Source organism: Bos mutus, chromosome 18 (assembly GCF_027580195.1).
Source record: "Bos mutus isolate GX-2022 chromosome 18, NWIPB_WYAK_1.1, whole genome shotgun sequence".
NCBI classification, from domain to species: Eukaryota; Metazoa; Chordata; class Mammalia; order Artiodactyla; family Bovidae; genus Bos; species Bos mutus.
Window position 1 is genome coordinate 4,099,445 of NC_091634.1, and position 71,648 is coordinate 4,171,092.

The 71,648-nt window shown below is 44.6% G+C and overlaps 2 protein-coding genes and 3 pseudogenes across 2 annotated transcripts; 4 read left to right on the forward strand and 1 right to left on the reverse strand.

The window, feature by feature from the left end:
• The first annotated feature begins 6,956 nt into the window (after window positions 1–6,956).
• On the forward strand, window positions 6,957–12,829 carry LOC102279253 (cationic amino acid transporter 3-like). The gene is given in 13 exon segments (XM_014483182.1): window positions 6,957–7,140; window positions 7,143–7,333; window positions 9,042–9,198; window positions 10,025–10,202; window positions 10,448–10,560; window positions 10,722–10,947; window positions 11,064–11,131; window positions 11,134–11,202; window positions 11,305–11,407; window positions 11,598–11,797; window positions 11,997–12,166; window positions 12,435–12,543; window positions 12,711–12,829. Coding segments are annotated over 13 exon segments (1,887 nt in total).
• A 10,268-nt stretch (window positions 12,830–23,097) lies between these two features.
• Window positions 23,098–44,044, forward strand: LOC102267541 (cationic amino acid transporter 3-like; annotated as a pseudogene).
• Window positions 32,696–33,876, reverse strand: LOC138991666 (ATP synthase F(0) complex subunit B1, mitochondrial pseudogene; annotated as a pseudogene).
• Window positions 36,040–37,682, forward strand: LOC102268375 (solute carrier family 2, facilitated glucose transporter member 3 pseudogene; annotated as a pseudogene).
• A 7,040-nt stretch (window positions 44,045–51,084) lies between the features above and the next one.
• LOC102267254 (cationic amino acid transporter 3-like) lies at window positions 51,085–56,439 on the forward strand. The gene is made up of 11 exons (XM_005886916.2): window positions 51,085–51,454; window positions 52,032–52,190; window positions 53,412–53,598; window positions 54,007–54,119; window positions 54,290–54,512; window positions 54,683–54,822; window positions 54,923–55,025; window positions 55,214–55,413; window positions 55,605–55,774; window positions 56,045–56,153; window positions 56,318–56,439. Exons 1-11 carry the CDS (start codon window positions 51,085–51,087, stop codon window positions 56,437–56,439), a joined length of 1,896 nt encoding a protein of 631 aa, XP_005886978.2.
• Window positions 56,440–71,648: the final 15,209 nt, after the last annotated feature.

Below are 71,648 nucleotides of genomic sequence, written 5' to 3' on the forward strand. Positions count from 1 at the left end.
ACAGTCCAACTCTCACATCCATACATGACCACAGGAAAAACTATAGCCTTGACTAGACAGACCTTTGTTGGCAAAGTAATGTCTCTGCTTTTGAATATGCTATCTAGGTTGGTCATAACTTTCCTTCCAAGAAGTAGGTGTCTTTTAATTTCATGGCTGCAGTCACCATCTGTAGTGATTTTGGAGCCCAGAAAAATAAAGTCTGACACTGTTTCCACTGTTTCCCCATCTATTTCCCATGAAGTGATGGGGCCAGATGCCATGATCTTCGTTTTCTGAATGTTGAGCTTTAAGCCAACTTTTTCACTCTCCACTTTCACTTTCATCAAGAGGCTTTTTAGTTCCTCTTCACTTTCTGCCATAAGGGTGGTATCATCTGCATATCTAAGGTTATTGATACTTCTCCCGTCAATCTTGATTCCAGCTTGTGTTTCTTCCAGCCCAGTGTTTCTCATGATGTATTCTGCATAGAAGTTAAATAAGCAGGGTGACAATATACAGCCTTGATGTACTCCTTTTCCTACTTGGAACCAGTCTGTTGTTCCATGTCCAGTTCTAACTGTTGCTTCCTGACCTGCATACAAATTTCTCAAGAGGCAGATTAGGTGGTCTGGTATTCCCATCTCTTTCAGAATTTTCCACAGTTTATTGTGATCCACAGAGTCAAAGGCTTTGGCATAGTCAATAAAGCAGAAATAGATGTTTTTCTGGAACTCTCTTGCTTTTTCCATTATCCAGCGGATGTTGGCAATTTGATCTCTTGTTCCTCTTCCTTTCCTAAAACCAGCTTGAACATCAGGAAGTTCACGGTTCACATATTGCTGAAGCCTGGCTTGGAGAATTTTGAGCATTATTTTACTAGCGTGTGAGATGAGTGCAATTGTGTGGTAGTTTGAGCATTCTTTGGCATTGCCTTTAATGGATAAGCCAATTGTGATGTATACATGGGTAAGATTCAGGCCACCCAAGATGGCTGTTCTCTTGCTCTCTGTACAACCCCTACTCAGCCCACATCCTACTCATATGACTTCACTCTAAATCTTATGGTCTAATCAGTAAATGCCTACGTACTTTACATACTTTATCCATACTTTATTTTCTTGGGCTCCAAAATCACTGCAGATGGTGATTGCAGCCATGAAATTAAAAGATGTTTGCTCCTTGGAAGAAAAGCTGTGACCAACCTAGACAGCATATTAAAAAGCAGAGACATTACTTTGCCAACAAAGGTCTGTCCAGTCAAAGCTATGGTTTTGCCAGTAGTCATGTATGGATGTGAGAGTTAGAGAGTCATTTCCTAGGCAGGTTGATAAGGAGTCTAGGGGTCCCCAAGGAGAGAGGGGTCTGGAATTCTCAAGGAGGAAGAAAGGACAAACTTTTTTTCCTTCTCTACGTTCCTTATGATTATATAACAATAATGTATCCTGCCTGAGGACAGTCTCTGGATTAAGGGCAGTCTCTGGATTAAACCTTCTGTTATCTTAAAATGTAAATTATGGGAGTAGACCTGGTCTTTACAAGGATGTATCCTGCCTAAGGACAGTCTCTGGATTAAACCTTCTGGCTAATTCTGTTATCTTAAAATGTAAATTATGGGAGTAGGTCTGGTGAGGTCTTTACAACCCCCGGACATTCTTTGGATTCATTGGAGAGTATATAACTTCATTGCTAACACTAGCAAGCGGGTACTTTTTCTGCCCCCTTCTAATGCCTCTGTCAGAAGCTTTCTCTATCTCCTTTATACTTTAATAAAACTTTATTACACAAAAGCTCTGAGCGATCAAGCCTCGTCTCTGGCCCCGGATTGAATTCTCCTCCGGGGGCCAAGAATCCCGGTGTCTTTGCATGATTCAACAACAACCTTTCAAGTTGGACTATAAAGAAAGCTGAGAGCTGAAGAATTGATGCTTTTGAGTGGTGATGTTGGAGAAGACTCTTGAGAGTCCCTTATACTGCAAGGAGATCCAACCCGTCCATCCTAAAGGAAATCAGTCCTGAATATTCTTTGGAAGGACTGATGTTGAAACTGAAACTCCAATACTTTGGCCACCTGATGCAAAGGACTGACTCACTTGAAAAGACCCTGATGCTGGGAAAGATTGAGGGCAGGAGGAGAAGGGGACCACAGAGGATGAGATGGCTGGATAGCATTACTGACTCAATGGACATGAGTTTTCGTAGGCTCCAGGAGTTGGTGATGGACAGGGAGGCCTGGCATGCTGAAGTCCATGGGGTTGCAAAGAGTTGGACACGACTGAGCAACTGAACTGAACTGAAAAACTGTTCTAAACTGTAACTTGTCCACCTGAATAGCTTATCAAAGAGATAGTGAAGGGTGTGTTCCTCTGCTGGTTTCCCTGGTAACCAATGAACCAACCTGATGTTAATTCCTCCTATAACTAGTCACCTCCCCCTCCCCCCAGTAGTGAAGACTACCACCATGTCCTGCCTACCCTCTGGTAAACATGGTTGAGGTGTCACTCCAGGACCTTGCTTCAAACATGTAAGATTCCCCCTATTCATTAAAAGATGATTGTGGGCTCTTTCTTCAGTCTTGAAGCTGAGAAAACACAGGGCTTGCAGGCGTGGGGTTGCAGCCCAACATTATATATAATAAAGTATTCTTCAGCATTTAAAAGGAAAGGGTTTTATAGTTTATCCATGCTGCAACATGGATGAACTTGTGGACATTTTACTAAGTGAAACAAGTCTCGCTGGAAGAGACTTTAGACTATATTTGATTCCACTTAAATGAAGTACCTAGAATGGTCAGGTTAATAGAAACTTAAAGTACAGTGGCAATTGCCAGGAACTGGGAAAGGAGAAAAGGGAAATTGTTTTTTGTTTTTTGTTTTAGATTTTGTTGATAATGGGCACAGGGTTGATGTTTTGCCAGATGAAAAAAGGTCTGGACTTTGGTTGTATAAATGTGAATGTATTTAACCCTATGGAACTGCAAACTTGAAAATGGTTCAAGTGGTAAATTTTATGTTTTGCGTACTTTATCATAATTTTTTTAAAAAAGCATTTCAGACACACCTTCCAAGGGTAACCACAGAAGAGTCAAGGACTGATAGAGACTCTACAGATGCTTCCCGCCCAACCAATTCCATCCCTACCCCAACTTAAGAGTTGTCTTTTGTGAACAGGGACTTTCAACTTTAGTTTTTAGAGATGTATTGCTCCAGCCCTTGTTGTTAACTCACTAAGTTGTGTCCAACCTCCTTGTGACCCCCATGGACTGCAGCACACCAGCCTCCCTTGTCCTTCATCATTTCCAGGAGTTTGCTCAATTCATATCCAGCTCCAGCCCCGCATGGCTTAAACTCAGCCTCCCAAACTGATCCAGTGCTCCAGGCTCTGCTCCAAGGACCCAGTATGTCTTGGGTCACCCTCTTCTGTAGGAGACTGGGCGCTGAGTTCACATCCTCCCAAAAAGACCTCTGCAACCCCAGAGTGTGGGGAGTCAGCCCGGCCTCTAACTGAGGGTGGAAAGAATCAGTTTTCAGATGAAAACAAAAGGAGCTGGGAGTTATACGTAGGTTTTGTGAGAAAAGGTAGGGGATGGGGATAAATTAAAAGACACTTACTCCTTGGAAGGAAAGTTATGACCAACCTAGATAGCATATTCAAAAGCAGAGACATTACTTTGCCAACAAAGGTCCGTCTAGTCAAGGCTATGGTTTTTCCAGTGGTCATGTATGGTTGTGAGAGTTGGACTGTGAAGAAAGCTGAGCACTGAAGAATTGATGCTTTTGAACTGTGGTGTTGGAGAAGACTCTTGAGAGTCCCTTGGACTGCAAGAAGATCCAACCCATCCATTTTAAAGGAGATCAGTCCTGGGTGTTCATTGGAAGGACTGATGCTGAAGCTGAAACTCCAATACTTTGGCCACCTCATGCGAAGAGTTGACTCATTGGAAAAGACTCTGATGCTGGGAGGGACTGGGGGCAGGAGGAGAAGGGGACGACAGAGGATGAGATGGCTGGATGGCATCACTGACTCGATGGACGTGAGTCTGAGTGAACTCCGGGAGTTGGTGATGGACAGGGAGGCCTGGCGTGCTGCGATTCATGGGGTCACAAAGAGTCAGACACGACTGAGCAACTGAACTGAACTGAACTGACTGGGGATTGCATCCATGCCCAGAAGCACTGAAATACCTTTTCCTGATTGGTGTTCTAACAATAGTAAAGATTACTCTTACGTAGGGTTTATGATATGTGGACCACTGACCTCAGTCTCCTGTATACTCTTAATCCTTTGGGGGTTTCTCCTCTGTAGATATGGGGGTGACTGTAAGAGACTTGAGTATCCATGGATTTTAGTATCCACAAAGGATGACAGTATAGTGATTTTTATTAAATTATCTTGGGGTTTGTTACATCCGGCAATTTGGTGAAGCTAGCTCTGTTATTCATCATTTGCAGCAACTTTTTAAATAGTGATAAAACATAACATAAAACGTGCCATCTTAACACTTTTAAGTGTACAGTTCAGTAGTGTTAAGTATGCTTACACTGTTGGACAATCACTCTTCTGAATACTTTTCTTCTCATAAACGTAAAGCTATGACCCATTAACCAGTAAATCCCCATGTCCACCTCACCTCAGCCCCTGGAAGCCACCTTCTACTTTCTGTCTCTGTGAATTTGACTGTTTTAGGTATTTCACAGAAGTGGAATCATACAGTGTTTGTCTTTTCATGACTGGCTTATGACACTTGGTATAATTTCTCAGGATTCTTCCATGTTGTACCATGTGTCAGAATTTCTCTGTCTTTAAAACTGAATAATTTTCCATGCACCTTTAGATCACATTGTATTTACCCATTCCTTTGTGGATGAACATTTGCTTTGCTTCCATCTTTTGGCTACTATGAATAATGCTGCTATGAGCATGGGTGTACAAATTTCTCCTTGAGATTCTGTTTTAAGTTCTTTTGGGCACACACCCAGAAGTGGAATTGCTGGATCATATTGTAGTTTTATTTTTAATTTTTGGAGGGACCACTGTAATTTATCTATAGCAGCTGCAACATTTTACATTCTTACTAACAGTGCAAAAGTGTTCATCAGCAGCATTTGAGCAAGAAGAAAACAGAGATTCAGGACAGTGAATGACTTCTTCAGGGTCATAGGGGTGGTGATGGAGCCAAGATTTTAATCATAGTTTCCTGGGTTTTTCCCCTTGCTCTTAACTAAAATGTTAAATGTGACTTTGGCATATCCAGTGTGGAAGCCTCCTGATAGGGACTTGTAATCTCTGGGTCAGCCTAGCCCTGCAGAGCAGTGTAGTGAGGAGACATTTCATGCCCTCAAAGGAGCAGGAAACAGAATCCTGTCATTTCTGATTCAGAATGAAGGTTAGTTCCCCTCTCCCTCCAGGCAGGTGGGAGACCACTCTGGTTTGATACTTTTACTGAGCTGGACTAGAACCTGTCCCTTCCCACAAATTTCTTCTCATTCTGCCCCAAATCAGAGTTCTTATTCCTCATCATTCTGTGAGTAATGAAACAGAAAGCTACCAGGTTTCAGGATCTTTGGGGTAGGAATCTGAGCTCTCTGACCACGAAGCCCCTAAAAGAAGCACTTCAAACATGCTGAGGAAAGGAAGGAATAATAATGACAGTAATTTTCCCTGTTTTATACAGGAAAGGAAGGCAAACAGTGTCATGTATCTTGTACAAATCAGACAAGCTAATATGTAGCAGAGCTGCATTTGAATCAGGAGATTTCAGTTCAGTTCAGTTCAGTCGCTCAGTCATGTCCAACTCTTTGCGACCCCATGAATCGCAGCACGCCAGGCCTCCCTATCCATCACCATCTCCCAGAGTTTACTCAGACTCACGTCCATCGAGTCAGTGATGCCATCCAGCCATCTCATCCTCTGTCGTCCCCTTTTCCTCCTGCCCCCAATCCCTCCCAGCATCAGAGTCTTTTCCAATGAGTCAACTCTTCACATGAGGTGTACTTGGTTAGCTTTAATTTAAAAATCAGCATTATTATCCATTCAACTCATATCAACTAAGCACCTACTGTGTGCCAGGCTCTGCGATAGAAGCTTTCGCTTCAGTAGGGGCAGAAGACTTTTCTTTCAAGGTTCTTTAACTGGCATAGTAATTAAACTGACATGAGACAGATTAGCAAATATAACTTGCTTTTTCATTTTTGTTGTTGTTCAGTCGCTAAGTCGTGTCTAATTCTGTGACCCCAGGGACTGCAGCATGCCAGTCCTCCCTGCCCTTCACTATCTCCCAGACCTTGCTCAAATTCATCTCCATTGAGTCAGTGATGCCATCCAACCATCTAATCCTCTGTCACCCCTTTCTCCTCTTGCTCTCAAACTTTCCCAGCATCAGCATCTATATATATACTGGACACTATAAAAACTATGAGGCTCAAAGACAGGTAATTGAGGCTTCTGTGCTACCATGAGCTAAGGAATATAGGGTAGGTTTCTGGGTCTTCAAATGGGAGGAGGCAACCCACAGGAAGGTGGGAAGAGCAAATGCTTGGGAAACAAGTGTTTCCCACTCCATGCAGACCACTATTTCTGAAATAGTCTCAATAGCAATAGTGTCTTCCTGATATACACACCCTATCTAAATTATCTGAGCCATGAAGGGACAGGCAGAGTTTTTCTTGAGGCTGCTGAGTCTTAACTGCCTTCAGCTTAACACAATCCATGTGCCAAAGTGGCACATTTTAGAGAAACAATTTCTACTCCCCATATCTTTAAGCAATACTTCAAGTAACTTTTGAAGCATATTAAAAGTCTTATTTATGTTTAAGAAAGCAAAACTCGAAGATGAACTTGCGCAATGAGTCTTTTTACAACCAATTCCCCATAGCTCTGTTGCTCCATGGAACTGGATGCCAAGAGTGGACAGGCAATCTTGACGACTTTGTGTCTTGTTTTCTCAGCAGATCATGGTCTCCTCAACTCCATCTAGGATGCTGTGTCAGGATGTTCACCAATTTGGTCAGAAGCTAGTCCGCAGGAGGCCATTGGAACCCAGAGCACCGGCTGAGAGTCACCTGTCTTGCTGTCTGAACACTCTTGACCTGGTGGCCTTGGGTGTGGGCAGCACTCTGGGGGCTGGAGTGTACATCCTGGCTGGAGAGGTGGCCAAGAACAAACTGGACCAGCTAGCATCATCTGCTTCTTGGTGGCCACCCTGACTACTGTATTGCCTGGACTCTGCTATGCTGAGTTGGGGGCCCGGGTACCAAGCACTGGTTCTGTATATCTCTACAGCTACATCACCATGGAACAGCTGTGTGCCTTCATCATTGGCTGGGACCTCATACTGTCCTTGTTCATTGGTGAGATGATGGAGTGGGAGAAAGCTGTGGGGTTTAAGATCAGGAAACTAGGAGGAGGGATTACACGACAAAGTGCTCACTCATTCATGAGCACTTTGTCACTATCCCACTGGTAGGAAGTGGGTATTAGTAGCAGGAAAAAGCCACAATTTCATCTTACCCAGCCCTCTCCTGCTTTCCTTAAATTATGGGACTAAGAATCTTGAAGGAAAAGGACTTGTAGGTAGTGGGTGAGAGGGAGGCATGTCCCACAGGCTCCTCCCCTCACCACATTGAAGCCTTTGTTTGGCTTTTGCCTTCGTGGGATTTTCCTTTATTGCTAGATTTAAATTGCAACCCTCATCTCCCAGCTCTCCTGGTTCAACTTCCCTGTTATATTTTCTGGCCCAACATTAACTTCCTCTTTACATATTAACTTGGAGAAAGAAATAGCAACTCACTCCAATATTCTTGCCTGGATAATCCCATGGACAGAGGAACCTGGTGTGCTACACTCCATGGGGTGGCAAAGAGTTGGACATGACTTAGGTATCTATCGAGCAAGCACAACATTTCCTCTTGAGAAATCTGTATGCAGGTCAGGAAGCAACAGTTAGAACTGGACATGGAAAAACAGACTGGTTCCAAATAAGGAAATGAGTACGTCAAGGCTGTATATTGTCATCCTGCTTATTTAACTTATATGCAGAGTACATCATGAGAAACGCTGGGCTGGAAGAAGCACAAGCTGGAATCAAGATTGCTGGGAGACATATCAATAACCTCAGATATGCAGATGACACCACCCTTATGGCAGAAGGTGAAAAAAGAACTAAAGAGTGATGAAAATGAAAGAGGAGAGTGCAAAAGGCTCAACATTCAGAAAACTAAGATCATGGCATCTGGTCCAATCACTTCATGGCAATAATTGGGGAAGCAATGGAAACAGTGTCAGACTTTATTTTTGGAACTCCAAAATCACTGCAGATAGTGATTGCAGCCATGAAATTAAAAGACACTTACTCCTTGGAAGGACAGTTATGACCAACCTAGACAGCATATTAAAAAGCAGAGACATTATTTTGCCAACAAAGGTCCGTCTAGTCAAGGCTATGGCTTTTCCAGTGGTCATGTATGGATGTGAGAGTTGGATTATAAAGAAAGCTGAGTGCCGAAGAATTGATGCTTTTGAACTGTGGTGTTGGAGAAGACTCTTGAGAGTCCCTTGGACTGCAAGGAGATCCAACCCGTCCATTCTAAAGGAAATCAGACCTGAATATTCATTGGAAGGACTGATGTTGAAGCTGAAACTCCAATACTTTGTTGTGAAGAACCAACTCATTTGAAAAGACCCTGATGCTGGGAAAGATTGAAGGCAGGAGGAGAAGGGAACAGAAAATGAGATGTTGGATGGCATCACCGACTCAATGGACATAGAGTTTGGGTAAACTCCGGGAGTTGGTGATGGATAGGGAGGCCTGGTGTGCTGTGGTTCATGGGATCACAAAGAGTCAGACACGACTGAGCGACTGAACTGAATTGAACTGAAGCACAACATGTTAACTAGTTGATCCATTTTGTGAATCATCTGGGTCTACTGTCCCCACTCTTGAAAAGAAACTCTGAGATTTGGTATTTTGTATACTTTTTCCCTCAAAATACATCCCATGGTGCAAATTGAAGGTTCAACTTATATCTGTCAATGAATGTTCACGCTTCTACCACTGCAGGCACCGCAGTGTTTCCAGGGCCTGGAGCTATGCCTTTGACAGCCTCACTGGGAAGAACCACATCTCTCAGGCATTACAGAGGGTTTTCTCTCAGTATATGCCTGCCTACCTGGCCACGTACCCAGACTTTTTGGCACTGGCCCTGGTGCTGCTGCTTATGGGTGAGACGGGGTCAGAGATAGGATGAGAAGAGCGGGATGTGGGATGGGGGGAACTGGGAACTTGGCTGCAGAAGGCTTGGGGCTCCAGACTAGTGGGGGAATTAGGACTGGAATGAAGGGTCTGAGATAAGAGAGGAAGGAAGACACAACACAGACTGTTGTTTCCCACCTTTGGCATTATCAGCAATTTGGGCTGGATCATTCTTTGGTGGGAGGGAGCTGTCCTGATCATTTTAGGGTTTGTTTTTAATCATTGTCTGATTTTGAATAGCATCCCTGCCCTTTGCTCACAGGATAATAATGACCCCCACAAACTGCAACAATCAGAATGTCTCCGGACATTGCCAAATGTCTCTTGGGAAACAAAATCACCCCCACCTGGCAATCTTTTACTTAGACTTGCAAATTCCTTTCTTGTCCTGAGACTGAAGATGTTTGTTTGAAATTCACACAAAATAAAATGAACCATTTTACTATATTCCCCCAGATGTATTGAGCTATTTTTGACGTACGATATTATATAATTTTAAGATGTAGAAAGAGATGATTTGATTGATGTGTTTGTTGTGAGATGATGGCCACAGTAAGAAATTAACCATCTGAAAGTGCACAACTCAGTGGCACTTACCATGTTCACAATGTTGTACAACCGTCATCTCCCTCTGGTCCAAGCATTTTCATCACAACAGAAGGAAACCCCGTAACCACTGAGCAGTCTCTGTCCATCTCCCACCTACACAAACTCAAGCCTCTGAAAATTACTAGTTTTCTTTCCATGTCTATGGATTTGGTTACTTTGGATGTTTCATAGTCCATCTTTCCACAGGAGTACTGATTCTGGGAGCTCGTCAGTCAGCCCTGGTTACTAAACTGTTCACAGGCATCAACATTTCGGTTCTCATCTTCATCATCGTCTCTGGCTTCATTAAGGGAGACCTGCACAACTGGAACCTCACAGAACAGGACTACAGATCGAACACATCTGGATGCAATGACACCTATAGGTTAGGAGGGTCCTCTTGTCCATAGTAATGCTTGTAGGGGTACACAGGGCTGAGACTATGATGGGGACTAAAGAGACCTGGGATAACAGATCCAGTGAAGGGGGACCTGGAGCCCAGGACTTAGTATTAACTAAGTATCCTTATTATTATTAATACTAATAATCCTTAGTATTAACTAAGGATTCCAGTACAGGTGGCTGACACACCTCAACTAAATTTTTTCCTCATTCCTTCTCTCACCATAGCTTGGGACCTCTGGGTTCTGGAGGGTTTCTGCCTTTTGGCTTTGAAGGGATTCTCCATGGAGCAGCAACATGTGTCTCTGCTTTTCTTGGTTTTGACATCATTGCCACTACAGGTAACAAGGTCACTGTGTGTCCCATGAGGGATGTGGGTACAGTGTGGGCTGCCCTTGGGCACAGGGGCTAGTAGTAGGTCAGTCAGCTTTTGGAGATGCAAGAAGATATTGATTTTTTGTTTTCACCCCGGTGCTTTTACTGACCTCCACCACTGTTGCAGGGGGAGGAGCCCTAAATCCTCTTTGTTCCATCCCCTTGAGCATCACGATCACGATCTTCATCTGCTTTCTGGCGTACTACTCTGGTGTCTCAGCAGTGCTCACCCTCATGGTGCCCTACTACCTGATTCACCCTGTGAGCCCCTTGCCGCAGGCTTTTTTCCATGTTGGGTGGGACCCTGCCAGATATGTTGTGGCTGTTGGCACCCTCTGTGCTCTTTCATCCAGGTTACTGCCAAATTAAGAAGTATCTTAGCCCCAAGGATTGAGAGACAAGAGGGAAAGGCACGAAGACTAGGGAACAGTGTCCATGTCCTCACATGTGTTTCCATTTTCTCTTCTAGCCTAGTGGGTGTCTTGTTCCCTATGCCCCATGTGATCTACTCAATGGCAGATGACGGGCTCCTTTTCCGGGACTTGCCCAGATCTACACCCACACCCGTACCACTGTCAAAGCCACCTTGGTTTCTGGAATTCTTGCAGGTAAATAAGTAATGCTCATTTCTTCTTTGATCAGTTTTCTTAGCTTGGATATTCCCACTGGTTTCTCACTCTTTCTTCACCGTGTTTTTGCCCCAATTTTAGCGGTCATGGCATTACTCTTTGAGCTCAGTGACCTTGTGGAACTCTCTTCAATTGGGACCCTGCTCGCTTACATCGTGGTGGCTTTTTCTGTTCTTGTTCTCAGGTGAGACGCCACGACACCTTGACTGGGGGTCCTGACATTGAGGGGATTGATGGGAAGGTAATTCTCTTCTGCCTTCATGCTGCCTTCTAAATTTTCTGCTATGGTTAAATTGGGAAAGAGATGAACTAGACTGTCTGATGTTGGATGAGTAGGGGCTACTATTAACATTGCCGTCATACCTCTAATTCAGATACCAGCCAGACCAGAACTTAAGCAAGAATGAGAAAGCAAAAAACGAAATTGAGATTTGTGAATGTGACACGAGTTCTTTGGACCCTGTACCAGAAGCAGGAACCTCATGGATTCTAAAGAGACTATGTGACCCTATCCACACCCCCACACACACCCAGAAATCTGGCCAGATTGTCTATGGATGTGCCTTCCTGCGTGGTGAGCAGTGGGATTTCTCTTTGGTAATTTTCTGAAATGGATGGTATGTGGAGGGAATGTGTCTTTTCTGTCAGCTGAGGTGTCTTGGAGATATGATGGCCCTTCCTGAGGTGGGCAGCCTGGGGAGGGGTGTGACCCGAGGTCCTGACATCTGTGTCTTCTGGGTCCAGCCTGTTCTCCTCCACCTTGACCCTTGAAGTTCTCCTGCTGATAATCCTGAGCCTGGTCCTGGCCCAGTGGCCCAGCCAGGTGTTCTCTGGAGACCCCGTGCTCACAACAGTGGCTGTGCTGCTGCTGCTGCTGCTCACCACTGGGGTCACGGTCATCATCTGGAGGCAGCCCCAGGACCCCTCTCCTCTTCCGTTCAGGGTAGGTGACCCTATGTGTCCAAAGTGTCCACCTTGAGTGAATGAAGTCTGCGTGCTTCAAACCCTAAACATCATTTGCTGGACCAGGAATGAGAGGAGTTATTAAAACTAATGAACTCTTCCTTGATCCACACTCAGTGCTATACATACACTATCTCAGTAGGCACTGAACACACAGCCTGAATTGGACTGAACTTGTCCCACCCACATGGGGTAGGGTCTTTCAGATGTCTGGGCTGTGTTCAGGGATGAACTGACTCTGCCCACAGGTCCCTGCTCTGGCTGTCCTCCCACTGGTCAGCATCTTCATGAATGTTTACCTGATGATGCAGATGGCGTCTGGGACCTGGGCCCTATTTGGGGTCAGGAATGTGATTGGTAAGTGGTTTTCTTGGAAAATGAGACCCCTTAAGTGACTGAACCCAACCATCTCCCTGCTACCTCTCTCCTAAACTGTGTCAGATACCATAATAGGAGACCTACTGGGCATTTGTAAGTGAGGAGAGCACCTACTTTCCCTTCTCACTGTCTCATTTCCCTACTAGGATCTGTCATATACTTAGGATATGGGATCCGACACAGCTTGGAGAACAATGAGCCACAGCCACCAGCCTCCACCACCCAGAATCTGGACAAAAACATCCCTGGTGCTGGTTTATCTTAACCAAAGGACATCGATGTTGTGTGGAATCCTCCATGCCCTGGAAGATCTGCTGGTTCAAAGGGTACTTTGAGCCTCTATGGGAGTGTGAATGTGGGATGTATTTAGAATCCTGTATACATTGCTCTTGCCTGGAAAATCCCATGGACGGAGGAGCCTGGTAGGCTGCAGTCCATGGGGTCACTAAGAGTTGGACACGACTGAGTGACTTCACTTTCACTTTTCACTTTCATGCACTGGAGAAGGAAACGGCAACCCACTCCAGTGTTCTTGCCTGGAGAATCCCAGGGACGGGGGAGCCTGGAGGGTTGCCATCTGTGGGGTCACACAGAGTCAGACATGACTGAAGTGACTTAGCATAGCATAGCATAGCATACATTGCTAGTGGACACAATGACTTAAATGTTATACAGTTTTAAAGTAAACTTTTCAAAGCATAATATACATACAGAAAAGTCCATGTTTCATAAGCATACAGCAAGATGAATTTTCACACAGTCCAAAAAACGTAACCTGCAACCAACAGAAGAAATAAAATATTAACTGGCACATAAGAAGCATCATGTGCCAATTTCCAGTAAAAACACAGAGATGGCAACATGGGGAAAAAACACAGGTAACTATATATTGTGTCAAGAGTTGCACTTTATGTATTAGGACACAAATATGTTGGATGTAAAAGTAAGGTAAGAGATGCATTGTGAAAACAGTAACCAAAAAAAGCTTGCACAGTCATATTAATATCCAAAGTAGACTTTAAGAAAAAGAAAATAAAGTGGATCATTTCATAATGATAGAGGGAAAAGGTTATTTTTATCTTTTTCCTTGGCGACCAAGATGTAGTGTGACGTTGGGTAAATAATCATTTTTCTTTACTTTTCTGTCACAGACTTTAGAGTTGCACAGTAGAGTTGAACAGATAAAGTTCTTAATTGAAAAACAGAAACAAAAATGAAACACCCTGCATTGCCAGAGGCAAGAGTAAGGGATGGGAAGTAATGGTTGGTTAATAAATGGTTACAGTCGAGAGGAACTAAAAGATAAGAAGTAAAACTGGAGGGACAATATAAAAAGCCGTTGCTGTAGGACAGAATGCTTGAAATTGAGATTATGGACATTGAAGATGTTGGTAATAACAGAGTATAGTGTTGTTTGTGGGAATGAACACCCGAAGTAGAGTGAAGGAGTGATGGAAGACACGATACTGAAATAAAAGGTTATTAGATGAATTAAAACCAGATGGAGGAGGATGAACAGAATTAGGAAAATCAGTATCTTGAAGGACCTAGTGAAATTACAGACTTAGGAAACAATGGAGACTGAAACTGTCAAGTGAGACTGTGATGGAAGAGGCTGACATCACCTGATTGCTGTTCTACCCTTACTGCTGGGGGACAACCAGATACCCCGTGTTACCCAGTGTGCTGTAACAGGCAACACAGAACACCGCCCGGAACACAGCCCTGATGAAAAGTTGAGTCAGAAAGTCATCAAGCCTCTAGATCAACCACCAGCTCAAAGCAGACATGAGAGATAGACTCACATTTTAACTAAAAACATAATCAGCCAAACCAGAATATGGACAGTTTTCCAAGAGAGAAAAGTGGTGCAGTTCCTGTAACAATTAAATGATATGACCCAAACTGGACATTAACTCATTAACTAAATGATATCACCCATACAGGCATATCTTGGAGATATTGCTGGTTTACTTCCAAACTTCCCCAATAAAGAGAATTGGCAATAAGAGGAAATTTTTTTTTTGTTTTCCAGTGTGTATAAAAGTTATGATCACACTACACTGTATTCTACTCAGTGTACACAGAATTCTGTCCAAAAAACAATGCATATGCCTTAATTAAAAAAAAAAAAGTTTTTGCCAAAATAATACTAAGCATCTATTGACAACATAAAGTAGCTACAAACCTTCAATTTGTAAAAATGCAGTATTTGCAAACCATAATAAAGCCAGGTGTGCCTGTACATTTGCCTGTGTCTGTGCATATTAAAATACGTATATGTTGGGACTTCTCTGGTGGTCCAGTGGTTAAGACTGTGTTTCCACTGCAGGGAGCACAGGTTCAATCTAGGGAGCACAGGTCAGGGAACTAAGATCCCACATGCTGCACAGCACGACCAGAAAAATAAAAATAAAACGAAATATGTACTGTATAATTAATACACATATAATATATACATAAAATATATATTAAATATATTTCATAAGGTTTATTGTGTATCTGAATTTCACTTTTCATTCTATCTAGGTGTCTTTTACTTCTATTTGCTAAATCTCTTACCCCTGTTCTCTGCTTATGCTCTCTGCATTCTTATCTCTTCTTGTAACATTAGTGACACAAGGTAGGACCCCCTCTAATGGCCTTCTTTAAGCTTAATTATGTCTTTAAGGTGCTATCACCAAATACAGTCATATTCTAAGGTCCTCAGAGTCCGGACATCACATATGAATTTGAGAGCAAGGAGACACAGTCAGCCCACAAAATATTTGACTACCATTTTCTTCCCAGTAGCCAAACCAGTGTCTTGAAAACAGTGAGTGTCAGTATTATTAGATGACATATACAATGAAAGAATGTCATGTATATGTAATGTTTCAAGTATCCCAAGATGGAGAAAATTTTATTTACAAGATGCTATCAAAGGGAGTGTGCAATATTTGCTTGGGAAAAAATATTTAGTTAAACTACTTGGGATGGAAAATGAGTCTTTAAAGCCACGTCTAATCTATGAGTGGTTCTGGCCAGATCATTTTGCAGGAGAAACAAAATACAGGGAAAAATTGGGAAGGGGAAAGGAAGGTGGTGAAGGGGTTCTGTAAGGTGAGAATGTCTTCCCTTGATCTGGTCTCTCACTTTTGTATGAAAATCATGAAGTGACGGGTGTAGGTCTCATGGTAAGTTATAAAGGAGTTTTTTAAATTATTCTTATTGGCTGAATTGGTTAGCCCTAACCTTTTTGGCACCCGGGACCAGTTTCATGGAAGACAGTTTTCCCTTGGGAGAGGATGGTTTGGAGATGACTCAAGCGGATTACACTAACTGTGCACTTTATTTCTATTATTATTACATTGCGATATACAAGGAAATAATTACACAATTTGCCATAATGCAGAATCAGTGGGAGTCCTGAGCTTGTCTTCCTGCAACTAGACGGTCCCATCTAGGGCTGATGGGAGACAGTGACACCCTAAGTGTGTTGCTTATGTCCGGCTACTCCATAATCTCATTTTGATTGTTGTCACTGCTGAAAACTCTGCTTCCCAAAGATAGGATGTTGGAAATGGAAGCAGACTTTTCTCGGTGCGTTTGCAGCAATCTCAGGATATTCCACTTTGACTTTAACCCAGAACATATGGAAATTTGAAGTTGTCTCAAACATACTTTTAAGGGCACCATCATCTGTGATCTCAAGCAGTTGATCCTCTTCTAAGATGGACAAAGTCGATTCACCTGGCTTACTCACAGATGAGTCACAGATCCATTCCTTCCCGGTTCAGGGGTCTTCTGTGGTTGGGAGATAATGCTCAAACTCTTGAAAGCTGACATGGGTGATCTTGCACCAGCTGGAAGAAAGAAGGTCCTGGCTCAGTCTCTTTCAAAACCTCTGCTAATGTTTGAAACATGTCAAAAACCCCAATGCTCACTAGTCGCCCCTGTAATTCCAGTTTGGCTTTGAATGCAGCCACTTTACCTGCCTACTTCAACACACTTGTCATTCTCAGAAGTGACAGATTGAGTTCATTAAGCAGGTTGAGTATGTCACACAAGTAAGGAAGTTTTGCGACCCATTCTGTGACACTGAAATGTGCTAGCAGTGGTGACTGTTTTTCTTAAAAAAATCTCTGGAGCAGCTCTCATAACTCAGAAATGCTGGCCTGTGATCTACTTTTAGCTTTCTCACTTCTGTGTATAAAAGAAGACGTGTGCTCTGTATGCATCTCCTCACAGAACCGTGTGAATAGATGTGAGTTAAGGGCATGAACATCAATTCGGTGATAATTTTAATCACATCCTGCAATACATTGTTAAGTTCAGGTGACGTTCTCTGGCTCGTCAGCATTTCTCTATGGAGGATACAGTGCAAAGATCTACATTCAGAAGCGACCTCTTTGACCCAAGTAATGAAACCAGAAATCGGTCCAGTCACGGCAGCTGCTCTGCCTGTGCATATATTAATACAAAATGACCAATTCAGTTTTCCTGATCTGTAAACATTCAAAGATTTGAGTAATTCTGCAACCATGGAGTTGGTTGGCAACAAAAGTGCACATAACATATCCTCATACACATCTTCCTGAAAAATAAATTGCCCATAAACAAGCGTTTTGCCTTGTTATCAACATCGGTAGACTTGTCAACCAGGACTGCGTACCACAGCGACTTATTAATCCTCTCTAACAATTGTGCCTTGATAGTCTCTGCTGTTTCATCCATTCATCTTCTTATGGTGCCAGCCAAAAGAGGAACATGTGCCACCTTTTGAACTGCAGCCTCTCCTAAAAGTTCACAACAAATGCCCTTAACAGCTTGTGCTTGTGCTCAATTGTGTCCTACTCTTTTGCCACCCCATGGACCATAGCCCTCCGGGCTCCTCTGTCCATGGAATTTGCCAGGCAAGAAACCTGGAGTGGGTTGCCATTTCCTTCTCCAAGGGATCTTCCTGACCCAGGGATCAAACCCTTATCTCCTGCATTAACGGGTGGATTCTTTACCGCTGAGCCATCAGAGAAGCTCCATCCTTAGCAGCAGACAGGATCAACTCTTCACCATTGCTTAAGGGCTTCTTAGCTTTAGCAATGCAGTTAGCCACCAACAATGATGCTCTCAGTGTGGACATATTTAATGAAGTGGTGGGCTTCAATAATTGCTTTTGTTGTTCATGGGTTTTTTTTTTTTTTCTTTTGAAAAACTCCAAAGGCTTATCTTTTAATGTAGAGTGCTTAGTTTCCATGTGGTGAAGCAGTTTTGAAGCTTTCATGGCTTTGTTGGAGAGGACTATTATACAAATAGGACTTGGAGAATGTGAATCACCTGTTGCAATAAACCCATAATTTGAGTAGGACTCTTGGCATTTTATCTTAAATGCAGCTTTCTTTTTGTTGGCAGTCTTATCATGCTGTCCCATCATTGGGTCATTCTCCCTTTTCAAAGAAGCTCTCCAGCAATGTTTGTTTATAACTCATTTTGGCTAGTGTTAGCTTGTGGACTTACCTAAACTGTGACAACTGTAAAACAAGTGCATAGTTCAGGAAAGAGGCATGGATGGAAGTGGTAAATAAAATAATGGGCAGGCCATGTGCAGACTAAAGTAAGTGTTGAGATCTGACTTAAAGCCTGCCACCAGATGCAGGTTAATTGTTACTTGCTACTGTCTGACAGAGTTTCGAGATGAGTCTGCAAGCAATTGATTTCTTACATTATCTGTGCAGTCAGGCCTCTCTACTAATGATAAACTGTATTTACAGCCGCTCCCCAGTGCTAGGATCACCACCTCAGCTCCACCTCAGGTGATCAGCCATTAGATTCTCATAAGTAGCATGCAACCTAGGTCCCTCACAAGCACAGCTCACAGTAGTATTTGTGCTCCTATAAGAACCTAATGCTGCTGCTAATCTGACAGGAGGTGGAGCTCAGGCAGCAATTTGAGTGGTGGGGAGCAGCTGTAAATACAGTCAATGCCTTGCTTGCTGGCCTGCCACTCACCTCCTGTTGTGCTCCTCAATTCCAAACAGGCTGTTAGTGATCTATGGCCAGGGGTATGGGGACTCCTGTCCTAAATGATTAAAGTTACAGGCTTGTTGGAAAAAACAAATGGGTTTCTTTAGGAAAGAAAGACAGGTTGAGACAACAAACAGGAGATGAAAAACCTTGTAATAATGTTGGTCTTTGCGGATGTCAATAGTCTTTCGCCCTTCTTCAGGCTATGAAACTCCAGGAGAGGGGAATTAGCATCATAGGTTTACTCACCTTTATCTTCTTAGGAGTGGCCCTTCCCCAAGCAGGGAGTTTCTTACAGCCTGATTTCCCAGAATTTTCTGCTTTCAGTCAGATAAAGAAAGTTAAGAGAAGGCTTCTTTCTGTAACTGTTGCACCTCAGACATTTTCCTTTAAAATACTCTTCCCACCAACTCTAGGGATTTGAGTGGGTCCCCACACAGCCAACTAAAACTTTTCAGAATAGGTTAAGTCTTCCCTGGTGGCTCAGACAGTAGAGAATCAGCCTACAATGCCAGAGACCCGGGTTTGACCCCTGAATGGAGATGATCCCGTGAAGCAGCAAAGAGCGACCCACTCCAGTATTCTTGACTGGAGAATCCCATGGGCAGAGCAGCCTGGTGGGCTACAGTCTACAGGGTCATGAAGAGTCAGACTCGACTGAATGACTAAGTCACTTCATTCCATCTTGTGTGCTTGGTTTTTCAAAAGCTAATGAGCCAATTAGTACATTTAGATCCCATGTTGCTGGTTTGTGTCCACTAATTTTGCATTTGGGTCATTTGATACACATCATAATTTTGTCAACCCTTCACCAGTGGCCCCTTCACTGCACAACTCCCCTTCCCATTCCTGGGTTTTTCTTTCCTTGGGAAAAGCAGTGCTCCTTGTTTATAACATCCAGTTTCCCTTCCCTGTCTTCGTGATCAGCTCTTCCAGCAAACAGAGAACCTTGAAGAAGAGGATCAAGTCCCACTCCCCTTTATCTTCCTTCTTCCATCCTTTAGTACAAGGCTGGATGCAGGCACCATGCTTGTTAAATGCTTTCATTGCTTGAATTAACACCAGAGATTTTAAGCTCCCCTTCTCCTGGCACCCAGCAGGGCTTAGGGATTCCCCACACTGGAGTGTCTCAGGCCACAGGCAGACTGTGCAAAGTCAAGTAGAAACACTGGAAGGGAGGAGGGTTGTGAGTGGGGTCCCTGGTTTTACAGCCCCTAGTTTTCAGGTTTTTTTTTTTTTTGATGGTTCTTCTTGTTCATTTTTTTTATTTATTATTTTATTGAAGAATAATTGCTTTACAGAATTTTGCTACTTTCTGCCAAACCTCAACATGAATCAGCCATAGGTATACATATTTCCCCTCCCTCTTGACTTTCCCTCCCATCTCCCTCCCCATCTCACCCCTTTAGGTTGACACAGAGCCCCTGTTTGAGTTTCCTGAGCCGTACAGCAAATTCCCGTTGACTATCTGTTTTACATATGGTAATGTAGGTTTCCATGTTACTCTCTCCATACATCTCACCCTCTCCTCCCCTCTCCCCATGTCCATAAGTCTATTCTCTATGTCTGTTTCTCCATTGCTGCCCTGTAAATAAATTCTTCAGTACTGTTTTTCTAGATTCCATATATATGTGTTAGAATACAGTATTTATCTTTCTCTTTCTGACTCACTTCACTCTTTATAATAGGTTCTAGGTTCATCCACCTCATGAGAACTGATTCAAATGTGTTCCTTTTTGTGGCTGAGTCATATTCCATTGTGTATATGTACCACAACTTCTTTATCCATTCATCTGTGGATGGGCATCTAGGTTGCTTCCATGTTCTAGTTATTGTAAATTGTGCTGCAATGAACAATGGGATACATGTATCTTTTTCAACCCTGGTTTCCTCAGGGTAATATGCCTAGCAGTGGGAGTGCTGGTTCATATGGTGGTTTTGGAGAAGGTAATGGCACCCCACTCCAGTACTCTCGCCTAGAAAATCCCATGGACCGAGGAGCCTGGTGGGCTGCAGTCCATGGGGTCACGAAGAATCGGACATGACTGAGCAACTTCACTTTTACTTTTCACTTTCATGCACTGGAGAAGGAAATGACAATCCACTCCAGTGTTCTTGCCTGGAGAATCCCAGGGATGGGAGAGCCTGGTGGGCTGCCGTCTATGGGGTCACACAGAGTCAGACATGACTGAAGTGACTTAACAGCATGGTGGTTTTACTCCTAGTTTTTTAAGGAATCTCCACACCGTCTTCCACAGTAGCTGTATCAATTTACATTCCCACCAACAGTGCAAGAGCATTCCCTTTTCTCCACAACAGAGTTCTTGATGATCGAATAAACTTGTGTTCACGGAAACAATCAATAAAAAAAAAAAATCTACTTAGAAATAGAAAAAGTTTTATTTGAGCCAAACTGAGCACTACAGTGAGGCAGGCAGCCTCTCTGAGAGCTCTGAGGAACTGCTCTGCTGAAGCGTGGTTTCCAGCACAGTCTTATGCCTCACACAAACAGAGCTCACACATCAACGTGACAGGGTACATTCCTCCTAAGTTTCAAAAGAGACAGACTTAGCACATAGACATCGAGACAGCAGGACCCTGGTGTCTGGGAAGGGAACATTATCTCCCAGGGAGTGTTAACATGGATGCCATGAGAAGGGAGTTACCCATCCTTATCTTCAAAACAGACGTTCTTTACCTCATTGGTTAAAGCAGATGAGCTGTGAGGGTTAGACAGGCTGTCTTAGTTTACACAAAGTTCAAGATGAACCATGTATAAGCCAAAATGACTTCCCCATACCTCAATATGTGAATGTTTTCTCTGTCACAAACAGGTAAAAACCTTAGAATCGTGTTATCTGGCATTCTACTTCTGAAGATATACCCAGAAGAATTGAAAGCACACTCTGGCAGAGATATTTGTACATTCATATTCACAGCAGAATTATTCATAATAACTAAAGCCTGAGAGCAACTCAAGTGCCCATTGATCAAGAAATAGTTAAGCCAATGTGGTATGTATAAATAACAGAGTATTATTCAGCATTACTAAAGGAGGGAATTCCAACACATGCTATAACATGGATGAAACTTGTGGACATTTTGCTAAGTGAAATAAGCCTGGCAAGAAATAACAAGTATTGAGTGCTTCCATTTAAATGAAGTACCTAGAGTGTTCAGATTCATAGAGACAGAAAGTAGAATGGTGATTGCCAGGAACTGTGGAGGAGAAAGGGAGAATTGTTGAATGAGTACAGAGTTGAAGTTTTGCAAGATGAAAAAGTTCTGGAGTTTGATTGTACAAAATATGAATGTGCCTAACATTACTGAACTGGACACTTAAAAATGGTTAATTTTGTAAATTTTATAGCAATAGAAAAACCTCTCAGAACCTCCCCTGAGGGTAACCACAGAAGAGTAAGGGCTGATAGCTACACCGCAGATGCCCCCCGCCCGCCCAGCCCCATCTCCACCCCCACAACCCAGGGGTGAGGACTGACTTCTGTGCTCAGGACTCCCCACTTCAGTATTTAGAGATGTCTCAGCCCCAGCCCTGCACGCCTTAACCTCAGCCTCACTGACTGACCCAGTGCTCCAGGCTCTGCTCCAAGGATCCAGTAAGTCTCAGGTCACCCTGTTATGTAGGAGACTGGGCGCTGAGTTCACATCCTCCCAAAGAGACCTCTGCAACCTCAGAGTTCAGGGGAGTCAGCCTGGCTTCAGCCTGAGGGTGGAGAGACCCATTTTCCAGATGAAAGCAGGAGCTGGGACCTCTTGTGTTTGTGAGAGAAGAGGTTGGGGTGGGAGAGACTGGATCAAATCTGGAGGTTGAGACTCATTTCAGACCAGCTTTAAAACAATATTAAAGATTCCCCTTATACAGGGTTTATGATATGAATAGTGATGACCCCTGATGTCAGTCTCTCTGTATCTTGTTCCTCCTCTGTAGATATCTGATATAGGCTCCTCCTCTGTGGATGACTGGGGACAATTAAATTATCATGGGACTTGCAAGAAAAACTCTGTGATGCTGGCTCAGATTCCATTGTATATCATTGATTACCACAGAGATGATTGTATGGGGATTTATATTAAATTATCATGAGGGGTTTCCCTACAACCAATGCAACTCTGTATTCTTGCCTTGGAAATCTCATGGGCAGAGGAGCCTGGCATTTATCATTGTCCCAAATTTTTTTAATAGTGGTAAAGTACACATGACATAAAATTTGCCATCTTAAACATTTTTAAGTGTCCAATTCTGTAATGTGGAACATTTTGATATGACATCTTTTGCTCCCCTCAATCCTCTTACACTTTCAGTAAATTTAAAAGACATTAAAAGTTTTATTCATGTTTGTAGAAACCAAAGCTCAGAGATCAGAACTTGTCTGATGTGTTATTTTGCCTCCTGCTTCCTATAACTCCATTGTTCCAAGAATTATACTTTCATGGCCAAGGAGAGATAGATATTATTTATGGCTTTGTGGCTTGTTTTCTCTGCGGACTGTAACCTCCTCAACTATGTCTAGGATGCTGCATCAGTATGTTGATCAATTTGGTGAAAAGCTGGTCCGCAGGCGTCCACTGGAGCTCAGGGCAGAAAGACCCAGAGCTTATCTGAACACCCTCGACCTGGTGGCCTTGGGTGTGGGCAGCACCCTGGGAGCTGGCGTGTACATCCTGACTGGTGAATTGGCCAAAGTGAGAGCTGGACCAGCAACTGTCATCTGCTTCCTGGTAGCTGCCCTGTCCTGTGTGATGTCTAGTCTCTGCTTTGCTGAGTTTGGAGCCCGGGTACCATGCTCTGGTACTGCGTATCTCTACATCTACATCACTGTGGGACAACTGTGTGCCTTCATCATTGGCTGGAACCTCATCCTGTCCTATGTCATTGGTGAGGTGATGGATTGGGGGGGAGGTGTGGGGCTTAAGATCAGGAGATAGGAGGTGGGTTTTAGGTCTTCACTCATTCATGAGAGCACTTTTTTTTGACCTTGTGGGGTGAAATGGATAATAATGGCAGGAAAATCCCAAAATGTCATTCTACTGAGCTCTATCTTGTTTTTCTTAAATGATGGACCAGGAACCCAGAGGAAAGAGAACTGTAGGGAGTGGGTGAGAGGGAGGCATGTCCAACAAGCTCATCCCTTTACCTTAGTGAAGTCTTTGCTCAGCTGCTGGATTCATGGGATTTTATTTACATCTGGATTTAAAATTTCAACCCTCACCTTCCAGCCCTCTGACCCCAAATTTCTGTTATATTTTCCATTATAAATTGATCTCCATAGAATATTAAACAGTTGACTTATTTTGTGGATCATCTGGCTCTGCCCTCCCCAACCCATGAAAAGAGACTCTTTGAGATTAAATATTTTGTTTGGAGTCCCCTCCCCTCAAAATATATCCTGTATTAGAAACCGATTTATGTTTGTCAATGAATATTCCTTCTTCTGTTGCTGCAGCCACAGCCAGTGTGTCCAGGGCCTGGAGCTATGTCTTTGACAACCTGATTGGGAACCACATCTCTCAGGTGTTACAAGAAACTTTCTCTGAATATGCCTTACTTCTGGCCAGGTATCCAGATTTTTTTGCCCTGGGCCTGGTGCTGCTGTTAATAGGTGAGAAGGAGTCCATGATAGGATGTGGAAAGTGGGGTATTGAGGGGAAGCTGTGGTGGGAAAGCCTTGGGATGGAAGAATGGTGGGGGATTAGGACTGAAAAGAAGGATCTGGGATATGAAAAACTGGAAGGCAAGACACAGACCATTGTTTCCCATTCTTGGTATTATTGACAGTCTGGGCTGGATTATTCAAAGATTTAGAGGTGTGCATTTCAGATTTTTAAAATAAAAAAAAGATTTGTTGGATGTTTAGTAGCATCTCTGGGAAAATTAGAATATTTCCAGACATTTCCAAATGTCAACAGGTGGACAAATCACCCCAACTGAGAATCATTTACTTAGACCATAATTTTATTCTCTGTACTGATACCAAAGATGTGATTGTTATCATTTTATAAAAAAAATATCTTTTAAATTTTTTATTTATTTGTTTGGCTGTGATGGAAATTAGATATGGTGCGCAGACTCTCTACTTGTGCCACTCGGGCTCCAGTGTGCAAGGGCACAGGCTTGCTTGCTCTGCAGCATGTGGGATCTCAGTTCCCTGACAAGGGATCAAACCCACATCCCCTGCATTGCAAGGCAGATTCTTAAACACTAGGCCAAAAGAGAAGTCCCCAAAGATGTGTTTTTAATTGAGAGGAGATTAAAATAACATAAAATTAAACATTTTATTATTTTCCCAGCTGTATTGAAATATAAATACAACACTGTATAAATTTAAGGTTTACATGAGATGATTTGGTAGATGTATATATTGTGAGGTGATTGTCACAGTCAGAAATTAACCATCTTAAAGTGTACAATTCAGTGGGACTTAGCTGTTGGGCAACCATCACCTCTATCTGGTTCCCAAACATTTTCACCACCCCAAAGGAAACCCTTGTACCACTGAACAGTCACTGTCCATCGGCCCATCACCACCAGTGCCCTAACTCCCAGATACCACTAGTCTGCCTTCTGTATCTATGGGTTTAGTATTTTATATGCTTCATGTTCCATCTTTCCTGCAGGAATGCAGGTTCTGGGAGCTCGTGAGTCAGCCCTGGTTAATAAAGTGTTCACAGGCATCAACATTTTGGTTCTCATCTTCATCATCCTCTCTGGCTTCATTAAGGGAGACCTGCACAACTGGAAACTCACAGAACAGGACTACACACTGAACACGTCTGGATCCAGTGACACCTCCAGGTTAGAAGGGTTCTCTTGGTCATTGTAATGCATGTGGGGTGCAGAACTGGGAATATGGTGGGGACTAAAGATAAATGGCTGATGGATCCAGGTGACAACAGGGTCCTGGGGCCAGGGACTTGTGATACTAAGGGAGGAGTCCAGTGAGATGGCTGAACTCACCTTACCCACCTTCTCCTTCATCCCTTCTTTCACCATGTAGCTTTGCCCCTCTGGGTTGTGGAGGGTTTGTGCCCTTTGATTATGAAGGAATTCTCCATGGAGGAGCTACATGTTTCTATGCATTTCTTGGTTTTGATTTCATTGCTACTAGAGGTAACATGGTTATTGTGTGTTCCATCAGGGGTTTGGGGCCAGTTTGGCTGCCCTTGGCATTAGGAGTTGGGAGAAGGTGATCCTGGTTTTGGACATCAAGAGGGAATGTGATTTTGTGATTTCACCTCAGTGTTTTTTCCTGACCCAGAACTTCCCCTCTCCTGCAGGGGAAGAAGCCCTAAATCCTCAGCGGTCCATCCCCATCAGCATCATGATCACGCTCTTCATCTGCTTTTTGGCATATTTTGGTGTCTTGGCATCACTCACCCTCATGGTCCCCTACTACCAGATTCATCCTGACAGCCCCATCCCACAGGCTTTTCTCCACGTTGGCTGGGACCCTGCCAGATATGTCGTGGCTGTTGGTACCCTCTGTGCTCTTACATCCAGGTCAGTGTCATGGCTTTCTCCCCATCTACTGTCAGATGCTCCAGTATCCCAGCCCTCAGCATTGAGAGACAAGAGGGAAGGGCACCTTGCCCCATGTAGACTAGGGAACAGATGCCCTGGTCTCTCCTGTTTCTCCACATCCCCAACATGCTCCCATTTCCTCTTCCAGCTGCCTTGGTACCATGTTCACCACCCCTCCTGTGATCTGTGCAATGGCAGAAGACAGGCTCCTTTTCTGGGGCCTTGCCCAGATCCATGCCCGCACCCGTACTCCCATGATGGCCATCATGTCTGCTGGAAACCTTGCAGGTGGATAAACAAAACCCACTACATCTTTGTTTGACTTCCTCCCTTGCATGTTTCCAGTGGTTTCTCACTGTCTCTCCCACCTTGTTCATGCCCTCTTTCTAGGGGTCATGGCATTACTTTTTGAGTTCAGGGATCTTGTGGACTTGTGTCAATCAGGACCCTGTCTGTTTACTCCCTGGTGGCTTTTTCTGGTCTTGTCCTCAGGTGAGACTCCACTACACCTTGACTGGGGACCTTGGACTCATGGGGATTAATGGGGTTGTAATCATCTTCTGCCTTCATGCTGTCTTCTAAATGTCCTTCTCTGCTTAATGCAGAACAGATGTGGAATAAGCTGTGTGATGTTGGATGAATAGGGGCTGCTGTTAATACTGCCATAATGCCTCTAATTAAGGTACCAGCAAGATTAGAATTTAAGCAAGAAGGAAACAGAGGAAAAATGAGATGAAGCCTGATATTGAAGGAAGTCCTTTGGAATCTGTACCTGAAGGAGGAAACTCAAATATTCTAAAGAGTCTGGGTGACCCTATCAGCACCATCCCCACCCAGAAATCTGGCCAGATTGTCTATGGATGTGCCTCCCTGCTTGGTGAGCACTGGGATTTCTCTTTGGTCATACTCTGAAACTGACAAGATGGGTGGGATTCTGTGTCTTTGGCAGTTGAGGAGGAGTCATGGAGATATGATGGCCCTTTCTGATGTAAGCAGTTTCATGGGTGGACTCAAGATCCTGACATCTTTGTCTTCTGGGTCCAGCCTGTTCTTCCCCTCCTTGACCCTTGCAGTTCTCCTGCTGATCATCCTGAGCCTGATCCTGGCCCAGTGGCCCAGCCAGGTGTTCTCTGGAGACCCAGTGCTCACAACAGTGGCTGTGCTGCTGCTGCTGCTCATCACTGGGATCACGGTCATCATCTGGAGGCAACCCCAGAGCCCTATCCACCTTTATTTTAAGGTAAGTGACCTTATGTGTCCAAACTGTCCACCTCTGAGTGAATGAAGTCTGCATGCTTTGAGGTCTAAACATCATTTGCTGGACAAAGGAAGAAGGAAATTTGCTAAAACAAATGGACCCTTCCCTGGCCCACACTCAGCACTTTACATATACAATCTCAGTAGGCACTGAACATACAGCCTGAATTGGACTGAATGTAGGGTAAGGTAGGGTCTCCCTTTCAGATGTCTGGGCTGTGTTGAGGGATTAACTGACTCTGCCCACAGGTCCCTGCTCTGCCTGTCCTCCCACTGGTGAGCATCTTTCTGAACACTTATCTGATGATGCAGATGACCTCTGGGACCTGGGCCCAGTTTGGTATCTGGAATGGGATTGGTAAGTGGTTTCTGGGATAAAGACTCCACTTGAGTGAACCCAAATTGAACTCCCCCAAACTGTCTTTGATAGGAGACTTCTTGGGCCTCTGTAAATGAGGAGAGCACCTACTTTTCCTTCTCATTGTCTCATTTTCCTCCTAGGATTTCTCATATACTTTGGATATGGGATCCAACACAGCCTGGCAGAGAACAACCATCACAGCCACCAGCCTCCACCTCCCAGACTTGATAAAAAATATCAGGTCATGAATCATCTTAACCACAGGAAAGAGATGCTGTGTGGAACCCTCCATGCACTGGAGGATCTGCTGGTTCAAGAGACACTTTGAGCCTCGATGGAGTATGAAGGTGGAAGGCATTTACAGCCGCATATTTTTGCCAGTGGACAAAATGACTTTGATGTTTTACAATTTGTAAGTGAAATGATTCACCACTGCTGGATAGGCTATTTATTCTTGGGATTCCACAGTATTGGACAAAATGACTTGGGAATGTTTTCAACAATTTCTGGAGAAGAAAAGGCTTTTAAATTCTAGCCTGGAGAATATGGACATCCATTAAAAGAGTGGACATGACTGAGTTTCCCTTTATTCATATAGAATAGTGCATGCATCAGCAACAAGATGACTTTTCGCAAAGAAAGTATACCAGTATTACCAGCAACTAGAGGAGGAAATAAAATATTAACCTTCACATACAAAGCATGTTCCTATGCCTAATTTCAGCAAAAACACAGAGATTGAAATTTCAAAAGGAAACAAAAACACAGTCTAGATTACACTTTAAACTTGGCTGCTCAAGGAAACCCCATACATCACAACTTATGCATTTTGACTCAAGAGTTGATGCCATCCAGCCATCTCATCTTCTGTACCCACAACCCTCCCAGCATCAGAGTCTTTTCCAATGAGTCAACTCTTCGCATCAGGTTAAGACAAAAATCATTCCTTCCAAAGAAATCAAGGGAACAGAATGGACTGGTGGATCCCTTGCAAACAGTAAGTCTTCTAGGTTCAAAAGCATCAAGGTGCTCAGCCTATTCACAGTCCAACTCTCACATCCATACATGAATGACAAAAACAAAGACTAGACTTTAAGAAAAAGTAATGAATATGCTAAGATTGGTCATAACTTCCTTCCAAGTACTTATAAATTAGACCATCTGCATTTGACACTGTTTACACTGATAAAAAGGAAATGGATCATTTTAATCTTTAAGCTTTTTTCACCTCAACTTTATTGAGTTATAGTGCTTCACTTTCTGTGTGGTGGATTAGGTTGATATTTCTCCCAGCAATCTTGATTCCAGCTTGTGACTTCCAGTCCAGGACTGTAGCCTGTATATAGGCTTCTCTGTTTTCATTTGGGATGTTCCATGTCCAGTTCTAACTGGCAATAAAACTGGAATGGGTTGGTCCATTTCCACCTTTCAGAATTTTCCACAATCCTCCTGCCCCAATAAAGGAAATAGAAACTCATTTGTTTTTCCTGATCCAGCAGGTGGATTTGATCTCTAACTGACTGAAAACCACCAGGGAAGCCAGTCACATGCTCTTAGAGTTTTGACAACTTTACTAGAGTAGATGGGGAAAGTCTTTATTGAAAAAAATGAAAACTGACTTTTATTTTGCCAGAGGAGAGGGAAGTGGGTGGGAAGTAATGGTTGGTTGATAAAGCGTCTGCCTGCAATCTGGTGGGAAGAATCCTGGAGAAATGACAGTTTCTTGCCTGGAACTAAAAGGAACCTGGAAATCCATGGGAAAAGAGTCGAAGATTAAAAACAGTAAGGGAACAGATATAATGCAAATGAATTAATGTTTAAATCAAACAAAGTGGACTTTAAGAACATTGAGGACAATTGGTATTTCATAATGATAAAGTAAAACAGACTGTTGGTTGGGATGAATAGCTGATGGTTTGGTCCCTAAGTCGTGAACTCCTTGATGGAGGTCAAGATATTGTCCAGGGATTTTCCAGGCAAGAATACTGGAGTGGGGCTTTTCCTGGTGGCTTCCCAACCCAGGGATCAAACTCATGTCTGCTGCATTGCAGGTGGATTCTTAACTGACTGAGCCACCAGGGAGACCTAATCTTAGATCCCTGGAGTTGATGGGGAAGATCCTGGAGAAAATACTTTGGAAATGGCAACCCACTGGGAAGTAATTTTGGTTGATAAATGGCTAGAGTTGCATAGAACTAAAAGGAAGTGAAATTGGAGCCTGGAGAAAAGATTAAAATGTGTTGCTGCAGAATTAATGTTTAAATTGGGCTTATGGACATTGAAGACATTGGTAACAATGAAGTAGAGGACTGTTGGTGGGAATGAACAGCTGATGTAGAGTGAACGAGGGATGGAGGTCAAGATATTGAGTACAAGTTATTAGATTAATTTAAAAACAGATGAGGGTGAACAGAATTAGTACATGCAGTATCTTACAAGTTCTGAGATAACAGGCTTAGAAAGCAGTTCATGGAGACTGATTCTTTTGAGCAAAGCTTTGATGGAAGAGGCTGACATCACCTGATTGCTGTTCTTCCCTTACTGCTGGGGGACAACCAGATATCCCGTGCTACCCAATGTGCTGTAACAGGCAACACAGAATACTGTCCATGAAAGAGTCTTGATGAGAAGTTGAATCAGAATGTACTCAAGTTTCTAGATCAACTGCTAGTTCATAGAAGACCTAACAGTTTCAGCCAAAAACATTATTAGCCAAAACCAGAATGTGGGCAATTTTCCAACAAGGAAAAATGATGCACTTTCTGTAACAATTAAATGATATGACCCAAAGTGGAGAGTTAATGTAGACATACCTTGGAGATTTGGTTCCAAACCACTGCAATAAGGAGAATTGGCAATAAAGAGAGTCACACAATTCTTTGTTTTTCCAGTGCATATAAGCTATTTTATACTACACTGTAGTCTGTTCAGTGTGCTATAGCACTGTCTAATTAAACAATGTATAGACCTTATTTTTAAAGATGTTATCGCTAAGAAATGCTTACCATCATCTGATGACTCAAGGTTGCCACAAAGCTTCAATTGTAAAAAGTAAAAAATACAGTATTTGCAAAACACAACAAAGAAACTTAAATCTGTAAATATGTATGTATCTTTATATTCAATTTATATGTAATTAATACATATAAGTATTAATATTCATAAAATGTGTATCTATGTAAAGTATTTGTATTAAAACAGTACATAATGTATAGAACTTTATAATTGGGTAAATTAATTAAAATGCAGTAAACGTGTACACTGATGGAGAAATGTTTTATAGATGTGTGTGGGTGTGGGTGTGGGTACATTCACTAAGTTGTGTCTGACTCTTTGAAACATGGACTGTAGCCCGCCAGGTTCCTCTGTCCATGGGATTCTCCAGGCAAGAACACTGGAGTGGGTTGCCATTCCCTTCTCCAGGGGATCTTCCCAACCCAGCGATCAAACACACATCTTCTGGACTGGCGAGCGGATTCTTTACTACAGACCCACATGGGAAGCCATTTTATAGATTATACATTTGATCCATCATCTCAGTTTCCTGTACAATCATTTGTATGTGTGGTTTGGGCAGCAGACTTTAAGCAGATGGGGATATATGTCATGAGTAACTTGATAGCTAGGGAAAGGATAATAATATTAAAACAATAATCATCTATAAAGCCATGTGGAAAATTTGCCCAGTCCCAAGGGAAACCAACTAATCAGGTCATTGAAAGGGTCAGTCTGTGTTACATTTTGCAACCATTTTGCCCCTTGGAAAATTTTTTCTGTGTGTGTCTCAATGTCTTCTGAGGTAGTAATGTAAGTCAAAGAAGTCATGTGAGTAATAGTATAATGTCTTCTTATTTGGCCAGTAGAAAATCTAGGGCAATTCTATTCTCTAAAACCTACTTTGGCTGAGGGTTTTAGGTATATCTGTTGTGCTACAATTCTTTCTGTGGTTTCTTCAGTTATTTGAGCAATGGTGGCTTATAGATTTCTAAGTATATTTCTGTTTACACATGCCCTTGGGCTAGGAACCAAGATTCCCAAAGACTTTGCCACCACCTATCTCAGTATCCTGCTAACATGGATCTCTTGACTCTGTAATGGGGAGGTAACATAATGACCCAATTCCATATACCTACTTGCCAGTTATTGAGACATACCTTGGTTAGATGGATTAGTTCCAGTACTGCATATGAAGACAAAACCCAGGACAGCAGAAGGCAGATTTGGACAGATGGGGACCCTCATACACTCTTGTTGGGAATGTAAATTTGTGCAAACACTATAAAACACAATATGGAGGTTTCTCAAAAAGCTAAAAATAGAACTACCATCTGACCCAGCAAGTCCACTCCTGGGTATATATCCAATAAAAACAAAAACACTAATTTGAAAAGATGCATGTCCTTCTATGTTCATAGCAGCATCATTCACAATTGCCAACAAATGGAAGCAACCTAAGTATCCATCAACAGATGAATGGATAGGCCTTCCCAGGTGGTCCATTCACCTTCCAATGCAGGGTACACAGATATATGATGCCTAGTCCAGGAAAATCCTACGTGCCATGGGGAAACTAAGCCTGTGAACCACAGCTACTGAACCCACATCCTGCAAATACTGAGGCCCTTGCAGCTAGAAACCATGCTCTGCAACAAGAAAAACCCCTGCAATGAGAAGCTTGCTCACTGCAACTAGAGAGTAGCCCCCACTTGTTAAAACTAGAAAAAGCCCACGTGCAACAAAGAAGACCCAGCGCGGCCAAAAGTAATACAAGTAAATAATTTTTTAAAAAGAAATCAGATGAATGGATAAAGAAGATGTCATATAAATATTTATATATGTGTGTGTATATATACATATAATGATATACTACGCAGCTGGAAAAAGAACTAAAACTCTCCACAATAGCTTAATCTACTTCAGTCCGTCTTGTGTGGTTGGCTTTATTTTTTTTGTTTGTTTGTCTCAACTGTCACTTTATTGTTAAGATGGCTGAATTAATTACAAATTTAAACTAAAATTTTGACTATTTTTAGCCAGGTACCAAATTTTATTCAAAGAAACTGTTTATTTAAAAGTGGTCACAGGACAACTCAAAATGTACAGCAAGATGAATTAGAGAAAGATCTTACTGGCCAATAGATTGTTTCAATTCTCTCATTGTATCAGACTCAAAACTTTTCATTTATAGGAAAGGTAAACTGTAACTTCAGTAGATAGCAATACAGAAAGATTTTATCACATTGACTGGTTTCCATTTAGTCAGTTAACTGTTTCTAGCTGTCTTAACAGGGATAGATGTGTTTACATAACTGGCTGAGCTTGAGCCTTCTTTGCGAGCAGCTTTAGATCTGCAATGCACTTGGCGATTGTTTCCTTCTCCTGCTGTGCAGAGATGCTCTGCACCACATGCTTCTCCACCCAGTTTATCATGTGCTCTTGTTCCTTCTGACGCATCATAATTCTGCACAGAGATGTGATAGTCCAGGCGATTTTTTACCTCCCTGTATACTCTATGCAGCTGTTCCCGGTAAGTAACCTCCACGGCCATAGCAATGTTATTCCTTTGAACATCAAAAAGGTAATGGCGCTTTTGAACCAGTGCCTGCTGTGACTTCTCCATATCAATAGCATCCTGGATTTGTTTGATGGACGCCTGTTTCACCTCTTCCAGTTGGGCAATTTTTTGCTCATTGAGTTTATCAGCAAATTCCCCAACAGACGCACCATGTTTTTTAACTATATAGACAAGGAACCCTATTGTTGATATGACAGAGAAGGTCTCTGGAGTTATCGCCTATATTTCTTTGGAGAGTAAACGTAAGATAAGCCCAGTTCCAAGCACATAGGGTCCTGTTACACCAGTTTTAGGATAAAGGAACTGAAAGAATTCCTCAGGGATCAGCCCAAAACGAACTTTTCCTCCATGTTCAGGAAGAGGTGGTGCAGGGGCAAGACTTGGCTGCCCTGTGTGAAAGATCCTTGTTGCCTGCAATACCCCTGGACGGAGGAGGGCTGCGTTCTTCAGAGATGGGGCTGCTGCGGCGGCGGCAGAAAGTACCACCCGGGACAGCATTGTCAGGTAGCGTTCACCCAGCAATCTTCCCGCCCCAGTGACCCTGACAGAAGAATCTGTCAGGGACAGACGCAAGATGGACTCTCACAAGTCTCGCGAGAAGAGCGTGGGGTTGGCTTTAAAAAACAAAATGACAATAATGTAAATCAACTATACCTCAATTTTTAAAGAAGTTAATGTAATAGTCAACCACTTATATTTAAGACCCATGTTGCTGGTTTGTGCTCAGTGTTTTAGCATGTGGGTCATCTCATGGAGGTCAGAATCTAGTCAACCCTTTACCAGTACCAGCATCACCCCCTCACCACTCCACTTCCTGCTCCTGGCTTTTCCTTCTTGAGGAGCAGAGCTCCTGACCTCTCACATCAAGTATCACTTCTCTGTCTCTGTGCTCGGCTCTCCCAGCAACAGAACTCCTTCAGGAAGACCAAGTCACATCCCCTTTATCCTCTCCCATTAACTGTTCAAGACTCAACAAAGCACAGTGCTTGTCAATGTTTGTGTTGCTTGAATTCACATCAGACATGTTAAGCTGGGGCATAGCTGAGCTTGAAGGTCCCCACACTGGGGTGTCTCAGGTCAGGTGCAGACTGTGGGGAGTCGAGTCATGTAAGAGGACTGGGAGGGAGCAGGGTTGAGTGGGATCTCAAGTCTTACAGCTTGTATTTTTCAAGGTCCTTGATCTCAAGTGTCCACAGAAATGATCAATGAAAAGTACATAACTGAAATAGGAAAGAATTTTCTTTGAGCCAAATTGAGGGCTGCAGCAAGGGAGACAGTGTCCCTATAGTTCTGAGGAACTGCTCTGCTGAAGCATGTCATCAAGCACATTCTTCTACCTCATCCAAGCAAAGGACATATATATCAACATGACAGGGTGTATTCCTTCAAGGTTTCAAAAGAGAAAGACTTCATACACAGCAAGATGGCAGCTCCCTGGTGACTGGGAAGGGAGCCTTATCTCCCAGAGAGTGCTGACACTCATGCCATGAGGAGGGAGTTACTCATCCTTATCTTCAAAACAGATGCTCTTTACCTCACTAGTTAAAGAAGACATTCTGTGAGGGTTCTGTTTACACAAAATTTAGGCTGAATCATGTATTATAAGTCAAAACAATGTCCCCATACCTCAATATGTGAACATCTTCTCCATCACAAGCAGATAAAAATCTTAGAACTGTTTGATTCAGTGATTCTACTTTTGATGATGTAAGCAGAAGGATTGAATGCACACTCTGGAAGAGATAAGTGCAAATTCCTGTTCACAGCATGTTTCACAATAACTAAAGCATGAGAGCAACACAAGTTTTCCATTGATCAAGAATGTATAAGCCAATACGGTAGGTACCCTCAATAGACTATTGTTTACCATTAAAAAGAAAGGGAATTCTAACACAAGATACAATAGGGATGACCTTGTGGACATTTAACTAGGTAAAATAAACCTGACAAGAAAGGAGAGATATGGAATGACTCCACTTACAATGAAGTACCTGGAGTGGTCAGATTCATAGAGACAGAATGTAGAAGGGTAATTGCCAGGAAATGTGAACGGGAAATGGGAATTACTATTGAATGGAACAGAACTGATGTTTTTGCAAGATGAAAAACTTCTGAAGTTTGCACAAAATTTGAAGGTACTTAACACAACTGACCTGCAGACTTAAAAATGGCTAAAATGGTCAATTTTGTGTTATGGGTATTTTACCACATGTAAAAAAACCTCTCAGAAACACCCCGCTGACCGCAGAAGAGTCAGGGCTGATAGTAACACTGCTCCCTGCCCACCCAGCCCCATCTCCACCCCAACAGCCCAGGGGTGAGGACTGTTTTCTGTGCTCAGGACTCCCTGCTTCAGTTCTTGGAGATGTCTCAGCTCCAGCCCTGCCTGGCTTAACCTCAGCCTCCCTGACTGATCCAGTGCTCCAGGCTCTGCTCCAAGGATCCAGTAAGTCTCGGGTCACCCTCTTCTGTGGGAGACTGGGCGTTGAGTTCACATCCTTCCAAAGAGACCCCTGCAATCCCAGAGCGCAGGAGGGTCAGCCTGGCTCCAACCTGAGGGTGAAGAGACCCATTTTCCAGATGAAAGCAGAAGAAACTGAGAGCTGTTGTGTTTGTGTGAGAAGAGGTGGGGAGAGGGGAATTGGATCAAGTCTAGAGGTTGTGAGACTCTTCTTAGACTCTTTAATATAGAAATAATAGACTGAGGACCTGAATGAAAACTTGCCACCCAGAAAGGACATTTTGGAGGTTTTGCTGCCTGGAAGAGGGGTCTCTGGAGTCCCACTCCTAGATCTTAATCGAAGATTTGAAAAGAATTAAATTAGGGCCATGGGGACCGCAAAGGTCACCGCACCTCTGATCTTCACCATTTCAGTTGCTACCATAGGCTCGTTCCAGTTTGGCTACAACACTGGAGTCATCAATGCTCCTGAGGAGATCATAAAGGACTTTCTCAATTATGCTTTGGAAAAGTGGTCAGGAACCCCCCCGTCCAGCATGCTCCTCACATTCCTGTGGTCCTTGTCCGTGGCCATTTTCTCCGGGTGGTATGATCGGTTCCTTCTCCATCGGACTCTTTGTCAACCGATTTGGCAGGCGCAATTCAATGTTTATTGTCAACCTGTTGGCCATAGCTGGCGGCTGCCTTATGGGATTCTGCAAAATGGCAGAGTCGGTTGAAATGCTGATCGTGGGCCGACTGGTTATTGGCCTCTTCTGCGGACTCTGCACAGGATTCGTGCCCATGTACATTGAAGAGATCTCACCTACTGCCCTGCGGGGCGCCTTTGGTACTCTCAACCAGCTGGGCATCGTTATTGGAATTCTGGTGGCCCAGATCTTTGGTCTAAACGTCATCTTGGGGACTAAAGATCTCTGGCCTCTGCTCCTGGGCTTCACCATCATACCAACCATCATCCAGTGCGCTGCCCTTCCATTTTGCCCTGAAAGTCCTAGATTCTTGCTCATTAACAGAAAGCAGGAGGAGAAGGCAAAGGAGGTCCTCCAGAGATTATGGGGCACTGAGGATGTGGCTCAGGACATCCAGGAGATGCAGGAAGAGAGTGTGCGGATGTCGCGGGAGAAGCAAGTCACAGTGCCAGAGCTCTTCCGTGCCCCCAACTACCGGAAACCCATCATTGTCTCCATCATGCTCCAGCTCTCCCAGCAGCTCTCTGGGATCAATGCAGTGATCTACTACTCGACAGGAATCTTCAAAGATGCAGGTGTCCAGGAGCCAGTCCATGCCACTGTTGGCACAGGTGTGGTCAACACCATCTTCACCGTGGTGTCTTTGTTCTTGGTGGAAAGGGCTGGGAGGAAGACTCTACACCTGATTGGCCTTGGAGGGATGGCTTTTTGTTCCATCTTCATTATGATTTCTTTGTTACTAAAGAATGATTATAGCTGGATGGACTGTATCTGTATTGGGGCCATCCTGATCTTTATAGCCTTCTTTGAAATTGGCCCAGGCCCCATTCCCTGGTTTATTGTGGCTGAACTCTTCAGCCAGGGACCCCGCCAGCTGCCATGGCAGTGGCTGGTTGTTCCAACTGGACCTTCAACTTTTTGGTTGGACTGACTCTTCCCCTTGGCCGCATTCTACTTAGGCGCCCACGTTTTCATCTTCTTCACCATCTTTCTCATTATCTTCTGGGTCTTCACCTTCTTCAAAGTTCCTGAGACCCATGGCAGGACTTTTGAGGAAATTACACGAGCCTTTGAAGGGTAGGTGCAGACAGGAACCCGTGGTGAGAAAGGCCCCATCATGGAGCATCCAGCCCATGAGGGACACCAATGCCTAAGACGTGCCTCCTACCCACCTCCCTCCCGTCACAAAAAGCAGCCTTGACCTCATCAGGTTGTAACCCAGGACCATTTCTGAATGCTGCTACTCAATTCCTTTCTCATCCACACACTCGATGGGTGCTCAGAAGATCCCAAGGCTGGGGTTAGTCGTTGTCATCAATGGCTTTTGAAAATTTCATTTCTTGGACATTCTCTTCAGCTCAGGAGAGACCAAGTAAACCTGCCTTCATTTCAGGAGGGATTGGCCACTTGGTATGTTGCAACCTGGCCAGCTCCTGCTCCCTTAGGTTCTAAAATTGCCTCAGGGCATTTTGGGGAGTGGGCTAGAAGGTACCATTCCTCCAACCTCAGACTCACCAGGAAGCAGGTACACTCAAGAGTAGGGGGCAGAGAGGGGTTCCATAAGAGCTCCTTCTTGTCTTCCATACAGCTCTACTGAGAAAATAAACTTGAGTTTTATTTATCTTCTGGTTTTATTTGCATAAATATTTTTTTTTAATATAAAGTAATTTTACCAAATAATGAAAGCATAAGGAAATTGAGGTTAGAGGGAGGTGCTTCAGGAGAGGTTATAGGGTGGAAGATTTTATACTGAAGAGGTTAAGGTGTAATAAGAAGGGAAGGATTTAGGGAGAAAGGTCATGCAAAATTGGAGGATGCATGATGGGGTGTGTGAAGTTTGCACGTTGCCTCTTAACAATTTCTATCCTCCCAATAAAAACTCTCAACTTTCTCAGAAAAGTCATGTGCCTGTATAAAGAAGCTATTGGTTTCCTTTGGAACTTTTTTCTTCATTTAAGATTATATGTAGTATTACTTGAAATCTAGGATTATTGCTAAGGTGGGCATTGTAGTTAATAGGGGTTTATGGGTTCTAATTTTGGATGGAGTCCAGAGAAGGGATGGTTATTTCTACAAAGCCTCTCTCCCTTCACTGGACCAAGCAGCTTCCTTCTCTGTAGTGAACTCACTTTTTAAAAAAAAATATTCCTATCATCCATCTGGTGGGAGAGCCTCCCAAGTGAGTAACCAAAAATCTTGGTTCTTAGTAGAGGTTCATTATTTCTTCAGTTTGTTGTTTAGAGGATTTTAGATGTTGATTTTTATTTTGCTTTAAGCCATAGCTTTGAAAGAACTTAGAGATGTTTATAGCTAACTTGGAATTTGCAACCTCAGTGCCGGAAGATGATTTTTTTTCCTGAACAATTATTATCCAGTTGACGTGTGTTATTACATGAGGGTCATCTCATGCTTGTTTATGTCAGCTTACCATGTGAAGTTACCCTTGTTACCACATTACATGGTGTTACGTCAGGTGCCCCCTGAGGGACTTGAACTTTCCTGTAGACCACACGTGACAGTCTGTGTGGATGTGCGGCAAGGCCCACACATGAGCGTGAACATTTGTGCACCATCACGAAACAGTTGCTGGTTATCTTGTTAGGTTCCTAAGTCCCCTACTGGGTATAATGTGTTCAGACTCATTCGTGTATATGTAAACAACACTGCCTCTGCTGGGTGGAATCTGCATCAACGGTTTTCTTTGAAACTTCAGAGTTCCATCCCATCTGGCTGCCTTTCCTTGTTGGAGAGGACAGAGAGAACTCCCTAAATGTTGAGACTGAGAGTGGAGGACTCACTCTCCACTCAGACAGCAGGAGAAGACAGGAAAGAGTGTTAGACCAGGACATGATGCCTCCTGGGTGCGCTGGAAGGGCGTCATGGGGGAGAGGGGGGCATTCTTAAGGGGACAATAAGCTTCTAGATCTGGGGTGGCCAGAGGGTTTGCTGAGATGGAGGGATTACATTTACCACAGCCCACGGCCACTTCCAGGATCATCCAGTATTTTTAGAAGTGGAGACTGGGCTCTTCATCCCTCCTTCATATGTTGTTTGATCTCCCTTAGCTTCTTTGGTGCTTACATATTTCAAGCCCTTCAGTCAAACCCTCGCCTATGACAGTATTTGGGTTCTAAGTTCTCACCATTCCCTCTGGTTGCTGAGGCTTTGGGTACAAAACTTGCAGTGCCTTGGGACAGGGCTTTGCCATGGCCGGGGACTGTCCTCCAGCTGCACCTCTGCTCCGACTCCTCAGACCAGCAGGTTGGCAGTGGTGCAGCATGGAATGTTTCCAGTTCTCAGTGACCAGGTTGTGAATAATTTCCAAATGGACTTTTTATATTATTGTTGCTACAGTTCTTTGTTTTGAAATAAAATTCTGAATGTACATATATAACATCACAGGCTTAGCTTTGTGTGCAGGGGTGGGGTTGGGGGGAACCTTCCTCTGTAACAATAAATCAGCTTTAAACACCGTGTGGCTGCTCAGTTCTTGTTGTAACCTAAGTAAGTTTCTTATACGAGAGTTTTGTACAAATGAAAATAGCCATACTCGTTTATTATGCACAGATGAAATGGAAAAGCCTTAGTGCGTTGTCTTGCATACTTAATAAATTATGTTGCTTGCTTTCAAAAAAAGAAAGAAAGAAAAAATAGTAACGATTCCCCTTATCCAGGGTTTGTGATGTAAATACTGATGTCAGTCTCCTGTATACTGTTGACCCTCTGTATTTGTGGACTCCTTCTCTGTGGACACGGGGATGATGTAAGGGACTTGAGGACCCCCAGATTGTTATACCTCAGAGATGACTGTATGGTGATTTATACTAAATTACAATCAGATTGTTCCAACCCACAACTCTGTGAAGCTGGCTGTATTGTTTACTATGGCAGCAATTTAGGAAATATAGTAACAGACCACAGAGCATAAAGTTTGCCCTCTTAAAAATGTTTGTGTCCATTTCAGTAATGTTGCACTCTTTGAATGCAACATGTTTTGCCCCCCTCAATCCTCTTACACTTCCAATAACTTTGAAATGTATTAAAAGTTTCATTTGTGTTTGTAGAAACCAAAGCTCGGAGATGGAGAGCTTGCCCCGTATGTCCTTTTATCACCTGCCCCTCACAACTCCATTGTGCTATGGACTTGGACTCCAGGGCTGAGGGCAGATGATGTTCTTGATGGCTTTGTGCCTTGTTTCTTCTGCAGAACATAACCTCCTCATCTATGTCTGCTGCTGCTGCTGCTGCTAAGTCGCTTCAGTCGTGTCCAACTCTGTTCGACCCCATAGACTGCAGCCCACCAGGCTCCCCCGTCCCTGGGATTCTCCAGGCAAGAACACTGGAGTGGGTTGCCATTTCCTTCTCCAATGCATGAAAGTGAAAAGTGAAAGTGAAGTTGCTCAGTCATGTCTGACTCTTAGCAACCCCATGGACTGCAGCCTACCAGGCTCCTCTGTCCATGGGATTTTCCAGGGAAGAGTACCAGAGTGGGGTGCCATTGCCTTCTCCGCATCTATGTCTAGGATGCTGCATTAATATGTTTGACAGTTTGCTCAGAAGCTGGTCGGCAGGCGGCCACTGGAACCCATAGAGGAGTCTGAGAGTCCCGAAGCTCATTTGAACACCCTTGACCTGGTGGCCTTGGGTGTGAGCAGGACCCTGGGAGCCAGCGTGTACATCCTCACTGGTGCAGTGGCCCTGTCTGTCACTGGACCAGCGACTGTCATCTCCTTCTTGGTGGCTGGCCTGTCTTGTGTGATGTCTGGGCTCTGCTATGCTGAGTTTGGGGCCCGGGTACTATGCTTTGGTACTGTGTATCTCTACAGCTATGTCACCGTGGGACAACTGTGTGCCTTCACCACTGGCTGGAACCTCATACTGTCCTTAGCCAAATGATGGATCAGGGGAAGTTGTGGGTTTAAGATCAGAAAACAAGGAGGCAGGATTTAGTTCTTCACTCTTCACTCATTCATGAGAATCTTGTTATCCACCTTGTGGGGTAAAGAGGATAACAGTGGCAGGAAACTCCCACAATGTCATTCTATTCATCTCTATCCTGCTTTCTTTAAATGATGGACCAAGAACCCAGGGATCAGGGAACTGTAGGGAGTGTGTGAGAAGGAGGCATGTCCCATGGGCTCATCCCTTCACCATTTCGAAGTCTTTGCTCGACTGCTGCCTTCATAGAATTTTCCCTTATATCTTGTTTTAAAATTTCTAGTCTCACTTTCCAGCTCTCCTGGTCCCAATTTCCTGTGATATTTTCTTGCATAACATTGATCTCCTCCTCGCATATTAAATAGCTGACCTATTTTGTGAAGGCTTTCCAGGTGGTGCAATGGTAAAGAATCTGCCTGCCAATGCAGAAGACGAGACATGGGTTCCATCCCTGGGTGGGAAGATTCCCTGGATTAGCAAATGGCAACCCACTCCAGCATTCTTGCCTGGGAAATCCCATGGACAGAGAAGCCTGGAGGGCTACAATCCATGGGGTTGCAATGAATCAGACAAGACTGAGTCGCGCACTCTCACACACACACACAATTTTGTGAATCATCTGGGTTTTCCCATCCCAGCCCTTGAAAAGAATCTCTTTGCAATTAGGTATTTTGTTTGGGTTCCCTCCCCAAAAAAAATATAGCCCATGGCCGTGTTAGGAATCTACTTATGTTTGTCAATGAATATTCCTTCTGCCACTGCAGGCACCACCAGTGTAGCCCAGGCCTGGAGCTACACCTTTGACAGCCTCATTGGGAACCACATCTCTCAGGCATTACAGGAAACTTTCTCTCCATATATGCCCTCTTTCCTGGCCACGTACCCAGACTTTTTTACCCTGGGCCTGGTGCTGCTGATCACCAGTGAGTCAGGGGTCAGAGAAGAATGGGAAGAGCAGAGCGTCGAGGGGGAGCTGGGGTGGGAAAGGCTTGGGTGGCAGAATGGTGGGGGATTAGGGCTGGAATGGTCTCTGATGTGAGAGCAAGAGAGGCAAGACATAGACCATTGTTTCCCATTCTTGGCATCATTGCCAGTTTGGGTTGGATCATTCATAGGTATAGGGGTGTACGTTTCAACTTTTTTAGAAAATCATTGTTGGATGTTGAGTAACATTTCTGACATTTACCCACTAGATACCAGTGATACCCACCTCCTAAACTGTGAAAATCAGAATATCTGGAGACATTGTCAAATGTTCCTTAGGGGACAAAATCATTCCCAGGCTGAGATTCATTTACGTAGACCTATTAGTATCTCTTCTGTATTGAGACCAAATTGTGGTTTTAATTGAGGAGAAATTAGCATAGCACAAAATTAAACATTTTATTATTTTTCCCAGGTTTATTGAGATATGAATACAACACTGTACAAATTTAATGTATACAGGTAATGATTTGGTAGATGTATATATTGTGAGATGATTGTCATGTAAGAAATTAACCATCTGAAAGTGTACAATTCAGTGGTACTTAGTATATTCACAATGTTGGGCAACCACCTCCATTGAGTTCCAAATATATTTTTAAATAAAAACATTTGATTTCAAGGCCAAGCATGTTTCAAATCTGTAAGCAAGATCACCCAACTCAAAATAGCAAAAGAGTACCCCTATCAAGTGAGTTTCCAAACATTTTTATCACCTTAAAAGGAAATCCCATACCCACTGAGCAGACAGTTTCATCTGTCCAGCACCAATCCCTCAGCTCTTGGCAACTGTCTATGGATTTAGTTACCTTGGATGTCTCATATTACATCTTTCCCGCAGGCGTACTGGCTCTGGGAACTGGTGAGTCAGCCTGGGTTTACAAAGTGTTCACGGGCATCAACATTTTGGTTCTCAGCCTCATCATTGTCTCTGGCTTCGTTAAGCGAGACCTGCACAACTGGAAGCTCACAGAACAGGACTATAAGCTGACTACGTCTAGATCCAGAGGGACTAACCACCCACGTGTGCTTCTCTGGTGGCTCAGACAGTAAAGAATCTGTCTGCAATGCAGGAGACCCAAGTTCAATAGAGAAGATCTACAGAAGGGAATGGCAATCCACTCCAGTACTCTTGCTTGGAGAATCCCATGAAAAGAGGTTACAGTCCATAGAGTCCCAAAGGCAGACACGACTAAGTGACTAATACTTCCCACCCACGTGGGTCTCCCTTTCAGACGTCAGGAGTATGTTCAAGGATGAACTGACTTTGCCCACAGGTTCCTGCTTTGCCTGTCCTCGCACTGGTGAGCACCTTTGTGAACATTTACTTGATGATGCAGAAGACCTCTTGGATCTGGATCCTGTTTGGCATCTGGATGGTGATTGTTAAGTGGCTTCCTTGGATAATGAGACAGTTTGAGTGACAAAACCCAACCATCTTCCTACAACCTCTCCCCTAAACTGTGTCAGATGCCATGATAGGAGGCCTATTGGGCGTTTGTAAACAAGGAGAGCGCCTACTTTTCCTTCTCATTGTCTCATCTCCCTACTAGGATCTGTCATATACTTTGGATATGGGATCCGACACAGCTTGGAGGAGAACAATGATCAATAGCCACAAGCCTCCACCTTCCAGACTCTTGACAAAAGCATTCCTGCTGCTGAGTCATCTTAACCACAGGACATAGATGCTGTGTGGCATTCCTCCATGCACTGAAGGGTCTGCTGGCTCAAAGATACTCTGAGCCTCTATGGAGTGTGAATGTGGGATGCATTTACAGCCATAAATATTTTGCCAGCGGACAAAACAACTTTGACCTTGTACTTCTTTTTGGCATAACTTTTGGAAACTTAGTTCCCAGATGAGAGAATGAACCCCCGGACCATAGCAAGGAAACCGCCAAGTCCTAACCCCTGGGCCTCTAGGGAATTCCCAATGCTGAACAATTTCTATGTAAACTTTTAAAAATAAAATATGCATAGAGGAAAGTGCATGCTTCGGAAGTGTGCAGCGAGATCAGTTTTCACCAGAAAGTACCATATTGTAATCAACAACCAGAGGAAGAAAGAAAATTATTAGCTTGCTCATTGCAAACAGTTACTCAGCCACAAAAAAAGAACCAAACTCTGCACACAGCTTCAGCCGCTCCTTTACATCTTGTGTGGTTGAATTTTTTTTTTAATTTAGACTATTTTAAACGGATTATACTTCCATTTTTTTGTCAGTTAGTGTAAAAGTCAAGTGGAACGTCCCAGGTAGCTCAGTGGTAAAGAGTTCACCTGCCAATGCAGGAGATGTTGATTCAATCCCTGGGCCAGGAAGATCCCCTAGAGAAGGAAATGGCAACCCATTTCAGTATTCCTGCCTGGAAAATTCCATGAACAGAGGAGCCTGGTGGGCTACAGTCCATTGGGTCACCAAGAGTCGGACACGACATAGCTACTAAACACCAACAACAAAGAGCCAACTACTACATTTAAGCCCCATTTTGAAGGTCTGTGCCCAGTGTTTTAGCACGTTTGATGCACGCCAGAATCTAGTAAACCCTTCAGCAGTACCCCATCTGCCCTTCACCCCTCCACTTCCTGCTCCAGGTTTTCCTTCGTGAGAAGCAGAGCTCCTGACCTCTGACATCACGTATCACTTCCCTGCCTGCAAGCTCAGCTCTCCCAGCAAACAAGCAGCTCTCCAAGAGCTCCTTGGAGAAAGGACAAAGTCACATCCTTTTTATCCCCTTCCATCCATTTGTGCAAGACTGGACACAGGCACCTTGCTTATCCAATGCTTATGTAGCTTGAATTAACATCGGAGACTTTAAGCCCCTCTTCTCCTGCTTGGGGTCCTGCTGGGTTGGGGGCCCCAACACTGGAGAGTGTGTGTGTGCTCAGTTGCTTCAGTCGTGCTCAGCTCTCAGTGACCCCATGAACTGTAGCCCGCCAGGCTCCTCTGTCCATGAGATTCTCCAGGCAAGAACACTGGAGTGGGTTGCCATGCCCTCTGTAGTTTCACCTTCAGTTCAGTTGCTCAGTCGTGTCCGACTCTCTGAGACCCCATGAACCACAGCACGCCAGGCCTCCCTGTCCGTCACCAACTTCCAGAGTTTACCCAAACTCATGTCCATTGAGTCAGTGATGCCATCCAACCATCTCATCCTCAGTCATCTCCTTCTCCTCCTGTCCTCAATCTTTCCCAGCATCAGGGTCTTTTCAAATGAGTCAGCTCTTCGCATCAAGTGGCCAAAGATTTGGAGTTTCAGCTTCAACATCAGTCCCTCCAATGAACACCCAGGATTGATCTCCTTTAGGATGGACTGGTTGGATCTCCTTGCAGTCCAAGAAATCTCAAGAGTCTTCTCCAACACCACAGTTCAAAAGCATCAATTCTTCGGTGCTCAGTTTTCTTTATAGTCCAACTCTTACATCCATACATGACCACTGGAAAAACCATAGCCTTGACTAGACAGACCTTTGTTGGCAAAGTAATGTCTCTGCTTTTGAATATGCTGTCTAGGTTGGTCATAACTTTCCTTCCAAGGAGTAAGCGTCTTTTAATTTCATGGCTGCAATCACCATCTGCAGTGATTTCATCATGTGAAATGCCAGGCTAGATGAAGCACAAGCTGGACTCAAGACTTGCCAGGAAAAAATATCAATAACCTCAAATATGCAGATGACACCACTCTTATGGCAGAAAGCAAAGAGGAACTAAAGAGCCTCTTGATAAAAGTAAAAAGGAGAGTGAAAAAGTTGGCTTCAAATTCAACATTCAAAAAACTAAGATCATGGCATTCTGTCCCATCACTTCATGGCAAATAAATGGGGAAACAATGGAAACAGTGACAGACTTTATTTTCTTGGCCTTCAAAATCTTGGCAGATGGTGACTGCAGCCATGAAATTAAAAGACGCTTGCTCCTTGGAAGAGAGGCTATGACCAACCTAGATGGCATATTAAAAGCAAAGACATTACTTTGCCAACAAAGGTCTGTCTAGTCAAAGCTATGGTTTTTCCAGTAGTCATGTATAGATGTGAGAGCTGGGCCACAAAGAAAGCTCAGTGTTGAAGAACTGGTGCTTTTGAACTGTGGTGTTAAAGAAGACTCTTGAGAGTCCCTTGGACTGCAAGGAGATCCAACCAGTTCATCCTAAAGGAGATCAGTCCTGAATATTCATTAGAAGAACTGATGCTGAAGCTGAAGCTCCAATGCTTTGGCCACCTCATGCGAAGAACTGACTCACTGGGAAAGACTCTGATGCTGGGAAAAATTGAAGGCAGGAGGAGAAGGGGACGACAGAGGATGAGATGGTTGGATGGCATCACTGACTCAATGGACATGAGCTTGAGTAAACTCTGGGAGTTGGTGATGGACAGGGAGGCCTGGTGTGCTGCGGTTCATGGGGTCGCAAAGAGTTGGACACAACTGAGTGACTGAACTGAACAGCTGAGATCACTTAAAGTACTTATATGCATCATGACATACTCAGCTGGTCATAGGCACCTGTAAGAGCTTCACCATGAAAGCCCTGGTTGCTTCTTCAGGAGGACCACATTGCAGCAACATCATGGTCATGTTATATGAGGTTATGTTATGGCTCCATTTTACCACATTATGGTTATAGCTGCTGCATCAGCCAGGAGAGAGGCCGTGTCATGGCTGCCATGCCAGCCAGGAAAGAATAAATGTGTCTGCAGTTTCTATGACTCCTCGCATCTCCTTCCAGCTTCTTAGCTCATGCCTTGCCTACCCTGGGTTTAGTGAACAGTGTGAACAGTGAGACAACTGATGTCATGAATAGGATCAGCAAGACACCCTCCTCCAGGCGATCTTGCCAACCCAGGAAACAAACCCGAGGCTCTTGCTTCTCCTGCATTGCAGGCAGATTCTTTACCACTGAGCCACCAGGGAAGACCCACACACACACTGGAGTGTTCTCAGGTCATGTGCAGATAATGGGAAGCTGAGTGGTGTAAGAGGACTGGGAGGGAGCATGGTTTGAGTGGCATATCCCCAGATTTACAGTCCTTTATTCCTAATGTCTGTGATGATCAAAAGAATTCAAGTATGCATGAAAATAAACAATCTCTAATGAGAATACGAAAGTTTTATTTGAACCAAAATGAGTATTAAAGTCTGGGGGACAAACTCGGAAATAGCTCTGACTAACTGCTCCATTAAAGCATGGATTTCAGCACATTCTTATCCTCATCCAAACAAAGAACATACATCAATATAACAGGGCACATTCCTTCAAGGTTTCAAGAGACAGACTTAGTACATAGGGAGACTATAGGACCCTGGTGTCTGGGCAGGGAATCTTAGCTTTCAGGAGGCGTTAACATGAATGCCATAAGAAGGGAATTATCATCCTTGTCTTCAAAACAGATGCTCTCTGCTTCAGTGGTTAAAGAAGATGTGCTGTGAGGGACTGACAGGCTGTCTTAGTTCACACACAGTTCAGACTGAGCCATGTATAAGACAAATTGAATTCCCCATACCTCAATATGTGAACATTTTCTCTATCACAAGCAGATAAAAATCCTAGAACTATATGATCCAGCAATTCTACTCCTGAGGCTATATCCAAGAGAATTGAAGACACACTCTGGAAGAGATATTTTTACACTCCTGTTCATAGTGGCATTTTTCACAATAAATAAGGCATGAAAGCAACCCAAGTGTTCATTGATCAAAAAAAAAAAAAAAAAAAATGGAAAAGCCAATGTGGTATGTGTCCACAATAGAGTATTCTTCAGCATTAAAAAAGAAGAGGATTCTAATACATGCTACAACATGCATGAACCTAGTAAACATTCTACCAAGTAAAATAAACCTTCCAGGAAAGGACAAATATTGATTGATTCTACTGAAATGAAGTCCCTAGAGTGGTCAGAATCATAAAGACAGAAAGTAGAATGGTAATTACCAGGAACTGGGAAAGGAGAAAGGGGGGTTGTTGTTGAATGGGTAGAATTTCAGTTTTGCCAGAAGAAAAAGTCCTGGTTTGTTTGCACAAAAAGTGAATGTATTTAACTTGACTGAAAAGTGAAAGTCTCTCAGTCATGTCTGACTCTCAGCTATCCCATGGACTGTATAGTCCAGATTCTCCAGGCCAGAATACTGGAGTGGGTAGCTATTCCCTTCTCCAGGGAATCTTCCCAACCCAGGGATTGAACCCAGGTCTCCTGCATTGAAGGCATATTCTTTACCAGCTGAGCCATCAGGGAAGCCCTACGTGATTGATCCACACACTTAAAATGATTAAACTAGTCAATTTTATATTATGTGTCTTTTAACACACACACACACACACACATCACACATCACACATCATCATCATCATCACAAACTATCTTGGAACCACCCCCTGAGGATAACCACAGAAGAGTCAGGGCTGATAGCCACACAGCAGATGCTCCCCGCCCACCCAGCCCCATCTCCACCCCAACAACCCAGGGGTAAGGACTGTCTTCTGTGCTCAGGACTCCCTGCTTCGGTTCTTGGAGATGTCTCAGCTCCAGCCCTGCATGGCTTAACCTCAGGATCGCTGACTGACCCAGTGCTCCAGGCTCTGCCTCAAGGATCCAGTAAGTCTCAGATCACCCTCTTCTGTAGGAGACTGGGAGCTGAGTTCACATTCTCCCAAAGAGACCTCTGCAACCCCAGAGTGCAGGGGTCAGCCCAGTTCCAGCCTGAGGGTGGAGAGACCCATTTTCTCGATGAAAACAAGAGCTGGGACCTGTCTGTGTTTGTGTGAGAAGAGGTGGGATTTGGGAGGTTAGATCAAATCTGCAGGCTGTGACTCTTTTTTGACTGGTGCTCAAACAATAGTGAAGATTCCCCTTATACATGGTTTGTGATGTGAATACTGATGTTAGTCTCCTGTATACTGTTGACCCTCCATATCTGTGGGTTCCTCCTCTGTGGATACAGGGACGACATAAATGACTTGACAATCCTCAGGTTTTGGTGACTGTAGAGATGACTGTATGGTGATTTATACTAAGTTACCATGAGGTTTTCTACAACCCTCTGTGAAGCAACTCTGTGAAGTTGGCTCTATTATTTACCATGGCAGCAATTTAGGAAAACAGAAGTAAATACCACAGAGCATAAAATTTGCCATCTTAAAATATTTTAAGCATCCAGTTCAGTACTGTGGCACATTTTGCTGCAACATGTTTTCTTCTCCTAAATCCTCTTACACTTCCAGTAACTTTGAAACATATTAAAAGTCTTCCCTGAGTTTAACAATCCAAAGCTCAGACACAGAAGACTTGCTCAATGTGTCTTTTGACCAACTGCTCCTAATCACTCCATTGCTCTGTGAAATTGGACTCCCAGGCCCAGTGGCGGATGGATCTTCTTGATGGCTTTGTGTCTTATTGCCGAGGACCAGCCCCGGCTGATCCAGGGTATTCGAAGGGGAGACGGAGTCGGCGACCTATTCAAATGGTAATTAGAGATATAAAGAGTAATAGAATGAGGATAGCTCAGTAGGAAAATTCAGTGGAGAAAAGAGGCTGAGTAGCTTGGTTTACGAGAAAATCAATATAACCCGTGACACCAGGTTAGCTCTGACCACGGAGGCCGCAGGCGCCCTCTTGAATAGCGGAAGGTGCCCCGCCTTAGACACCTTCTCGAGTGGGTCTTAGAAGCCCAGGCAAATAAGTGGTCGCAGAGGATATCCACGCTCCAGATGGAGACTTCAGCCGGAAGTTAAAGGAAAGAATGACATGGGGAGACCAAGCATTGGTGAGCAAGGCCCGTAGCTTTATTTTTAACAGGGGCTTTTATACCCTAAGTTACACATAGAGGATAATAGGGGATGCAAAGTCAGCAGTCTTTGATTCTTATCAAAAACCAGGGTTTCTTTCCTGCAAATTTATCGTATACAAATGGTTTAGGTGATTTACATCATCTTCTGGCCAGAAGGCCTACTAACATTTTATGACTTTTGACAAGAACTTATCAACAAAGACTTATTTTCTCTGAGTAATTATTTTAAGGTTTGGCGCCATCTTCCAAAGATAAAATTGCATTCCTATAGGGCGGATGTGTAATGGGTTTACAACAAAGGAAAGAATTTATTACCTTAAGGGTCTAAAGTTACTAACACCAAGGCCACTACTTATTTTTTCTATATACCAACTATTAATTAATACATATTCAAGGATACAATTCAGGGGATGTGAAAACTTGGCAACAAGCATTGACTCATCAATGAAATCCTTTACTAGTTTATTCTGACAGTTTTTAACTCTCTGAGAGGCTCTAAGCTATTTGAATATCTTAAGCTTCCCGTGCCTCTGGAGGCTAGGAGACTGTAAACAATCGTATGCATAGCTGCAGGAGTCCGGGTAAACTTGTCAGGCGAGTTAGAGAGCCATCTGAGGGGTTTGGATTTAAACACTCCTAATTGCCCAGGAACTTTATTAATTGGAGCTGTAAGTTAACTCTTTGACAGAGAGAGCGAGATGGTGGTAGGGGACAGCCCCCAGTAAAGTCAGAGGTGAGAGCACAAAGCAATAAAGTAGGCAGACTCTGGTTTTGGGGGGGGAAATGCTCGAGAATATCCGGGCGGACTCCTGAGGCTCGATCCCGCCTTTGCGTATGCCGAGCCTCCTTCCTCATGACCTTTGTCACGAGTGGAATGCCTCACCGGCTCCCGGCATCTTATTTTCTCAGCAGATTGTAACCTGTCAGCTATGTCTAGGATGCTGCATCAGTATGTTCGCCAATTTAGTCAGAAGCTGGTCCACAGGCGGCCGCTGGAGGCCGGAGCAGAGTCTGAGAGTCCCGAAGCTCATCTGAACACCCTCAACCTGGTGGCCCTGGGTGTGGGAAGAACCCTGGGAGCTGGCGTGTACATCCTGGTTGCTGCAGTGGCCAAAGTGAGAGCTGGACCAGCGACTGTCATCTGCTTCCTGGTGGCCGGCCTGTCCTGTGTGTTGTCTGGGCTCTGCTATGCAGAGTTTGGGGCCCGGGTACCAGGCTCCAGTTCTGCATATCTCTACAGCTACATTACCATGGGACAACTCTGCGCCTTCATCACTGGCTGGAACCTCATCCTGTCCTTGGTCATCGGTGAGTGGATGGATTGGAGGACAGTGTGGGGCTTAAGATCAGGTTCTAGGAGGTGGGGTTTAGGTCTTCACTCTTTCATGAGAATTTGATTATCCACCTTGTAGGGGGAAGTGGATACTTGTGGCAGGAAAACTCCACAACTTCATTGTTCTCAGCTCTCCCCTGCTTTCCTTAACTGATGGACCAAGAGCCCCAAGGAAAGGGGACTCTAGGCAGTGGCCAAGAGGGAGGCATGACCCACGGGCTCATCCCCTCACCATACTGAAGTCTCTGCTCAACTGTTTCTTTCATGGAATTTTCCTTTACATCTGATTTAATATTTCAATCCACACCTTCCAGCCCTCCTGGTTCCAACTTCCTATTATGTTTTCTTACATAACATTAATCTCCTCCTAGCATATTAAATAGTTGATTTATTTTGTGAATCATCTGGGTCTTCCCATGCCAACTCATGAAAAGAAACTCTTTGAGGTCACGGTATTTTGTTTGAGTTCCTCCAAAACAAAATATAGCCCATGGCCCATACTAGGAATTGGTTTATGTTTGTCAGTGAATGTTCCTTCTTCTGCCACTGCAGGCACCGCCTGTATAGCCCGGGGCTGGAGCTCCGCCTTGGACAGCCTGACTGGGAACCACATCTCTCAGGGGTTACAGGGAACTCTCTCTCTGCATGTGCCTTACTTCCTGCCCACCTATGCAGACTTTGTCGCCCTGGGCCTGGTGTTGCTGCTCACAGGTGAGAGGGGATGATGGGATGGGAAGAGTGGGGTGCAGAGCAGAAGCTGAGGTGAGAAAGGCTTGGGGTGGCAAAATGATGGAGAATGAGGACTGGAAAATAGGGTCTGTGATATGGAAGGCAAGACATTCCCATTGTTGGTACCTCTGACAGTTGGGGCTTGATCATTCATAGGTGTGGGGGTGTGCAATTTGGGTTTTTTAGAAAAACTCATCATTCATTGGATGTTGAGTAGCAACTCTGAACTTTACTCACTAGATACCAGTGACACACACCTCCTAAACTGTGAAAATCATGATGTCCCCAGACATTGTCAAATGTCACTTGGCATACAAAGTCAACCCCAGCTGAAAATCATTTATTGAGATCTTATTGAGAGTGGAACTATAAAGAAGGCTAAGTGCTGAAGAATTGATGCTTTTGAACTGTGGTGTTGGAGAAGACACTTGAGAGTCCCTTGGACTGCAAGGAGATCTAACCAGTCCATCCTAAAGGAGATAAGTCCTGGGTGTTCACTGGAGGACTGATGTTGAAGCTGAAACTCCAATACTTTGGCCACCTGATGTGAAGAGCTGACTCATTTGAAAAGACCCTGATGCTGGGAAAGATTGAAGGTGGGAGGAGAAGGGGACGACAGAGGATGAGATGGTTGGATAGCATCACCGACTCAATGGACATGAGTTTGGGTAAACTCTGGGAGTTGGTGATGGACAGGGAGGCCTGGCATGCTGCGGTTCATGGGGTCGCAAAGAGTTGGACACGACTGAGTGACTGAACTGAACTGATTGAGACCTTACAAAGATGTATTTTTAATTGAGAAGACAATAACATAGCATAAATTAAACAAACTATTTTCCCCAGCTTTATTTAGCTATAAATGCAACACTGTACAAATTTAAGCTGATGTTTGGTAGATTTGGATTTAACATGACAATTTGGTAGAGGTATATGTTGTGAGATGATTGTCACAGTAAGAAATTAATGACCTTAAAATGTACAGGTCAGTGGGACTTAGTACACTCACAATGTTAGGTAACAGTCACCTTCACCTGGTTCCAAATATGTTTGTCACCCGGAAAGGAAACACCGTACCCACTGAGCAGTCACTGTCCATTCGCCCACCACCACCACTAACTCCATAACCCCTGACAACCACTAGTCTGCTTTCTGTGACTATGGATTTAGCTGTTTTGGATGTCTCGTATTCCATCTTTCCCACAGGAGTACTGGTCCTGGGAGCTCGTGAGTCGACCCTGGTTAACAAAGTGTTCACAGTCATCAACATTTTGGTTCTCAGCTTTATCATCCTCTCTGGCTTCATTAAAGGAGACCTGCACAATTGGGAGCTCACAGAACAGGACTACAAACTGAACGCATCTGGATCCACTGACATTTATAGTTTGGAACGGTGCTCTTGGCCATAGCAATGCTTGGGGGAGGTGGTGCAGAGCCAGAAATATGAAGACTAAAAGACCAGGGCTTCCCTGGCGGCTCAGTGGTAAAGAATCTGCCTGCCAAGGCCAGAGACCTGAGTTCAATCCCTGGGTTGGGAAGATCCCCTAGAGAAGGAAATGGCAACCCACTCTGGCATTCTGGCCTGGGATATCCTATGGACAGAGGAGCTTAGAGAGCTACAGTCCAGGACGGTGAAAAAGAGTAGGACATGACTTAGTGACAAAACAACAGCAACAAAGAGACCTGGGCTGATGGATCCAAGTGATGAGGGTCCAGGATTCGTGGTATTAAGGGAGGAGTCCAGTAGAGATGGCTCAACACATCTCACCCATGTCCTTCCTCATTCCTTCTCTCATCATAGCTTGGACCCTCTGGGTTCTGGAGGGTTCATGCCCTTTGGCTTTGAAGGAATTCTCCATGGGGCAGCAACATGTTTCTACGCATTTCTTGGTTTTGATTCCATTGCCATGAGAGGTAACGTGGTCACGGTGTGTCCCATCAGAGGGTTGGGCACAGTTTGGGCTTCTCTTGGGTGTAGGGGTTGGTAGTAGGTTAGCCTGTTCTTGAAGATTCAAGAGGGAATTTGATTTTGTGCTTTCATCCCAGTATGTTTTCCTGACTCAGCATTTCCGCCCTTCCTGCAGGGGAAGAAGCCCTAAATCCTCAGCATTCCATCCCCTTCAGCATCATGATTTCTCTCTTCATCTGCTTTTTGGCATATTTTGGAGTCTCAGCGGCACTCACCCTCATGGTACCCTACTACCAGATTCAGCCCAAGAGTCCTTTGCCGCAGGCTTTTCTCCATGTAGGGTGGGGCCCTGCCAGATATGTGGTGGCTGTTGGCACCCTCTGTGCTCTTACATCCAGGTCAGTGTTGTGGTTTTCTACCCATCTACTGTCAGATGCTCAGGTATCCCAGCCCTTGGGATTGAGAGACAAGAGAGAAAGACATCTTACCCCATGTAGACCAGGGAGAGGATGCCCTGGCCTCTCCTGCTTCTCCATGTCCTCTCACACGTCCCCATTTCCTCTCCCAGCCTCCTGGGTACCATGTTCACCATGCCTTGGTTGATCTACGCAATGGCAAAGGATGGGCTCCTTTTCCAGGGACTTGCCTGGATCTATGATCGCACAGGCACCCCCGTCATGGCCATCATGGCTTCTGGAAACATTGCAGGTGAATAAAAAGAATCTACTCCTTCTCTGAATCAACTTCCCAAACTTGCAGCAGTTACTCACTCTCTCCCTTCCCCACCTTGTCTATGCCGTCACTCCAGGGGTCATGGCATTACTCTTCGAGTTCATGGATCTTGTGGATCTTGTATCTGTTGGGACCCTGCTTGCTTATTCCCTGGTGATTTTTTCTGTGCTTGTCCTCAGGTGAGACCCCACTACACCTTGACTGGGGGCTTTGGGCTCTTGGAGATTGATGGGGAGGTGATTATCTTCTGCCTTCCTGCTGCTTTTTAAATGTCCTGGTCCACTTAGCTGGGAATAGATAGATTAGATTGTCCAATGTTGGATGAGTAGGAGCTGCTGTTATTATTGCTGTAATACCTCTAATTCAGATACCAGCCATATCAGATCTTAAGCAAGAAGGAGAAAACAGAAGACAAAATTGAGATGAAGTCTGAAATTGAAGGAAGTCCTTTGGGCTCTGGACCTGAAGCAGGAACCTCAAACATTCTAAAGAGTCTGTGGTTCCCTCCCAGCACCATCCCCACCCGGAAATCTGGGCAGATTGTCTATGGATGTGCCTCCCTGATCGGTGAGCAGTGGGATTTTTTTTGATGGCATTCTCATATTGGCAGGGTAGGGTGGAAATGTATCTTTTTCATTGATGAGGACACTTATCATGGCCCTTCCTGCTGTGGGCAGCCGGGGGAGGGGTGTGACCCCAGGTCCTGACATCTTTGTCTTCTGAGTCCAGCCTGTTCTCCTCCTCCTTGACCCTTGCAGTTCTCCTGCTGACCATCCTGAGCCTGCTCCTGGCCCAGTGGTCCAGCCAGGTGTTCTCTGGAGACCCCGGGCTCACAACAGTGGCTGTGCTGCTGCTGCTGCTGCTCATCACTGGGGTCACGGTCATCATCTGGAGGCAGCCCCAGGACCCCACTTATCTTTATTTTAAGGTAGGTGATCTTATGTGCCCAAAATGTCCACCTTTAGTTTATGAAGTCTGCATGCTTTGAGGTCTAAACATCCTTTGCTGGACCAGGGAAGAAGGGGAGTTACTGAAACCACTGGACTCTTCCCTGATCCACACTCAGTGCTTTACAAATCCAATCTAAGAGGCACTGAACACATCCCCAGTAATAATGGAATCTCCCATCCACATGGAGTAGTGTCTCCCTTTCAGATGTCTGGGGTGTGTTCAGGGATGAACTGACTCTGCCCCACAGGTCCCTGCTCTGCCTGTCCTCCCACTGGTCAGCATCTTCGTGAACATTTACCTGATGATGCAGACGACCTCTGGGACCTGGGCCTTATTTGGCATCTGGGCAGCAATTGGTAAGAGGCTTCCTTGGAAAATAGGACCCCTTGAGTGACTGAACCTAATCCTTTTCCTACCACCTCTCCCTAAACTGTCAGATGCTATGACAGGAGGCCTATTGGGCACTTATACGGGGGGAGAGCACCTAAATTCCCTTCCTATCATCTCATTTCCCTACTAGGATCTGTCATATACTTTGGATATGGGATCCGACACAGCCTGGAGGAGAACAATGAGCAACAGCCACCAGCCTCCACCTCCCAGACTCTTGACAAAAACATCCTTGGTGCTGGGTCATCTTAACCGCAGGAAGTAGATGCTGTATGGAATCCCTCCATGCACTGAAGGATCTGCTGGTTCAAGGACACTCTGAGCCTCTACGGAGTATGAGTGTGGGATGCATTTACAGCCATGAATTTTTTGCCAACAGACAAAGCGACTTTAAATACTGCACATTTTTTGGCTGCAGAGCATAGCTTGTGGGCGCTTAGTTCCCCGACCAGAGAATGAACCCCAGGGCCACAGGACTGATATCACCAAGTCCTAACCACTGGACCTCTAGGGAATTCCTAAAGTCTTACAATTTTTATGTAAGTTTTTTAAAATATCATATGTATACAGAAAAATGCATGCTTCATAAGTGTGCAGCAAGATACATTTTCACCAGGAAATTATCACAATGTAATCAGCAACCAGAGGAAGAAATAAAAATACTAACCTGCACATAGGAAACAACTACTCAGCCGTTAAAAAAAGACCTAAAGTCTCCACCACAGCGTAGGCCACTCCATTACATCTTGTGTGGTTGGCTTTAAAAAAAAATTTTTAAGTATTTTACATCAACTATTTCAATTTTTTATATGTTAATCTAACAGTCCACCACTTCATCTAAGCTCCATTATGAAGGTGTGTGCCCAGTGTTTCAGCATGTGGGTCACTTGATGCAGGTCAGAATCTAGTCAGCCCTTCAGCAGTACCCCCATCCCTGCTTCACCCTCCACTTCCTGTTCCAGGTTTTCTTTCATGAGGAGCAGAGCTCCTGACCTCCTAGATCAAGTGTCATTTCTCTGCCTATGTCCTCAGCTCTCCCAGCAAATGGAGCTCCTTGAAGAAGGGGACCAAGTCATATCCCTTTTATCCTCTTTGTGCAAGGCTGGATGCAGGCATGATGCTTGTTAAATGCTTTCGTTGCTTGAATTCACATCGGAGATGGTAAGCTTCCCTTCCCCTTGTTGGGGTCCAGCTGGGGTTGGGGTCCCCCCACACTGGAGTGTCTCAGATCATGTGAAGACTGTGGGGAGTCAAGTAGTATAAAAGAGACTAGGTGAGATCAGGGTTTAAGTGGGTTCCCCAGATTTATAGCCCTATTTTCCCAGAGTCCTTGATGATCATATGAATTCAAGTGTTTGTGAAAACAATCAATATAACGGGAATAAGCAAGAGTTTTATTTGAGCCAAAATGAGGACTATAGTCTGGGAGACAGACTCTCAGATAGCTCTGGGGAATTGTTCCACTGAAGCACAGTTTCCAGCATCATCTTATACTTCATCCAAACAAAGAACACACATCAACCTGACAGGGTGTATTCCATCAAGATTTCCAAAGAGACAGACTGAGTACATAGACAGTGAGGCAACGAACTGTATGCTGATGGCTGGGAAGGGAACCTTATCTTCCAGGGAGTGTTAACGTGGACGCCATGAGAAGGGAGTTATTCATTCTTATCTTCAAAACAGATGTTCTTTACCTCAGTGGTTAAAGAAGATGAGCTGTGAGGGTCTGATAGGCTGTTTTAATTCACACAAAGTTCCAGCTGAACCCTGCATAAGTCAAATTGACTTCCTCGTATTTCAATATGTCAACATTTTCTCCATCACAAGCAGGTAAAAATCTTAGATCCACATGACCCAGCAATTCTACCTTGGAGGGTGTACTCAGAAAAATTGAAACCACACTCTGGAAGAGGCATTTGTGCATCCATGTTCATAGCAGCATTTCTCACAATAAAACATGGAAGAAAACCAAGTGCCCATTGATCAAAGCATGGCTAAGCCCACGTGGTACATGCCCACAATAGAGTGTTATTAGCGTTAAAAAGGAAGGGGATTCTAACACATGCTACAACGTGGATCCTAGCGGACATTCTTCTAAGTAAAATAAGCCTGTCCAGAAAGGACATATACTGTCTCATTCCACTGAAATGAAGAACCTGGAGCTGTCAGAGTCATAGCGACAGAAAGTAGAAGAGTGACTGCCAGAAACTGGGAATGGAGAAAGGAGGGAATTTTGTTGAATCAGTACAGAGTTTCAATTTGCTGAATGGAAAAAGTCCTGGAGTTCAGTTGCACAAAAAGTGAATGTATTTAATGTGACTGAACTGCACACTTAAAATGATTAAACTAGTCAGTTTTATGTTATGTGTATTTTACCACACACACAAAATTTTGGAACCTCCCCTGAGTGTAACCACAGAGGAGTCAAGCTGATAGCAACTCTGCAGATGCTCCCCACCCATCCAGCCCCATCTCCACCCCAACAACCCAGGGGTTCAGGACTGTCTTCTGTGCTCAGGACTCCCCATTTTGGTTCTTGGAGGTGCCTCAGCTCCTACCCTGCATGGCTAAACTCGGCCTCCCTGATTGACCCAGTGCTCCAGGCTCTGCTCCAAGGATCCAATAAGTCTTGGGTCATGCTCTCCTGGAGGAGACTGGACGCTGAGTTCACATCCTCCCAAAGAGACCTCTGCAACCCCAGAGTGCAGGGGGTCAGCCCGGCCCCTGACTGAGGGTGGAGAGACCCGTTTTCCAGTGAAAGCAGGAGCTGGGAGCTGTGTATGTTTGTGTTGAGGGGAAACAGGTTAGGTGTGGGAGATGGGATCAAATCTGGATGCTCTTTTTTTGTCTGGAGTTCAAACAATATCAAAGATTGCCCACATAGAGGATTTATGATATGCGGGCCACTTCATTTCAGTCTCCTGTCAGCACCCCATAATTGGAGGCTCCTCCTCCTTGAATATGGAAGAGACCATCAGGGACTTGAGAACCTGTGGGTTTTGGTACCCATGGAGGAGGCCGTCATGGTGATTTATGTTAAACCACCTTGCAATACATTATACCCAGCAACTCTGTGAAGCTCACTCTATTATTTATCATTGGCAGCAATTTTGTTAAATGGTTGTTAAAATACACATGACAAAATTTACTACCTTAACCGTTTCAGAGTTTTCAGTAAATCGTATTTACATTGTCGAGCAACCAACCTCTAGAAAACTTTTCATCTTATAAAACTGAAACTGTGTCCCCATTTGGCAATTACTTCCCATTCTCCTCTTCACCAAAGCCCCAGACCAACTACCACTCTACTTTCTGTCTCTACGAATTTGACTACTCTGGGTACTTCATAGAAGTGGTATCATATAATATTTGTGTGTGTGTGTGTGACTGTCTTATGTCACTTACCGTAATGTTCTCAAGACTCCTCAGTGTTGTAGCTTGAGTCAGAATTCCCAATCATTTCTTTTAAGGCTGCACAATATTCCGCTATACATACAGACCACACTCCTTCGTGGATGAACACTTGGTTTGCTTCCGTCTTTCAGCTATGGGGAACAATGCTGCTATGAACATATGTGTACAAATATTGTACACTGTTTTGAAATACTATTTCCATTTGTTTTGGGTATACATCCATAGAGGGAATGCTCGATAATTGCTGTGTCCAGCACAACGGGTGAGAAAGACCCGAGTAATGAAAAGACAGACACGTATAATTTGGCAAGCGGGGAGTCAGGGGCCCTGCTGCTCTCCATGGCAGGAAGACAAAATGACTCCTTTCAGCCCGCACTTTTATTGGCAGAAGTCCCGTGAGAGCACTTGGAAACAGCTATACTGGGGAGTTTGATCAGTGCACCATAAAGGGGGAGGCAAGTTAAGGCCCTGTTGTTGATCAGGAACATCTTGGTTTGTTTCCATGGAGACGGAGGCAGGGGCAGGCAGTGAAGCGGAGCAGAGAGTATGTCCCTTCAGCTCACTCACTAGGACAATCACAGGGTGCGATATGCTGCACCCTCCAGTCATGGGGCAGGTTCTGGTCTCTGCTCCGCCAGGCTGCAACATCACCCCCTTTTTGTCTTGACTGCAGGGCCATCGTGGTCAATAACGATGAGTCTCAGGGGACTATCTCCTTGATCTGAGGCTGAATCTGCAGACTATGAGAAGGAGTAAAGCACAAGCATTAGTACTCAGGTTCCCCGTAGACCTCCTCCGAAGCCTTTGATTACATTTAGTGGGTTATGTTTTTGGAAAAAATCTTCAATTTTAGTCAGAACTTCTGAGGCTGGGGTGGCCTGAAGGTGGGCTTGACTGGTTATGGTAACCTGTTCCTGGAGATGGGCGATGTCTAGTGACACATTGCTCCAAGCTCCTTGGAGGTGATTTTTTTTTTTAACCAAATCCCAGGTATGTGTAGTCATTATATTTAAGGGGAGTAACACAGTAATGAGTAACATTCCAGTGGGAAACAAACTGTTGCTGGTTAAGTGTAGGCTCCGTATCTGTTCTCCCATCCCATCTCCCATAGCAGTGTGTTCTTAGTAGCAGCTAACTCAGATTCAAATCGGGTGTCAATTCTTAACTGAGTATTCCACACGTAGGAAGCATTTTGTACCTAGTCATTGACAAGGTGCTGTGTCTGCACGGTCGATACCAGGGCAGTGGTTGCAACAGCAGTAGCAGTCACTAGGACGACAAGGATATAATTCCTGCAATCAACATCCCCAAAAAGCATTTAAATGCAATGCACCAGGGAATCAAGTGTCTGGATAATTAAATGCACGCTGGGTATTGCCTCCCAAGGTTCGGTTAAGTTAACCGGAAGCCAGGCAGCGGGCATGCATTGAAGGACAAGCACAGAATTGCGCTGTATTACAGCATGATTTATGCAGTGATACAGTCTGCAAGATGTACGTGCCACATTCCATATATTATTTTCATTTTTAATGTAAGGATTCCCTACTAAGAACACTTGTGTGAAAGCCACATACAGTGACTCCTAAGGTCGTAAGAGTGTAGTTATCCTTGTTTTTAGACTAATTGCTAGCAGAAATATGGACTGGATAGAAGGGGAGAGCTACCTTTCAAATATGCGTGTGTAAAGGACTCGATTTTTTTAGTAGGCTAATGCTAAGTCACTTCAGTCGTGTCCGACTCTGTGCGACCCCATAGACGGCAGCCCACCAGGCTCCCCTGTCCCTGGGATTCTCCAGGCAAGAACACTGGAGTGGGCTGCCATTTCCTTCTCCAATGCATGAAAGTGAAAAGGGAAAGTGAAGTCGCTCAGTCCTGTCCGACTCTTAGCGACCCCATGGATTGCAGCCTACCAGGCTCCTCCGTCCATGGGATTTTCCAAGCAAGAGTACTGGAATGGGGTGCCATTGCCTTCTCCATTTTTAGTATCAATATATTATATCTTAGGAGCAGCCTTCATGCCGAACAATGGGACCGGAATTTTGAATAAATGCTTATGTTTTACTTTGCACAGGCACAGACTGCCGTTTCAGGGCTATGCAGTTGCGTCCAAGGGCTCGACTGTGAGGTCCTCAATCATAAAATGTAAGATTGGCAGCACGAATCTGATGAGGACAAGGGACCACACTGTCCTCCCAATGCAGCCCCTGTTCAGACGCATCCCATACTTTGTCTTCTAATGGGTGGATCCCAGGACAGAGGCTACAGGTCATGTGGTCCTGCCCTTTATAATACTTCCAGCCAATATCGTGTATATTTGAGCTGTTTGATTATCATGTGTGGGCACAATATTTATCCAAGTTTGAGTATGGACATTAAGGCAATTGGAGCCACTGCCTACACAAAGTGGCAAGGAGGAGGTCAATCCAGAATAATTATACAAGGCTCCTTCTTGTACTAAATCTGGCGGTGCCCCATTAGGATCAGGGAACCAGTGGGAATCATTGGCCCAAATTGGGGGGGAAGGGTAAATCCAGGTTAAGGGTCTAGCTGATGGAGGGTTTGGAACACAAGTCCAAAACAAATCAGCATCTGTCCTAGTTACTGCCCGGGAGACCAATGCCACCATAGCCAGCAGCACGGTCTCGGGGGTCTTAAGTGTTTGTGCAGGAGCATCTATTCGCTCTTCTGACTGAGTCTCTTCAGTTGTCCCCAGGTCACAGGAGGTGCCTGATGAGTGCGTAGCCTCTGGACTTTCTGGGTCACCCATCGCCATGCTCACTGTGGGATCCCACATCTCCCGTGGTGCAAATGGGGGGTTCGTGCACATGCTTGGTATCCAACAAGGGCCTTGATATGGTTGAGACACAAGCATATCCTCACCCCAGGTTGGTAGAGGGGGTCAGCCCTTCGCATGGACCACCTTCTGGCGCCTTCCACCAGACCTGTGGGTGTTGCACTGAAGGGGTATGTGAATGGTGTTTCTCACACAGGGTGGATTTTTGATTATCTGTTGTGAAAAATTTTAAGGTTGGGAGAGCCAGATGCAGACGTCCAGGTGGAGATTTCCCTGCTATTCCCCCTTTATGTTTTAAAAGTTGATTTTTAAGAAAATAATGTGCTCGTTCAACAGTAGCCTGGTCAGTCAAGTTATATGGGATGTCTGTAGAGTAACTAATAGACTGCTGCTACTGCTGCTAAGTCGCTTCAGTCGTGTCCGACTCTGTGCGACCCCATAGACGGCAGCCCACCAGGCTCCCCCGTCCCTGGGATTCTCCAGGCAAGAACACTGGAGTGGGTTGCCATTTCCTTCTCCAATGCATGAAAGTGAAAAGTGAAAGTGAAGTCACTCAGTCCTGTCCGACTCTTAGCGACCCCATGGATTGCAGCCTACCAGGCTCCTCTGTCCATGGGATTTTCCAGGCAAGAGTACTGGAGTGGGGTGCCTTTGCCTTCTCCGACTAATAGACTAGAGAGAGCAAAAGGTTTTAAGAGCTTTATTTATGTAAGCAGGCCTGTTGTTGGTTTTAAGTTTCTTTGGAATGCCCATATGAGCAAAAGCGGCTAATAAATGGCATTGGGCATGAATGGTGGTTTCACCAGGATGAGCAGAAGCCCAAAGCATGTGAGAATAAGTATCGCTAGAAATATGGAGGTAGCTAAGGCATCCAAACTCAGGAAAATGGGTCACATCCATCTGCCAGATTTTATCTGGAGTAAGCCCTCCGGGGTGAACTCCAGGCGGTGGAGGTTGATAAGCACTGACTTGCTGACAGGAAGGACAGGCTTGAATAATTTGTGTTGCTTGGGGTTTAGTAATGTTAAACTGATGTCTAAGGGACCGGGCAGATTGCTGAAGAAGTTGATGAGACTGGTAAACCTGCTTAAAAATGGGCATTGTTAAAAGATCAGCCTGAGAATTGCCAAGGGAGGGGAGAGTGAGCTCGACTACGTGTAATAAAGAAAGAAAGGAAAGGAAAGAAACAGGAACTAATGGCTTTTTGAGGTTGGAGAAATAGGAATAATTCCTCAGAATTAACTTGTTTAATTTTTGTAGTCTCAATAGACTTGGTCATTCCAACAACATAGGCAGAGTCACTAACAATATTAATAGGGGTCTTATCTTTAGATACTGCTGCTGCTGCTAAGTCACTTCAGTTGTATCTGACTCTGTGCGACCCCGTAGACGGCAGGCTCGCCCGTCCCTGGGATTCTCCAGGCAAGAACACTGGAGTGGGTTGCCATTTCCTTCTCCAATGCATGAAAGTGAAAAGGGAAAGTGAAGTCGCTCAGTCGTGTCCGACTCTTCGAGACCCCATGGGCTGCAGCCCACCAGGCTCCTCCATCCATGGGATTTTCCAGGCAAGAGTACTGGAGTGGGGTGCATTGCCTTCTCCTCTTAAATACAAGTATTGTAATTACTGCTACTAGCTCCACCCACTAAGCCGAGGTATGGGAAGTAACTAGAGTTTCTCGTTCGTCAGGACCAGTAATGTCTCCTTTGCCATTTTTGCCTGGAGAATCCCAGGGACGGGGAAGACTGGTGGGCTACCATCTATAGGGTCGCAGAGTCGGACATGACTGAAGTGACTTAGCAGCAGCCATTGTTAGAGCCATCTGTAGAGTAAGTAGGAGCACCTGGGATAAGTGTGGCCTTGGTGACTCTGGGCCACACAAAGGAAGTTAGGGAAATAAATTGTAATAATTTATGTGCAGGAGGGTGATTGTCTAAAATGCCCACAGAATCAGCAAGGGCAATCTGCCATGATAAGCAAGTTTACCAAAGTTGCTGTTGTTGAATTTTGTCAAATGGAACATGGAGAGTTTGAGGATTAAAGCCAGTCAACTAGTGAGTACATTTCCTTCCTTGCATAATTAAATTAGACCCGAGGGTAATGTATGTCAACAGGGTTTTGCCCTCCTGAGCATGTGGGAACAACCATTCTATGATGTCAAATGTGGGTTGTTCTTGGAATAGAACTCCTATAGGGGCTTCTGGAGAAGCTATAGCAATGAAGAGAATGGGATAATCATAGTGAATATGATTAAGTTGAGCATTTTGAATGGCAATATTTACTATATCAAGTTCCTTTTTAGTTTGTAGAGTCACAGTTTGAAGGGAAGAAAGGGCTGAGTCCCCTTTAAGAGTCTCAAAGAGGTGTTCAAGTGAGGCTGGTAGGAATGTCCAAGGCAGGGCACAACCAATTAATATCTCCTAAAAGCTTTTGAAAATCATTTAATGTTTTGTACTTTCTGGGGTGTAATGGTGGCATTCTGAAACCCGATAACCTAAATAGCAAAAGGGAGCTGTTTTTTGAATTTTTTCAGGGGCTACATGTAGTCCCCATCATATAAGGTCATGTTGAACTTGGTGAAAAAATGGGTTTAGGAGAGACTCCTCTGGGGCAGCTAAGAGTATGTCATCCACATAGTGAATGATGTTGGCTTGAGGATAGAGGGCTCAAGCTCACTCCAGAGTGCTAGCCACATACAGTTGGCAGAGCATAGAACTATTCATCACCCCGAGGCAACATTTTCCACTGGTACCATTTCATGGGAGCTTGTTGGTTAATACTGGGTACTGAAAATGCAAATTTCTCTCTGTCTTGTGGAGCTAAGGAGATTGTATAAAAACAATCTTTAAGATCCAGAATTACAGTGGGAATCTCAGATATACAGATGACACCACCCTTGTGGCAGAAAGTGAAAAAGAACTAAAGAGTAATGAAAGTGAAAGAGGAGAGTGAAAAAATTGGCTTAAAGCTCAACATTCAGAAAAATAAGATCATGGCATCTAGTCCCACCACTTCATGGCAAATAGGTGGGGAAACAGTGGCAGACTATATTTTTGGGGGCTCCAAAATCACTGCAGGTAGTGACTGCAGCCATGAAACTAAAAGACGCTTACTCCTTGGAAGGAAAGTTATGACCAACCTAGACAGCATATTAAAAAGCAGAGACATTACTTTGTCCACAAAGGTCCATCTAGTCAAGGCTATGGTTTTTCCAGTGGTCATGTATGGATGTGAGTTGGACTATAAAGAAAGCTGAGCACTGAAGAATTGATGATTTTGAACTGTGGTGTTGGAGAGGACTCTTGAGAGTCCAGTGGACTGTGAGGAGCTCCAACCAGTCCATCCTAAAGGATATCAGTCCTGAAAGTTCATTGGAAGGACTGATGCTGAAGCTGAAACTTCAATACTTTGGCCACCTGATGCAAAGAGCTGACTCATTTGAAAAGACCCTGATGCTGGGAAAGATTGAAGGTGGGAGGAGAAGGGGACGACAGAGGATGAGATGGTTAGATGGCATCACCAACTCAATGGACGTGAGTTTGAGTAGACTCCAGAAGTTAGTGATGGTCAGGGAAGCCTGGCATGCTGCAGTCCATGGGGTCGAAAAGAGTTGGATACAACTGAGCAACTAAACTGAACTGAACTGATCCTGAGGTATGGCCGAAGGGGATGGGAGTCCAGGCTGCAAGGCCCCCATGGGTTTCATTTCTGCATGAATAGCTCAAAGATCATGAAGCAATCTCCATTTGCCTGATTTTTTAGGGATTGTGAATACTGGAGTATTCCAAAGACTAGTACTCTCCTCTATATGTCCTGCTTGAAACTGTTCTTCTACTAAGGCTTGTAAAAGCATAAGTTTCTCCTTTGTTAGAGGCCATTGATCCACCCAAACAGATTTAGATGTAAGCCACATTAGAGGTATGGTGTGTGGTGGCAGACAAACTTCAATGGCCCTCATTAAAAATTTTTATAGCCTAGCCCTTTTCTGTCCAATTTGGGCTGAATAGGTAAAAGAGAAGGGTGTCCCTGTAAATTCTTTCCTAGCCCTTTTCCTGCTTGATGCCCCATTCTCACTGCCATATGATTTGTCTTTCCCTTGTTGGAGAGAACTAGGTGCCATCGGGTAAGCAGATCTCTGCCCCATAAATTACAGGGAATGTCTGCAATAAAAGGTTGGAAATGAGCGAGTTGTTTATCCAGCCCTAGGCAAGAAAGAACTGTTGCACTTTGAGCAAGTTGTTGGGGTTCTCCCAAGCCTGAGATTTTTCCTGGGGTTCAGTCAAGGACCAATCATCTGGCCATTAATGAGAAGTAATGATGCAAATATCAGCCTCCAGTATCTGAGAGAAGGTTTTTCCTTGAATTTTAACCTTACAGGTGGGGCCCATCTGAGAGTATTTGTTGAGTAAAGCACACTACTTGATCATTTGTGATCCCCAATCCTTGTTCTCGTCTGGTGACAGGATTAGAATTGTTAGGGGCATGGCAAGGCAAGAGAAGGGAGTGAGCAATTCCCTGACCTTGAGGAATGACATGGAAGGAATGAGAGAGACCTTACTTTAATTTCTCCTCAATAGCCTGGGTCAATATGGCCAGGAAGGATTTGGAGGCCCTTAAGAATAAGGCCACTTCTGCCCAGAATGAGTACTGCAGTCCCCGGTGGAAGGGGGCCTCTGATCCCAGTAGGGATTGCTATAGGGGCGGTCTGATTCAATAATCTGAAGTTACTCGGATTGGGAGGTCCAACCCAGCACTTCCGCTGGCAGTGGCTGAGAAGGCTGGAGACGGGCTGAAGGGTGCGCTGGAGGTCCTCACCGCGTACGTCCCCATTGTTTGTGGGGCCTGGGGTGGCCCAGCTGGCCGGTTCCCGGCTGTAAAGGGGAACCGTTTCTATGGACTTTTGATCCGCATTGATTGGCCCCGTGATTGCCTTTCTGGCACCCGAGGACAGTCTTGGTGTTCTACTGTCACCGGTAGGCGGAGGCATTGTAACACCCGTTTGGGGCCGGGAAGCGCAATCGTTTTTCATATGTCCGGGCTTCCCACCTTGAAAGCATTTGGCAGGGGAAGAGCTAAAATTATTTTTAAAGGCAGCACGGATTGCGTGAGCTAGCATGGTTTGTTTGTGAGCCTGTGTACCCATATTTGACACGCTCGGACAAAATCAGCAAGGCTGCCATTTTGACGAACAGGGTGAAAGGCGGCCTTGCAATCTTCACTGGCATTTTCATGGGCTAATTGTTTTAACAACTCGTCCTCTGCTGTAGGACTGGGAATTTGAAGGCGGAGAGCAGATGAGAGCCGGTCTACAAATTCAGTGACGTCTTCCCCGGGTCTCTGTAATATTTTAACAAATGAGCCGGTAGGCTCGCCGGGGTCTGATCCTGTCCGCCACGCCCTTCGGCAGCATTTGGCAATCTGTTCATAAGCTCCCACCAGTGTACCGTCATAAGTCAACTGGGCTGCTGGACTGCTATATTGCCCTGTGCCTGTGAGCATTTCAAAAGGAAGATTACGTCCATTGGCCAAATTAATGCCGGCTTGCTCTTAGCACAACTCAGTATAAGAGGCAAAAAATTGTAAATATCAGGGACCACTGAAAGCAGCTTTGGCTAACATTTTAACATCCTAAGGAGACCATCTCCCACACAAACAAATTTCCAATAGTTTCTGTGTATGCGGGGAATTAGCCCCATTCAACCTAACACTAGATTTTAGTTTCTTTAAAACCTTGATGTCCAAAGTTTCGTCGGTTGCAGTAACCTGAGTGGGATTACTAGGGTCCGGCCTGTAACTGATAGGGAAAGCAAGATGGTCCTCATGACCAAAGCACCCATAGGAAGGGCAGAGGCCGTGGCCTGCTGAAACCAAGTCAGCGGCTAATCCTCCCGAGACATTTCTGGACCCAGTGGAGGCGGCGGTGGTGGAAAATCGCCCTCAGGCTTGGATGGTGAAGGGGCGGAAGGGTTAACGCGAGCCGCCACCCGAGCACACTGCCTTTTCACGTGGTTTCTCAGTCTGTAAAGGGTATAGAGTCATTCGCACTAACCCCAGGTCGCAAATACCGTCACGGGTATGCGGTCCCCACTCCTGTGTGCTGTTTTTAAATTTTCTCCCACTCGATCCCAATTTTCAATGTCTAGGATGCCTTCTTCCGGAAACCAAAATTTATATTTAACTACCTCTCAGCAACTGTGTCAATTGCTCCTCTTTCACCTGCGCTCCAGCAGTCCGGAGGAGGTGCCTGAAAAGCTGGAGATAAGGTTTCTCAGCTTTAGTCAAATCCTTCCCCATTGTTACCCTGACTTTGTAAGACAGCAAGGGACATCCCACCCTTAGGAGTCTGAGGGCCTGGTCGTGATCCAGGTGTCTCACTTACCGCTCGCTGTCTTCACGTTCAGTGTTTCCCTCGGGAGGAATCCTTCCCGACTTCAAGTCCCTGTTCCAGCGCCACCTGCCGCGTCCAGCACAGCGGGTGGGAAAGACCCGTCTAATTAAAGGACAGACACGTATAATTTGTCAAGCAGAAGTCAGGGGGCCCTCCTGCTCTCCATGCAGGAAGACAAAATAACTCCTTTCAGCCCGCACTGAATAATGCCAATGATGGCAGAAGTCCTGTGAGATCATAAGGGAATAGCTATACTGGGGGGAGAAGGCAATGGCACCCCACTCCAGTACTCTTGCCTGGAAAATCCCATGGACGGAGGAGCCTGGTGGGCTGCGGTCCATGGGGTCGCTAAGAGTCAGACACGACTGAGCGACTTCACTTTCACTTTCCACTTTCATGCATTGGAGAAGGAAATGGCAACCCACTCCAGTGTTCTTGTCTGGAGAATCCCAGTGACGGGGGAGCCTGGTGGGCTGCCCTCTATGGGGTCGCACAGAGTTGGACACGACTGAAGTGACTTAGCAGCAGCAGCATACTGGGGAGTTTGATCAGCGGCACCATAAAGAGGGAGGCAAGTTAAGACTCTGCTGTTGATCAGGAACATCTTGTTTCCATGGAGACGGAGACAAGGGCAGGCAGTGAAGCGGAGCAGAGAGGTATCCTGCCCCCAAGAATGTCCCTTCAGCTTGCTTACTAGGATAATCAGGAGGGCGCAGTTTGCCACAACCTCCAGTCATGGGGGCAGGTTCACAATATGATAGCTCTCGTTATCTTAGACCTAGTTTAATACAAACCTAACTGTTCTCTCTGCTTTTTCATCTTGTCATTTCTGTTTTTTTAAGCTTCTTATTTTATATAGGGGTATAGCCTGTTAACGATGTGGTGATAGTTTCAGGAAAATGGCAAAGGGACTCAGCCACACATATACACATATCTCTTCTCCCCAAAACTCCCCTTCACTGCCTGCCCCCGCCTCCATCTCCATGGAAACAAAACAAGATGTTCCTGATCAACAGCAGGGCCTTAACTTGCCTCCCTCTTTATGGTGCGCTGATCAAACTCCCCAGTATAGCTGTTTCCAAGTGCTTTCACGTGATTTCTACCAATAAAAGTGCGGGCTGAAAGGAGTCAATTTAACCTCCTGCCATGGAGAGCAGCAGGGCCCCCTGACTCCCTCCCATCCAGGCTCCCACATAACATGGAGCAGAGTTCCCTGTGCTATACAGTAGGCCCCACTGGATATCCATTTTAAAATACAGCCGTGTGTACATGTCCAGCCCAAACTCCCTGGCCATCCCTTCTCCCCCTAAGTTCATTCTCTAAGTCTGGGAGTTCCTTTGTTTTGTGAGTTCATGTGCATCACCATTTCTTTTTAGATTTCACGTATATGGGATATTATCGGAGAAGGCAATGGCACCCCACTGCAGTACTCTTGCCTGGAAAATCCCATGGACTGAGGAGCCTGGTAGGCTGCAGTCCATGGGGTCACTAAGAGTCGGACACGACTGAGTGACTTCACTTTCACTTTTCACTTTCATGCATTGGAGGAGGAAATGGCAACCCACTCCAGTGTTCTTGCCTGGAGAATCCCAGGGACGGGGGAGCCTGGTGGGCTGCCATCTATGGAGTCGCACAGAGTTGGACACGACTGAAGTGACTTAGCAGCAGCAGCAGCATATGGGATATTATATGGTATTTCTCCTTCTCTGTCTGACTTACTTCACTCAGTATGATCACCTCTAGGCCCATCTATGTTGCTGCAAATGACATTATTTCATTCTCTCTAATGGCTGAGTAGTATTCCATCGTATACATGTACCACAGCCTCTTTATCCATTCCTCTGTCGATGGACATGTCGGTTGCTTCCAGGCTTTGGCTATTGCAAACAGTGCTGAAACAAACACTGAGGTGTATGTATCCTTTCAGACCACTTTTTTCTCTGGATGTACTCCCAGGAGTGGGATTGCTGGGTCATATGGTAGCTCTGATTTCAGTTGTTTAAGGAATTTCCATACTGTTCTCCATAGAGGCTGAACCTATTTATATTCCCACCAGCAGTGTAGGAGGGTTCCCTTCTCTCCACACCCTCTCCAGCATTTATTATTTCTGGGGTAAATCTATTTTTAATTTTTGGAGGAACACACAATACTTTATCCGCAGCAGCTGTAACAGTTTACATTCCTACTCACAATGCACAAAGCTTCATCAGCAGTACTTGAACAAGAAGGAAGCACAGGTGCAGAGAAGTAAATGACTTGTTCAAAGACATGGGGGTGTTTGAGGAGCCAAGATCCGAATCAGAGTTTCTTGGCTGTTTGAATGCTTGCTCTGAACAAAAATGTTAAACTTGGACTTTGGAGTATCAGGGGTGGAAGCCCCCTGATGGTGACTTGTGGTCCCTGGGTCAGCCTAGCCCTGCAGAGCAGTGTAGTGAGGGGACATCTTATGCCCCACAGCAGCAGGAAAGAGTCTTGTCGTTTCTGATTCAGAGTAAAGGTTAGTCCCCCCTCCCTTCAGGCAGTTGGGAGGCCACTCTGGTTCGACTGAACTGGGCTTGAGTCTGTGCCTCCCTACAAATTCCATCTCCTTCTGCCCCAAAGCAGAGTTCCTATTCCATTTTCCTCTGCAAGCAATGAAACAGAAAGCTAGGAGATTGCAGGATCCTTGGTGAAGAAATACACGTAGTCTGAGCTCTCTGATCAGCAAGCTCCTAAAAGAGTCACTTCACACATATCAAGGAAGGAAGGAAATCATGATGACAATAATTTCCCTCATTTTATACAGGAAAGGAGGACAAAGACTGTATGTAGTTTGTGCAAAACCAGACTGGCAGAACTGGATATGAACCAGCAGAGCTGGTCAA

Coding starts and splice junctions, on each gene's coding strand:
- LOC102267254 (XM_005886916.2), top strand. CDS start 51,085: ATGCTGCATCAGTATGTTCGCCAATTTAGTCAGAAGCTGGTCCACAGG. Junction 51,455..52,031: donor CATCCTGTCCTTGGTCATCG/GTGAGTGGATGG, acceptor CTGCCACTGCAG/GCACCGCCTGTATAGCCCGG. Junction 53,599..54,006: donor GACATTTATAGTTTGGAACG/GTGCTCTTGGCC, acceptor CTCTCATCATAG/CTTGGACCCTCTGGGTTCTG.